The sequence below is a fragment of the Mchenga conophoros genome, linkage group LG9 (assembly GCF_057382185.1).
Source record: "Mchenga conophoros isolate Kocher_MC1m ecotype Shallow Benthic linkage group LG9, M_conophoros_male_GT1.1, whole genome shotgun sequence".
NCBI classification, from domain to species: Eukaryota; Metazoa; Chordata; class Actinopteri; order Cichliformes; family Cichlidae; genus Mchenga; species Mchenga conophoros.
The window spans coordinates 26,955,037-27,025,846 of record NC_140534.1 but is presented as its reverse complement, the minus strand read 5'-3'; the positions used below and the strand labels follow the sequence as shown (position 1 = coordinate 27,025,846).

Here is a 70,810-nt window from a genome sequence, read left to right as displayed (position 1 = left end):
GCCTCATCATGCTCAATCAGTGCATGTAGTGGTTTTGATTTTGATTCAAGAGGCGCTTTGACCTTTCAGACCTGAGCGAAAACGATGAAGAGCTTCTAAAATAATAATATTAAATGTTGTTTAATAAAGTTTTGAAGGTTTACCGTGGAGCCCTTATATGTTTTAGGCTATTGGCGTGTGTAATGTAAGGGCAGATTTAATACTGAGGTTTGCTGAGTTTTAAAATGCGTAAATAAAAAACGATTTTTCTGTTTCGCACAATTATGCACGTCCTCGATCCTGCCATTAGGAAACACTGCCTCCAATCAAACCTCAACGCCTTTTCTCTTCATTCGCACCCCCATGTTAAACAAACCACGGAGTCTTTAGAGCTCTTGACAGTTTGTGAGATGAATTAATAAAGGAACACATTCTTTTATCCAAGCACATCCCTGTAGATCTGTTTAATGACAGCTGTGGATATTTAACCGTCCTCCTCAAACAGAATTATTTCAGTTCTGCTTGAGCCCGCTCCCACAGTTCATTACTATTGCATGGCCCGTGGCCACTTTTACTCATCAAGACGGCATTACATTATTTACAAACTGGAAACAATTGAGGCGGCGATGTATTACGCGACTGGGAGTCACCCATTAAAAACCTAATCCTGAATTATGAATGAGTATTTCATTTACTATGTCACGTTTCATTAAGCACTTTTAAATGGCGGTGCTGACGGTGTACGTAAGGGACATTTGTTGGGATACTGTTTCTTTCAGGAAGACGACAAGAGGGCAAATTCAGGACAAGTTTATTTGACTTGTCCTGTTCAGGCAAAGACAGCTTACAAAATGTAATGGGATTGAAAGATTTCAAGCCGAGCCTACAATGCTGCAGGGATCTTAGGTGTAGAAAGGATGAGCAGACTGACAAAGAGAGACTCAAGACAACGTCAGTAAGATTAACTGATATAGCCACTGAGGAGGCTGTTAGCTGACTTTAATGGCCCATGTCATGATTAGGATTCCCTCTACTAACTCTTTAGGCTTGATATTGTAAAGTGAAACCACATGCTAGCTCATAAAACATTTTTTGTTCAATGTTCCTATTGGATTTTATTATTGGCCAAAAAGAAGATGTAAATAATAAGATTTTATCTTGGGAAATGCACTCGTTCTGCATTATATCTACAAGTGGTAGACACGAGCCTCTGTTCCCCACAATCCCTTCAGTTTAAATCTATTTTTAAAGGACTTCCCTCCAGGTCCACGTTCAAGCCAGCTATCCCTGTGCTGGTTCAGATTTATGTCAATGTTAGAGCTCGTTCCTCTGAGGTTCTCTATCAGGGGGCACGCTGTGTACACAGAGTATATAGACTATATTTTAAAGAATTGTCGTAACAAAATCGCTAAAAAAAGTCACATCATTATGTTGGCTTGATATATTTCATATATTTCAAGCATTTCTTGTTTCTAACACCATCCTGATACAATGTTGTATTGAATGTACAGCAATTACCTGAGGTAATTCTGAGTAATTACCTTCACCTGCAGTTGGGAAGTCTCTAAAGACTGAAAATTCTTTTTCAGGAGATCATAAATGTTCTACAAAATTTCACGGCAATTCTTTTCAAAAGCCAACTTACCAGCCTAGACGGCAAGGATTTCACACTCATCAGCCACTTTGTTAGGTACACCCTGCTGGTACCTGGTTAGGCTTTTACATTCAGAACTATCGTAATTCTTCATGGTGTAGATTCATCAAGGTACAGAAGAGGATTAGGATCACTGGAAAAAGAAAAAGAAGTGGGGACATTTTTTTTCTTCAAATCCTAGGGGGAAAAAGATGTCCACACTTTCTTTTTTTTTCAGTGGCCCTAATCTTCCATATCAAGGTGCTGGAAGCATTCCTCAGAGATTTTTGTCCGTCTTGACATGATGGCATCACACAGTTGTTGCAGATTTGTCAGCTGCACATCCATGATGTGAATCCCAAAGCTGCTCCTGGATTGAGATCTGGTGACTGTGGAGGCCATTTGAGTACAGCGAACTCATTGTCATGTTCAAGAAACCACTTTGGTTCATTTGAGCTTTGTGACATAGCACATTATCCTGCTGGAAGCAGCCATCAGAAGATGGGTACACTGTGGTCATAAAACAGATAGGAAAGCTGGTCAGCGACTATACACAGTTAGCCTGTGGCATATAAACAATTTCCAGTTTGGCACTAACGGGGCCAAAGTGTGTGAAGAAAACACAATATCCATTACAGCACAACAACAACCTTTCATGTTGTTAACAGCAAATCCTGACCCTAGCATCAGAATGTCACAGCAGAAATCAAAGCAACAACATTTTTCCAGCCCTCTATTGTCCAATTTTGGTGAACTCATGCAAATTGCATCCTCAGATTTCTGTTCTTAGCAAACAGGAGTGACACCCGGTATGGCCTGCTGCTGCTGTAGCCCATCTGCTTCAAGGTTCAGTGTATTGTGCACTGATAGATGCTCTGTATACCTTGTGTGTAGAAAGTGGCAACTGGAGTTAGTTGTATTCCTTTCAGCTCAATGCGGTCTGGCCATTCTCATCTGACCTCATCAGCGAGTCATTTTCTTTCCCTGTGAACTGTCAGTCACTGGATATTTTCTCTTTTTTGGACTGTTCTCTGTAAACCCTAGAGATGGCTGTGCAGGAAAACCCCAGAAGATCAGTAGTTTCAGAAATACTCAGACGAGTCCGTTTGACACCAGCAACCACAGCACATTCAAAGTCACTTAAATCACCTTTCTTCCCCATTCTGATTGAACTTCAGAGACTCATCTTGACCCTGTCTACATGGCTAAATTCATTGAGACACCTGAGTAGATATGTGTATTAACAAGCGATTGAATAGGTGTACCTAACAAAAGGGCAGACAAGTGCATGTAATATTAAATTTGTTGCATTAAAGGTGCTTGGATCCCTTTAAAACAACATGATACGTCACTTTAAACATCTAGATACACATCATACATTTTCCAAAACTGTTTACATATGTGAAGCATTAGGTTGGAAACCAGTTGTAGATATCCATCACACCTATAAGCTTTCAGAATCGTTTTATCTTTTATAAAGACCAATGCCAGTACACCAAGTCTGTCCTTTGGGACAAACTGCAAATCACCTGTGATGGTATCACAGGCATCCTGAGCAAAATATCTTTCTACTTCAATAGATTACAGAACTGAGGAGGGAGCCAAGGCTGCCATAACAAATCCGTCTCTCACCTAATTCATTTGTTTACTATTTCCAGAGATGTAGCTTTTAATGTAGTGCGTTGCAGATACGCATGGCTCCTGAGATAATGTAATCAAGCTTTAAGGATGCCAAGCTTGTTAAAATTTCAAACCTTTAGGGTTGGCAAAGACAGCACGATAGGAGTGCATCAAACCATAATGGATGAAAAAATAAAATCTAAACTTACTATATATACCCGAACACTTAAGAGAGCTCATAAACAGTTTTGGGAAGCATTCTGGGGATGCTCAATTTAATAAAGAGCTGAGAGAAAAGAGTTTTTGGAACAAATAAAAACACGCTGATGATTTCTCTCTTTGTTTCCTCCCCTCTCTCTATCTCTCTCGAAAGAATTTGTCACTTTTGATAGTTTGATGAATCTCAGCCAGTGATGTCAAACAGCACAATTAGCATACATTTCAGTGATTAGATCACATCAGCCTCCTTGGAGCTGTGACTGTGGAGATGAAATGTTTGAGCTGCGCAGTCACGTAGAGTAAAAATGATGGATGCCCATTTTACTTGAAAAAATATGATATGTAGGAAGAGAAATTACAACTCTGGCTAAATTGTCTGTTAAATGTTATTTTTTTTAAAAAGAGGAAGAACTGATAGCTGCGTATGCAAAAACAGTTGGGTTTCTTTTCTTACAGCTACAATGAGCTCAGGCTTTGTTTGACAGTTACAAAGCAGATGCTACACCAGAGGTGTGGCGAACTGAGAGAATGAGCTCATCAACACCAGAGGGTTCAGAAGCTTCCTGAGGTCCTGTAGCTGACACGTTAGAGTTGAGCTGGGGCTGGGATATTAGCGGGCTGGCTGCAGAGGAGGGCGGAGTCCCGCTGACTAATGCACACTCAGAGGTCGGGGAGCTGTTAATTGCCATGCAACATCTCAGTTGCGGGAGCATGAAGCACTTTAGGGACTGGGGCAGTTCAAATAGTTGGGAGTGCGACTGCAATTCAATCAAAGTAGAAAATGATGGCAGCCTGGCCCTTGACCAAAAACAGATTGGAGGCAGGTATGTCATTAATTACACATTGTTCATTTCGTTCTGGCGGTGGACTTTTTGTCTTTTGGTAAATTTGTAATTTGCAGCTGCCAAACTCACGTGAGTTTCATTTGTAAAGCTCTCCTGTTCTGGATACAGTCTGCGATCCGCTGGGACCTGCGAGCAGCAGGGTTCCTGCTGCGAAGGCGAAGTCCATAGCGCTCTATTGGCTGTGCTTTCACAGACCTACAGGGGAACTCCATTCCTCGTTAAGCAACAAACCACCACCTGTTCTCATTTCATCTCTCCCGTCCTTGCTGTGCCTCTTGGACCACTGGTGAAGGGCAGACACCCAGGTACTCCATGAGGAATGGAGGCAAGTTTCCCATTCAAAACATTCCCCATCCATTTCCTGATGGCTGCCACCTGTTCTCCCACCCTCAAGCCCCACACCCCTCCCAACACCACACCGCAGCCCCAGGCACACACACACACACACACACACACACACACACACACACACACACACACACACACACACACACACACACAGCTCCCAGCTGAAGGATGGGCAGATTGTAGGATGGAATGAGAGTGCATTGTCAGTGTCACGGGGGGCAAAGGAGAGAAAGAGGTGTGACTCTGTGCTGCTCGATGCCCCTCAACTTCCAGATGTCACTCTTTTTAATGACATAATTATGACCGTGTTATGACTCCCCTTGGCCTTCAGTCAGTTCTGGAAACCACGCATTAGATACTAGCACGAAATGCACATAAACACACAATTCCTGCATATTATTAATATTCTCACTAGTCAATGTCAGTGTGGCTATGCCACTGAAATTGTAACAATGTCTTTCTGAAAGATAGTTTATAGGATTCGCAGGTAGCTGATTTACATTTCCTCCTGCTGCCAGATAATATCTCACAGAACAGCATAATAGTGATAAGAAAATAACATTTTTTTATCACATAATATGTGATGCATGAAAGAGTCTAACAAAAGGGATTACTTTGTGAGTGTCAAATGGTGAAAGATTATCAATCAAATATCAAAGTGGCCAGCTTCTTCTTTGCTTACACCCTGGAGCTGGGGCCATCTGGAATAGCCATTTTCTGGTCATTAACCATGCTCGCTTCTCAAGAATTCAGAGTTCTTGCGCCTGTCTGTAACAGTGACTTGAGCTGGTGACTCCAATCTTCACCATTTGAACCACTTTGTTTGTTAAATTCAGCTTGGTTGGGAGACACACTGCTTTTAGAAATGGATGGTGATGAAAGGCAACCCAGAGGCATACAGTGTGAGACACCCAGAGTGGTAGTTTCCAGGCCAAATTCAGCAAACATACCCTCCACGAGTACATAGGAAACTGTGAAGAATGATCACAGTGAATAGCACGATGAGCTGTTGTTTCAGTGGAGACCTGCTAATGATGAAGGCAGTCCTGTCTCTAACAGGGCTAATTGGGGTTCAGAGGCGCCTAATGTATGATAGATGGGGAAGGAGAGGGTCTCAGTGGTGTATGGCACTGCTGGCATGAGATGACAAGCATTAATAGAGCTGAACCTTTCACTCTGAGCTGAAAGACATCTGTAGCCAGCAGGTAACCTCAGCTTTATCATTACAAGCTAGACCTACTGATGCTCTCCTGGCATGACAATTTAAAGCGATATATATGTTTGCTGGCTAATTCAAGCTGTCAACATCATCCCTGTTTGTAGGTGAAAAATGGGTGCACCACGCAGTGCACCAGATGGCAGGAGCGCATCATCAATCTGAGACAGCAGACACTTGATGGATGGAGTCTCCAGAGTAAACAGTTTCAAACTAAGAACCACACAGAAAAGAAGAAGGAAGAAAAAAAAGGCTCACAAATGAGCACTTTTGTGCCAAAAGACAAATGCAACAAACATATTTTAGTTTGGGGATTAAAAAATTTCACCCAAGAATCAAAAAAGTCAGTAAGGGATCCTGATATTAGACTCCAGCTGGTGCTAGAGGTTAGCATAGTCAAAGGCAAGTCAACAAATAACGATTTTCATGATATAAATAGTAATACCGATCTATTGAAAACAAAGGAGTTGCATGTGTTAGAGCATTATCACCCAACTCTTATTATTTCCATCCCTTTTTAAAATAGCAGAGTTTAGATACAAACTGCTGCTGAGTGGGCAGCGCCTCTAATGCACCAACCAAACGCCCCGTGCTCACCATTTCACACCTTTGCAAGGAAACATTGTAGCAAAAGTGTATAGCAGGTTTTTGGTAGCAACACGAAATCTCTAACATCAGAAATCTGTATATGAACATATATATGAACACAGCTTGCAGAGTGGCCTTTGGTTATCACTTGAAGGGGCCGGCAGCTAAATGTAAGCTGGGTGAGGCTTCCACTATTCATTAGTGCAGCAACAATATTTTCCTGAATCTACTTATTTAGTAAAATCCGTATGGAAGCCTGTTTCTGACACTAAAAAACAAAAGAAAAAAAAGGATGCATCAAATTTCGAGAAAATAACTCGAAATTTTGACTCATTAACTCGAAATTTTGAGAAAAGTAACTCAAAATTTCGAGTTAGCGCTGCCAATCAGTAATCTACGTGAATGACGTCATTTCCTTGTTACCCGGAAGCTGAAGCCCTCAGCTACAAATGCTACAGCTAAGCTACCAGTATTACAGCCAGTCATAAATGTACAAATTGCTGATTATTTTCAGCGTGGCTTCACAAATGATGAAATCCTTGTGTTACTAGCTGAATCACATGGCGTTACTATCACCAAACGTACTCTCGAAAGCGCCGATTTGTTGCGATCCAGTTTTTATCTATGTAGATTACTGATTGGCAGAGCTAACTCGAAATTTCGCGCAACTTTTCTCAAAATTTCGAGTTAATAAGTCGAAATTTTGAGAAAAATAACTCGAAATTTCAATTTATGGAAGCCCGTTTCTTTTTTTTAGTGGCAGAAACGGGCTTCCATAAATCAGAGATGCTGTTAGGCAGACTTGCTGTTAGAGATTGCCTGAGCTAGCCTTCATGCTAAGTAAGGTAAACTAAAAATGGCTAGTGGTAGTTTCCCACGCACCTTTTTAAATACTAATGATGTCAATTTACTCATACACAATGAAAAGAAAGCCAATAAACATATTTCCTAAAATACTTTTGAATGCAGTTTTTTCTGCGTAGCAGAGATATTCTTTTGTAGTCCACTTGCTTTGCATAGAAAATAGTTTGTTGGTGAAGAAAAGCATGTAGGCGGACTCTCTTTAATGCCGGAAATATGATCCCAAATATGAAAAAATGAGTAGTTTATCGTTTCAATTTTGGATTTGCTTGGTAATCAAATCAAGAAAACAATCAAGAAAATACACACCCTGTGAAATTAGTCAAAGCACCCTGGCCAAGTGCCCTTTCCCTCAATGTTTTGTGTATTTCTACATGAAGTGTGTATTTCTGCCAAGGATTCAATCGCACTGTACCCTTGGCAGAAATACACCACCAAAGCATAATGATTTCACCATGTTTGACAGTAGCGATGGTTTACTTTTCCCTCCAATCATGGCAAACAGACTGATACCAAACAGCTCAATTTAAGTCTCATCTAACAACATCACATTCTCCCAAATCTCATCAGATCTTCTGGGTGTTCACTGGTAACCTTAAGAGGGGCCTGAACAATGGCTTTCTTGAGCCTGGGTACTTTATAGGCACCGCAAGAATTTATACTATATTAGTTACCAACGGTTTTATTAAATCACACACTCAGTGTGATTTGAGATATTTAAGGAAATCCTGCTATGCAGTTCTGGGGTCATTCCAAACTGTTCAAACTGCCAAAAGTTGTAATTTTCTTACCAAACTACTTTCTGGTGTTTTTATAGTCCATTCGAGCCTTGTGGAAATAGGCAGTCTTGTTCCTCACATCCTTTAATAGATCTTTGGACTTTTTTTATGGAGGTCAAGTTAAAGATGTATACTAGGAGTGCTGGTATACTACTCAACAAAGTGGTGCAATTAACTGTGAATGCTGCCTTGATAATTGTTAATAATTAAGTTGAGACTCGTTAAAACTCATTTCCCTTATTCCTTTGTGATTTTGTTGATACATTATATTTAGCTATAAAATGAAACTGCTCATTTCTCTGTAAGGGGGTGTAATTATAAATTAATCACAGTGTCAAATGCTCATTTCCTCCCACTGACCACATTACACCAGACCAAACTGTGATTATTGACTTTCATGAACATAAACTGTAGATTGTGTATGTTGGACAGAATGCACTTAAATTTCCATTAATGTGATGTGTCAGGATTGCTTCTTCAGAGGAGTTAAATGCTGAAGCAGCATAAGCGACGACAAAAGTGACAGCATTTCTTCAAAACAGCCACACAAAAGTGATGTACACTAAAGTGAGGAAACGCAGGCAACTTCCTGGGTATGAGTTGGCAAGGTGAATGAGGCCAATGTGACGTCTGCAGACAAATACAAAACTGCTGAGATGCTGTGTCACAATATGACAGGCTGCACTCTGCCAGCAAAGTTAAACCTCCCCCGCTATATTCTGAATATAAACAGTTTGAAAAACTGCAAATTAAAAAAAAAAAGGTAACAGTGGAAGGCAGAGATGAGTCTTTTTATGATGGAGGCATCTCTATATGACATGCGACCACCAGTGTGCGCTATGAATAAATCATCCCGAACCGGGCGGCGAGAGTAAACAGTTGTGTATCTTCACCTCAAATGCCTAGAGAGGCCTGTCAGACACAGCAGTTAACAAAGCCTACCTCCTAATCATCATGCGAACCATGTTTCAGCAGATCCAAGTCCACAGCTGACACCATTACCCCACTCCCATCTTCTCCTCTCACTTTACAACACAAGAACTCACTCAGTATTTCTCCAGAGTCAACTTAAAGTGAAGTTAAAGCAAGATGGTAGCATTGCTGTTAATCTTTCCCCAGAGTCTCTGCTTCACTCAGTTGTATTCAAAGACCGCCTGCATTGTCATTGTAAATTAGGAAACCGGGGCTTTGGGATTAGCTGCCAATTTGCACCCACTGTGGAATGAATCTCCCCAAGACCTCCATGATTTACCCATTAACACGGCTGCACGCATGACCCGGCTCTTATCGAGTGCATCGCTGGAACAAAGTATGGTTTAAAACAAAATCAGCATGCTTCATCCTGCCATAAAAAAACTCTTTAAAAACCACTTTTTTTTCTAGAATATAGTTTTATTTATAATTTATAATTGGCAGATACAAAAAACTCTTCAACTGTATCCAAAATGTGCAATAAATCACTGTTGATTTTTTTTCCCAAAAGAAAAATACAAAAAGACCATCTATTTTGGAAAGTTGACAACCAATGTAAACTGGAGTGAACTGGTAATTCTACAGAGGGTTTACTAATCGCTACTAATTCTCCTTTGACTACAAATCTGCTTTGCTCTCCCAAGATGAAAACCAAAGTCACTGTGTGTACATACATCTACATTGGTGACATTCTATCCCCGCCCCGCCCACACTGTTAAATACAAGAAAGGCAATCATATCTATAAGCAGCACAAATGTGTATAACACATTAAAAGAAAAAAATAATAATAATAACAAAGAGTTTTCAAATTGTACCAAGATATTCACGTGAGAGAGGGTAAATAAAAGGGAGGGGCATGTCCAAACGTAATGTTGTAAACAATTACCTTCACTCACCGAGATGCACAAAACAAAACAAACAAAAACTCGAAGCTTGTTTAGTGCTTAACAGCTGTTCTCACTACAAAAAGCGTCAGCAGTCTGAACAAGCATCAACCTCTGGAATCAAACTTTGAAGGTAATAATGCTTAATAATAAACTAGTATTTCGAGAAATCACAGCAGCATACCGTATGAAACTGGCTCCTGCGTGTCAAAATTTGATAACAGATTAAACATTTTAATGGCAATACATTTAAAAGAACATAGTATTATGGAAAAAAAAAAAAAAGACTAACATTTTCTTTTTCACATTTCAACTGAAACACATACAAACACACTGAAAACATGATTAATATCAACATTCATGCTGTGATCCCATTCCTTGACAGCCAATGAGCATTTGCAGAGGCTTTGAAATGATGCTGGTGAACTACCCTTTTTATCCCACAGATATGACAACAAAAACTCTTTTTAATCTGACAGTTATATGAACACATTGGGACAAATGTGACTATTTAACCATTAAAATTAAAAGAAGAAAAAAAAAAACCAAACACACACACACACACACACGCGCACACACACCATCTGAAGGAAAACTGTAGGCAGGAGAGGATCCAAGTATAAAAAATGTTCAAGTGCAAATAATGTGTCAATGTAGTTTTTATGCTTCCCATGCTTTCTGAAAATGGTCTGCAGGCAGATAAAAATGGATACCTCAAACAAGCGCACATTCCCTCTATACAACCACATCCCCCAGATGGCAAATGTCACAAAACAAAATAACCACAAAAAAAAAGAAGAAAAATCAAGAATTCAAAAAGAAAGAAAAACACATTTCTTGTACAAAGAATATCCAGCCAATGCTTGTGACAGAAACATCTCTCGACACAGCCGAACGCACGACCCAAATCCTTCATTCCTATACAACTCAAAAGCTTTAAAAGGTTACGTTTTTAAACATGCAACACCATTCAAAGTTCCTATCTAATTTCTGCTGTGCTAGATTCATAGTAACTTCCGCAGACACCACCGTTTCCAGCTAACAATCTAGAACTATGCGCTAACGACCTACCAACGTTGTTCCAAATACTTTTAAGGACACTGATGTCAAAAAAATTATAATAATAATATAAAGAAATGCTCATTCATAATGTGAAAGCACAATTCCCTGTCAAGTATCCATATAAAGCACTTGCGTAGCATACTGTGTGCTCTTCCCTTTACTCTGGCAGAAACAGCCCAGTAGAGAGATAATCCGTGGGGTAGTGCAGTTCTGTGGAGACTGAGAACAATGTGACTGAGCAATGACAAAAACTGTACGCCTGTTTACATGTCCTGAAAACCCATGTAACACTAATGACAACATGCAGCTGTGACTGAACTTTTGTCATATGCTGAAACACTGGCATCATTCCGAGATGGCGAGGAGGACTCAACTCTGGCTTTCCCAAATCCGCTCACCTAAGCATCCTCAGTTTTAGGATTCTTTTGATCTGTGTCCAGCTCATTGCAGGCATTAAGAGACTAAGAAACAGCCATCCCTACATTCAGATTGTCAATTGACTAGAGACCTGTTTTTTTTTTGTTTGTTTGTTTATTTGCACCCCCCCAGTCATAAGTTAATTGAGGGCAATTTTGTCTATATATATAAACTGCCCAAGGTAAATGCAACTGCGCATTTAACAGCCTTTTACTCAGTGTCGCGCTTTAATAACAGCCAAAAATCCCCCCCCCCCCCCCCCCTTTTACTGTGACATCTTCTCTCAATTAGTGTAGTTCTACATTGCCTTTAATTGACAGTCTTAAAGCCTTTATAACATGCAGATAAAAGCATTACACATAGTGACAAACTTGTTAGGCCTGAGCTGCGGTGCAGTTTTTGTAACATTCCCAAAGCAGATTTTTTTTTTCCACTTTTAGCATATTTTAAAAAGGTTTATACATAAACTTTTATGCTGTTACCACAAACAGCACAACATTAAAATCCAGCATTATCAGTACCTTTAGGCTTGCACAATGTATAATGGCTGCATGCAGCCATATAATTTAAAGCTACGTCTCTCAATGATCTGTTTGAAGGCTCTGGCAGGCTGGCAGATTGTGGACATCTTTTGCTATACAGTTGTAAATCCTGGATACTAAAGGTAAACCTTTCATCAACAGATAATCATGTTTATTAAAGCCTATGTGTTTAACAGTACGGCTGAAAATAAGCCGTGTGACAAGCTCCAAAAGTAAAGTCGGTCCCATATTAAGACAGAAGCATTTAAGTATTGGTTGTATAACCGTTGCCACGTGCCAATAAAGGGTCACGGAGAAACTTAATCCTCTGAATGAGGAGTTAGGTTTATAATCTTTCTTTTTGCAAATTTACAATCAGAATAATAGGTCAGTCGTTGCAAATATGATGATGCCCTATCTTTCTATTTGACTAACAGCACAGTACAGATGCATAATGTTCTCATTTGCAGTCTGAGTGTTGTAAGTGAAGGAAAAAAAACAAAACAGCAAAAGATGAGCCAAATTGGTCAGTCTGCAGAGACCTAAAAAAAAAATACCGCTCCATGTTGGAATCATCCTTCATATCTACTACAGATTGAATTTAACAAGTGATAGAATTTTAAAGGAATATTCTTTTCCCTACTCTGCAGTCTCAACGCCGATATAATTTCTTTTAAAAAACTAACAAAAAACTGTTACACTTGCACAGCTGGATTATTGTTAATGTAACCAACATCAGCTTCTGCACTTGATGCATTCGGATAAGATTACTTGGCTGTATATCTCTGCTGTGTTTTTGCGATAGATTATGTGCTGGCCTACATTTCTGGAAGTAGAGCCTCCTGCAAAAAACCCCAGAATAGTGGAATGAAGGGCCGAACAGTGACAGGGTCACACGGACACAAATCAAGAGCCACCAGAACCAATCATCTCAAAACTGTAGTTGTCTGTAAACCCCTTTTGTAAATCTCTTAACTGAACACAAAAGTGCAAATTACCATCCGTATCCTCAGTAGTGCTTCTCCTGCAGATAATCTTTCATCTTGTTAGGTAAGGGCAGTTTTTGGATAAGGTCTATTCTTGTGTATTGCCTAATGACAAAGCGGCAAAGGTACTGCAGGGAGCGCACTTGCATAAACCGAGATACTGGGTTGGTTAGTCTGACGGGGTAGGTTGCAGATCCTGGTAAGCGAGATCTGGAATAACAAAAAGCCCCATTCTCTGAGTCTTTGATAGAGTGTTCGATTAAGTCAACAATTGATGTGTGTCCCTCCACGTCGGGCTGCTCGTAGAAGCTGAAGCGTCCGTTGGAGTGTTCGATGCGGGTGTGGAGGGTTTTGCTCTGCGATCTGAAACTCAAGCTGAGCAGGTATCTGTCATCAGAGCTGTCTCTGACCAGAAATGATCCATCGGCCAGGTTGACCAGCTTTTCCTCTGCCTCCCAGCGTGTGATGGGACCCCAGTACCAGCCCTGCCTAGCAAGCTTCTTCAGCTCCTCCGTCAGGCTGGTCACAACCATGGGCCCGCTGCTCTGGACTGAGTCGTATACCCGACTAACCCCAGGAGCCGAATTTGGGTCAAAGTTGAGGTGGTGTCTTACCCTCTCAGCTACCTGGCTGTCTGCAGAGCTAAAGCCCGAAAATGTCCTTGGAATATGTCCATTACTAGTCATGGGTGGCAGGAGTGGAGAAAGGGGAGGTGGCATCTCCACTCTTGAGTTTTGGAGCATCATGCCAGCAGAACCAATAAGAATACTATTGACTGAGGTCTCCATGAATATATCTGGAGGCATCCCATTCACCAGTTCATGCTCCTCCTGTCCCTGCTCTGTGTGGAGGGACCCATTGTCTGCCTCTGTCACCACCTCCATAGGAGAGGAACCTTCCAGGCAGAAAGAGTGAGACCCTTCGGGATACATTCCCTCATCTAAAGGCATTGTGTACTGGATGTAGTCCTGGGGCGTCAACCCCAGCACCACAGGCACATCATTTTCATCAATATTTAGATGCAGCTCACCATTTTGCGGTTGCTGGAGATTCTTTAAGGACTCTGCTTGGTCCTGAAGGAGCCCTTCCATCTGGAAATCATGAAATTCTTTCCGGACACCGTTTAAGTTGGGACTTGGGTTAGGAGAGTGAACCATGGCTTTAACTTTTACCTCCATTTTGATGCACGCATCATCAGAGTTGACAGACCGCAGAGGCCACGGAGAAGGGCTATAATGGTGACTCCGGAGGGATGCAGATCTAAGGGGTCTCTGAGCTTTTACCTCATTGAAGCTGATCGGGACAGAATTAGATGAGAAGGTGTCTTCATCATCCACTGAGCCTATGGTCGAGGCGCCGCCTTTCACTTTCGCCTTCTGTTTGGTAGACAGCCTTCTCTTTAGCGATCCCATCAGAGTCTCACTCTTTGAGCGGCCCTTGTTCTGTCCCCCTTTTTCATCTTCGCTAGCAATATCACAGGCAGAAAGCTCTTTGGTGTAGCAGCCCCCAAAAAGTGACTCATCCTTAGAAAACTCTGCAGTCACCGAGGGCTGCTGGAGCATGACAAAGTCACCCTCCTCTTTGCCCTTTATGCTGAGTGACTTGCGGATGGTCTTAAGGCTTATCTTCTTCATTCTGACAGGCCCTCCAAAATGAGGGCATGAGATGGCTCTCCTGGTATCCTGATGAAAGTACTATCCACCGTGTCCTCCCATCAGGCCACATGAAACAAGTCATGCACACAATGGAGCCATTAAACCCTGTAGTGAGAGAAAAAACATGCAAGATATTCTTTGTTTGACTTTTAAAGCACACTCTGAGATTGTTATTTATTATGTTCATAATATTGACTTAAACCCTTGAACCACATAAAGAAAAATAAAGCACTGAAGAAGGTTATTGTGGCCCTTAAACAGTCTCCCACTCTCTCTTTTAAGTTGTACATAACCAAAAAACAAAAACAAACAAACAAGCACACACACAAACAATATCATCAGTTTTAATATCTAATTCACTAAATATTTCAAATTTAAGATCCTCAAACACGAACAGATGTCTGATAACCAAAAACAGCAGCAACCTGATTACTCACCATGATGAGCAGGAAAATGGTGACTCAGTTGGCTGGGTCAAGTTCCACTTCCACCACCTTTCATTGGATGCTACCAAAAACAACACAAAGCCAGCTCATTTGAAATGTTCACGTCTGATTAACATGTAAATTTACCAGAGGAAAACGTGCATCGTCAATCACGCACATTAACATTTAAAGTGGTTTCTAATAACCAGACCAAGCTCAGCTACATTTGTCCTTACCTGAAAAGGCCTGCGGACACAAAAGCATGGATGTAGCTTAGCTCCGGTTGTTAGCCTTTCACTTTAACGCCAATATTGCAACACCGATGGTTACAATGATTACCATTGCAACTGAAATAGCAACAACAACAAACAAAGCCAACCGAGATCATATCCGATGCCAATGTGAGAGCTGCTGTGTTGCTCAGATGCTATAATAAAAATTTTGCTAACGACCAGTGTTAGCATGCTTACAATAAAAGTGCATTTGTAAATACCTGTAACCACTTATTGTAAACACGCACGATATAGCCTCTTACCTGATCACTTCTGCTTGTACTGATGGCCAAGACAGCACGAAGGTTTACGCATTCGCCTTGCACAACACCTTCATTTAAGCTTCGCTCCTTGACGATTGTTGGCTAATGTTAGCTTGACTTATACAGGCTTAGTACCTGAGCCAGCTAGCTTTGTTAGCGCTTTCTGTCGAAAACATTACCATCACCTTCCCTTCAGTCGGCTCCCACGCAAAACAGAAAGCGCAAAGCGATTATATGGCAGGACCCTGTGCTACTCTAAACATATAGCTTTAAATTGCCGAGCAGAATTAAACAATAAGTTGACATCTTCAAGCCTAGGTTGGCTAACACTTTCTAGCGTTCGGCCTCTTCCTTTCTTCCTTTGTTGCCTGTTGAATTGTGGGAGCAGAGTCAGAGGACTCAGATGCAGCGAATCAGACACACAGCAGCTCCAGCACAACCACACACAGCCCTGCTACTCCGACATCATGTGCACATCAAATCAAGGAGGAAAAAATTTATTAGCATGAAAATATATTTTTTTTCTGAGATTTATTTATTTATTTATTTATTTATACCCTTAAATGTGAATCTGGGAAAACATTTAATTCTAACTGCTTTAATGCAAGGAGTTGTTAATGCTTAATACTTTGGGGTTAGATGCAAAAATAGAAGATGTAAAGATGTCTGAAAGGGTACCTGTAGGCTAGAATTCAACACTTTCAATTTAGCTCAAGTAAACGTATTTAAGATGCATCCTCATTTCTGTGCTGCATCAGAAGTGGACGTGTTACACCACAGGAAAAACTGAAAAAAGGACTGCTGAAAAAGCTACTGGAAAAGAGAAAGTGCTTAAACTTGGGTGGCGGGGGAAGTTGTTGCTTGCAAAACTTGCCCATTCAGTTCAGTCATGATTGCAGACATGAGCCAGCTTTCTGGGCCGTGTGAAGTTATTAGCGATGCAGTCTCTGGGGTGATTTTGCATTTTAACAAATGACTAAAAGATTATTTTTCATAAGGTGCAACCACCCTCTCGCAGACAGTGGTTTTTAAAATGCATGATCCAAGCTGTTCGGACTTTTCATAATAGAACCGCAGCACGGGAAGATTTAGTGTGACAGAAGTTGCATCTATAATGAAGGGCTGAAGAGTTTTGGAAGTGGAGGGGTGGGGGTAACTGTCCTTAATCACTAATATGTAGTCCAGTCATTAACCCATAGTGTCATGTCCTGATTGTTTATTGTAGAGAAATGTAGAGAAATGTAAAACTTTAAGGCATTGTTCTCAGCTTTGTTTCTATTTGTTTTTTCTTCTCAAATTTCTGTAAACAGGAAACAGTGTGTGAATATGCATAGCTGCTAATTAATGTAAGTTGGCCACATTCCTGCTTATTCGCATGTGATTTACTTCATATGGCATGTAAAGTCCCCAGTTCAGCAATCAAGTATCAACTTCCCACTGCAGATATCACATAACAGCAGAGCTACAAACCTGTTTTTGTTCCCTAATGCTGGCTGTGCTTGGCCTCTTTGCAGAAAGGTCTTTCTAATTTGTATTCGCACGACATCAAGTTGGCTCTCAAAGTACTTCAAGTACTTGATACAGCAACTAAAACTTGAACTCTGAAATGATACATTGGTTGCCTAATTAGTGTCAGTATTGTTTTAAAGTAGATTGTGTTTACTACTGCCAGGCTAATTTGGTCCATATACTGAACATTACATTGTTTTTTTTCCACACTGTCAAGTGTATGGCAGTCCTTCCCCAACCTGCTTAGGGCAGCTGCGTGCAGACAGGCTCTATGCAAAGACTCTAATTATCGGGCCCTATTAGGGTTGATCAGGCTGCCTTCGCTTGATGTGTTGGCACGGGAGTGGAGGGCTGGTGGGGAGAGGCTAGAGAGGAGGGGTGGGAGCTCTTTAGATATAACACCAAGGACACTGGGAAGCAAGGATGCGATGTTTCTACAAGCTAAATTAGACCTGACAAACAAACTGTTGTGTGGTTGGTATTTGTTGGCAGGCTGTAAAAACAAGTAAATGCTTCACTGTGGGAATAAGTCTGTTTTGTCATGACAGCACAAACAGATCAAATAGTTGCTAATAGCAGGCTGTTTAGAATTTACAGAAAAGATATCTTGCTCTAATGGGAGCTGAGTATCAGCACTGTGTTATCAAGCGCCACACGGCACAACATATGACCGTCTCTCGCTCCCTCCCTCCCTCTCTCTGTCTCCTTCTCTTTTTCAGATCAATATTTCCCAAATAATTTGAATTTATGTATAAGCACGATTCAAAACACCGAATCGCAAGTCAGGATGGAAGACTGTACGCGTGGAGCAGGCTGCGCTGTTTTAATGAGACATCCCTACACGAGGGGAGGCTCCCCGCATTTCATCTTAATTTCTAATGAACACTGTATCAGCCATAAATTATTTGCAAAATGTGGCTACGCTTGCCTCAGTTTGACTGAGGCCTCCGACTTGACTTCATTGCCATCGGGGGATCGTAGGGGGGGGCTCCCCTCGGTGCCCACCTTCATATCCTCAACACTTGCAGCAGAGCGGAAGACGGGTACAGCAGGCATGTCAGATTGTGACAGGGCTTGTGGGACCACTTGGGTTTTGTTTCAGGAGTGACTATAGAATAAGACAGGAAGTGTTTACCTCGAGTAGGATCTGAATATTTTAGGTTAAGATGATGGCGTAGCGCTGTGATCTCATGGGTTTTCTTAATCACATTCATTTTACCTTTTTCCCTCCTCAGATTTTTAAGGAGGTCTTCTGAGATGTGCATTGATTGTTGTTACATGGACTGTGACTGCATACAAGGTAATGACTCAGTTATATAGCTGAGTCATAGAGCTCAATCACAACAGCAGCCTGGTTAAAACAATGAATAAATTGTCCATGCTTGCTCATCTTCTTCTTTGGGCCCGTTATGCCGTCACCCTTGATTTCACATGGGTAATTCTGCTAGTAGCTCATTTTATTTTGTTTCCATATGGGCTGCTGAATTTTGGACAATTACAATAATGGTTTGGTAATTAGCTGAGCTGACCTGGTTTTACGCATGAAAAGCTGTAACAGCAACACCTAGCAAGCTCTTGTGAAACATGTGGACATTTTTGTGGATTTTAATTCAACGTATTATTAGAGAGAGAGCAGAGGTTAGAGAAGATGATGTCTCCATTTTTTTTTACTATTTTTCAGCTTTTGAATATTTTTGCTAAAGTGATCTTTTTCTTTCTTTCTTTTTTTTTAACTTACAAAAAAAACTGTTGATTTGGGGGGGGGGGGGGGGGGGGGGTTGCATAGCATCCAGGGGCCATACAAATGAGGTGTAGAAAAGAGAGCAGGAAATTAACATGCAGTCATTGCAATCAAACTGGGGAGCTACCAAATGGCCAAATGTGCCAGTGTGCCTTTACCAGCTACTGAGTCACCTCTATGGACTGTTTGAGCCCTGGCCTAAATAGTTAGCTCCACAACCATGAAAAACACATTAAAGGTGGATCTAAATGGTGTTTGTGATAATTACCCCCCTTCCCTCCCATTTGGCATGATTGCAAAGAGTTAAAAAAAAAAAAAGGTTCTTGGTGTCATACCAGTATGTTATAATGGCATTTTATTTTATTATCTATTTCTTCTAAAACAGGAAGAAAAATTTTTAGTTTTTGATTGCAGCTTCCAGATATTCATAAACTGTTAATCTTGCTTCTGTTAACCACAGTGTAAAAAACAACTTCTCCTTTCTAATGATAAGAAGAAAAAGAAAGAAGAAGAAATGTATTTGTCTGCATTTCTCAAAACAACCCGAGGTCACCTTCAAACACTAAACTAGCAGCAAGCATAATGGAAAACACGACTAAATATTATAGTTGACATGCAATTTTGAACTGTGATTTAGCCTGTGTAATAGAGTGTAGCTGATGGAGGTGGTGTAGTAGTAGTTAGTGTAAAGTATGCAAATGGGTTTAAGGATGAAGGAGATCTGAGAGATAAAGGGGAGGGGTGGGGGCCCGTGAAAGTAAAGAGCAGATACTTGTGTTGTATGCAGTAAAACAAAAAACAGAGCAAATGAGGTGAAGCCGAATGAGGAGAGGTGTGATATGATCGATGGACCTGGCGCTGATAATGATCCTTGCTACTGAATTCTGTGCCATTTCAAGCTGATTAAAAAGTTTGTTGGGGAGGCCAGCACGAATGACAGTAATCCAAGCAAGTGGTGACCAGGGTGAGAGCAAGAACTTGCATGTTGCATTGAGGAAGAAAAGAATGTAGTGTTGAAATAGTACAGTAGAAGGCTGAACATGAGACATTATTGATATGAGTGGAAAACAAGAGAGTATTACCCAAAATCACAGTTTTTATGACTTTTTTCTCCCCCATGGAAAAAGCAAATGGGCATATTTCTGGAAGATGCGTTCTTTCTGCCAATGAGGATGATGTCACTTTTATTGGCATTTAATTTGACATCATTATTTATCATGCTGGTACTGATGGCCTGGAGGCAAGTGGAAGTAATAGTAGGAAGAGAGGTGCTAGATTTTGTAGGGATGTACAGTTGTGTGTCGGTCGGTTCCACCAAAATGAAGCCTTATTAGCGTTTACACCATTTTTTATTTATGATTTGCCCTTTTTCATACTTTAATGAGAAAGTTAGTTAAACCAAATCAGCACTGTAGTTTGAGTTTGGGAGAATGTTTGTTTTTTTCATTTAATAAATCAAAGGAAAGATCCAAGGAGAATATCTGTAATGTGGCAGATCTTGCTTTTATAGTAAGATTCAACCATGCTTATGCTATAAATCTCTATGGGACTTTTAGTCTCTGCAAGTTATCTTAAAAATGGAATAGACATCAACAGTTTAGTGCTCATTACTTTTATTTGTGCTGCCCAGTACAGACTGGCACAAGTAAATGACTCATGATTGGCTTTAGAATCCAAACGCTGAGATGTTTTGAGAGTAAATCTAGCTTCAAAGTATTTAAATTGGCATGCTTTCCACTCAGAGAACGGGCTTACATTCGTAAACTGCCCGAGGTGGTTACTGGCATATGAGTAATTTAGCCTGATGTGAAATAGCTGACAGATAACAAGTAGCTCTTTCTGATTTACAATGTTAAAAATCCTTAAATTGACCCTCACCCTGTCGAGTGGGGTCCATGCAGATGCATTTTTGTCGTATTTCACAGGTGGGTTTTTGTCTATCATTCTAATTTGTTTTCACTTTTTCAGCCAATTTATTCCTAGTGATGTTACATGATTGTTTTTCATTTCTGCTTTGATTAGTGCTTTTTAAAAACAGAAATATTTGGGGGTCCCAGGAGACCTTTCTTAGTTTTCATAAATGGAACTATTTATTTAGTTAATCTTTGCTATCTATCCTAAATTAAAGTATCTCAAAGTATCAAGGTCCTTCCCTTGATACTTTGAGATACTTTAATTTAGGATAGATAGCAAAGATTAACTAAATAAATAGTTCCATTTATGAAAACTAAGAAAGGTCTCCTGGGACCCCCAAATATTTCTGTGGGAGTACTTTGTCAGTCATTACAAACAAGAAAGATTCCTTTGCAGCTTTCATCATCTGGATAGGGAACTTCCCAGATTCAAAGTTATATGAACTTTGGAGACATCCCTGGATCTACCTGAGACAGCTGGAGTGTGCTGCTCTCCTTTTCATGCCACACATGAAAAGGAGAGCAGATACCGCTCCGTTACAAAATCAACACCTTCAAATTTGAGCATGACTGGAAGTTTTAGCTATCCATGTGGACGAGCCAAATGCCTTCCTGTGAAAGGTTTTATGGTCAAATGAGGCAAAGATTGATCTATTTGGCGTCAATGGCAAGCAACCTAAGAACCTAAGAACACTGTATGAACTGTCAAGGATGGTGGTAGTAGCGTCATGCTCTAAGGCTGTTTGCCACCATTGTTAAATTGTACAAAGTGGATGAAATAATGAAGGAGGGTATGTCACACAGTGGAAATTTGTGTTTTTATGTTTTATCAATCTGTGTATTGGTACATAGTGTTGATTTTATTTGCATGATTTTATAGTGATATTTATATTGCATGTTTGTTTATTGATATTTATACTGCATGGTTTTATCCTCATATTTATATTGGTGTTAATGTTGTACCATGTTCCTTTAACCCACTGTGGACTAAACAGACAATTGTAGGCACCTGTGAGGTGGGGGCGTTCCCCAAGGTGGCCTATCAGCCGCCAGGTTGACCTGTTAAAGGGGATGGTGAGCGCAGAGACAAAGGAGAGAGGAATGACGCACGAAGGGAGAGGAGGCGAAAAAGGAACGCGTGCAACCCCGCACGTGTGTGGAACGAACTGCTGCCTGACTGTGGGGCGCCGCGAGTTGTTCGGCGATCCAGTCCTAACGGCAGGAACGGCAACAGTGGGTGGCGATGGCTGCAATGCACGACAGGGCAGGGATGCCCCTCTGCTTGCATCTGACGGTGAGACGAGGGAGGCCGTGTTCAGGTGTGGAGTGGGGCGGGACTGTGCGGCGACGCGCTGTCAGGAGGAGACAGGTCTGCGATAGGAGCCCCCTCCCTGGTCTGTTGCTGACGAGTTTTACCATACTGGAAGAGAAGTTCCTCTCCTGTCTCTTTCATATAAGGACCATTCGCCCATGTGTGGCTGGACTGTGGGATTATGGGACTATGGGAGAGTAATTTTAGTATATGGAAAACATGTTTTAGCCTTGTTTTAATAGTGTATAGTTATTTCTGCCGGCAGGGTTTTTAGCGGGTTGCAACACTATTTTTATTGTATACGGGGATTTTAGCTTGTATTTGTGACTCTGGCTGTGTTTTTTTTTTATTATGGAAATAAATGGTGTTTGAAGCCAGCTTAGTTTCTGTGCCCTGAGCGCTGACCCACCCACTCCCCTTTTTCGCTTGTATGTATAAAGAGGTGGTGGTGAAGATTTAGGTCCACCAGTTTAGCGGCTACATAATTTTGGCGTTGTCGACAGGATACAAGTTTGGGGAGCAGGGTTCAGCAACCGGGGTACAGATATAGATGATAGAATGCAAAGCCAAGTGTTTAAATCAGTTACCCTCGCTGGGGGTTGTGAGCAAGGGGTGTACAGAAAAGACTTTTTATTGCCACGTGAGTATTCATGAGTAGTGTTTGTCCACAAGGGATATCAGAGGAGTTGAGCTTCAAGAGTTGCTGGCTGTGGGATCGTGGGTTGCTGCTATGCAGTAGTGCTTAGGAGAAGCACGAAGACCAGGTTATGCCTGGAAGGATCCCAGCAGTGCCCAGCTGAGAGGAGCCAATGGTCTGATAATCCCATACGCTAGCTATGCTATGTGGTCACGAAATCGAATAAAAGCAGGTTACCTGGTTGTGGCAATTGGACTGTATAACTCACCTATGCTCTAACTTTTCTAGGATGCATTCGAAAGAACTGACTGATTGGTAGCAGATTATTGCTGATGTGGTATGTGTACAGAAAGTAATAACAAACCGACAGTATCCAGCAGGTTCAAATGTTGGCCAGCCACCCTCCCGGACAGAACACCTGAATGCTGTGACAGGGACTGTCACAGTTAAAATATGGGGGGATGTCACACAGCGGAAATTTGTATTTATCTTGTATATTGTTTTTATTCTGATTTTTAGTGTTTATTTATGAGTGTTGTTTTGTTTGCATGGTTTTATTCTGTTTCTATTGCATGGTTTTTAGTGTTTTATGTGACATGGTTTTTATCCACTGTGGACTGGCTGCACATGGGACAAATTAGCTGATAGGGACCACCTGCTGAGGCAGGGGTGTGTCCAGAGGTGGCCTATCAGCTGTGTAAAGACCTTTTAAATACAGGCTAGCTGAGCACTGAAGGAGAGAGGCCCCAGACTGGAAGGTTAATGCGGCGACCAAGTCCTGACCTCATGGAGCGGCAACAGTAAGAGACAACGCGTGTGATTGGCAGCAGGGCAGAGGTTTACCTCTGCCTGCATTTGTGAGTAGGGTCTCTACTGTTGTTTACTGGGTGCAGTTGGATTGGGGGAGGGTCACCATGGCCATGAGCCAGGGCCTCTTCTGGGACCATTGTTCTGGCCCCTATTTGTTATGTTACAGGACACCAACGCAAGGGGAGCTGTGGCGGTGGTCGCATCATGGACTGGGTGCAGAATGCAAGCCGGGCTGGGAAGTGATGGGCCAGCGGAAGGACAAGAAGATGGGTGGCTCTTTCTTGTCTGCCGAAGACGGGGCTGGCGTGGACTCTGCTCTAAAGGAGGAATTCCTGGCCTGCGGATGGACCCATAATGAACATGTGGCCTAATTATAGCAGGGGGGGGTTTTAGTGAATGTAGAAAATGGTAGTTTTACGGGTTTTAGAATTGTTTTTAGTAGAGAGCAAACATTTTATTACGTACATTTTAAGGGTGTTTTATTTGTGCTCCCTGGCCTAGTAATAAACTGTTTCTGATCAGACCTGCTTCCTCTCTGTGCCCGTGGTATCTGACTCGCTTGCTCCCCCTTGTATTTTAAAGAATCTTTCTTTTTAGCGTGACATTCTGGCGCGACCGCTTTAGTGTTCGCCACGCGCTACAGGTACTTCCAAATTCTACAACTTCATCTCAAGTAAACAGCTAGACAGTTGAAACGTGGGCACAGTCGGGTGTTCCAATAGGACAGTGATCCCAAACAGACATTACAACTGGTTTTGAAATGGCTCATTACTCGAAACAGATGGGGTGTTCCCTGGTCATGCATACATGAAAAGGAGACTTGATACTGCTGCGTTGCAAGCCTTAATCCGAAACTACACCTGCTGACATGACTGTCTGGCAATATGGAAAATCTGCTTGAAAAAGGTATTACCTTTGGTCTCAAAACAAAGATAGGAAGGTAGAAAGGCAAGCCCTGAGCTTAGAATGAGACAGATTGTGTGCTATAACTGCCTGTAGTGTGTGTTTACAGCTTTAGTTGGTGCTAATTTTTTTCTGGTTGCTATACAAATGTAGTGAAATCTTGGTTTGCATTTCCAGGAAAGTTTCTGACTCATTCCTGGTGGGTACTGCTGTCTGATTGGGCTGCCCTCTGTCAAAGATTCTGCTCATGCCTTTTATGGACAGAAATTCTAGGAGGATGGATGGTGTTGGATTCTGGATCTCATCTCTGCTTTTTTTGAAGATGACTGTGATTCTCTTGGCTTTATCAGGGAGTGACTTCCATCTCACACTGGGGTGGCTTGCAGCTGAGTGAGAAGCATCTGGGATGAGAATTAGAACCATAGCTTCAGACTAATTCTGAAGCTGTGGTTCTCAGCTGGAAAATGGGGCCTTACCCACTCTGGGTCAGGGATGAGTTGCTGACCCAAGTAGAGAAGTTCAAGTATCTCAGGGTCTTGTTCACAAGTGATGGACAGACAGATTGGTTTTGTATCAGTAGTGATGCAGACACTATACTGGTATGTTGTGGTAAAAAGAGAGCTGAGTGAGAAAGTGAAGCTGTCGATTTACAAATCAGTCTACACTCTGGTCACGAGCTGTGGTAGTGATTGAAAGAATAAGAAGGTGGATACCAGCAACGGAAATGAGTTTCCTCCAAAGGGTGTCTGGGCTTACCTGTAGAGATATGGTGAGGAGCTTGGCCAATCAGGAGGGGCTCTGAGTAGAACTGCTACTCCTTCTCAAGGGTGAGGAAGAGCACCTGAGGTGGTACAAGCATCTGACCAGGGTGCTTCCTGGACACCTCCTACGTTAGGTATATTAGCCATAAACTACCAAGAGGAGGCCCCAGGCCAGACACAGACAGAGATGACATCACTGGGCTGCTTGTGTTTATTGTGTGCCCATTTCATTGATTTACAAGCCCAGTAGGTTTCATCATATAAATCCAGCACAAATAATGTTTACTTAAAATGACTGAAATTTCAGGGATACCAGAGCGAAAGGATGGTAAATAAACTTTTAAGTATTAATGTGGATTGTGCTCTGGATAAAAGCACCAATTTGCACTAAAGAAAAGTACAGATTTGCAACTGTGCAATAATACTAACAATAACCTGCCTTTTCTTCTTTAGATGACATTTATTACTTAACTAATAATGCTCTGAGAAGAAATTAATTTTCCTATAATTATTATTTTGCTATTATGATTATTTCTTATGGTTGAAATATCAGGAGGGTTAAATATGTCATCAGGATGAGTGTTAAATATAAATTAAAAGATGGGAGTACAAAACACCAAATAGGGAGATTTTGTGTAAATATCAGAGGGAAAAACAGAGTTCATGACAAACAAACGGGATAATGAATAACACCATGTTTTCACCTTACCCCATGTTTTCAATTATTCTGTTTTTCTGTTTTCTTTCCTGTCTGGAGCTGGTGTTAACAAGTGATCCAAGACACAGCGTGGTTGTCAAACAATGAAGTGATGTACTCTTTGGTGAATACTCAACAGCTACTGAAAACTCCTAGTCTGACCTAGGGCAATGTATTTTTCTTCCAGGTAAAAGAAGACCTCCTCAGCTGCTCGGATGTCAGAATTCTCACTTTGTATTCTCATTGTACATCTGTAGAATGTCAGAAACATTCATAAAAACTCTGTCCTGTGTACTATATCAGAGGCTGAGAGAACTGGAATAAATTTTTTAACCTCCACAGGTCAATGGACCCTCTGGCAAGCCCATCAATATGACTCATGTTGTGCAGACAAGCTCTGTTCCAACCCACAAAGCATTGTTTTCAATTCTGGTCAAGATGCAAAGGTTCTCAACAACAACAAATGCATTCAAAATTGAATAGATGTATAAAAGTAGGATTTTGCATTTAATAGTACAGCTATGAAACATCACCTTAGATTAGAATATCTGGCTTACCTTGTTGTATGTTTCATACGTGGCTCTCTGGAGCAATAAAGCTGTATTTGATGTTGGCAAAGACTGTGATGGAATAAAATGTTGTATATACATTTGAAGCAAGCTGAGAAGAATCTATATGTGATGAAATTTTTAAAAAGAGTCTTGGATTAGACTTTATATCCATTTTAATTCTTAATGCATTAATATGATAGTAAAACATGCCCTATAGTATCTGGCTAAATTAATTATGGGTTTAAATCCTCCTGGAATTTGCAAAAGCTGTGAGATTATATTATTAGGATATCAAATTATCATTTGCGAAGTCTGTTAATTATCACCCTGTCTGCGGATCACATCCACGTCCCATCTCGAGTGTGAGAGCTTCTACAGCTGGAATATGAAAATAATTTACACCTGTAGTCGTGTTAAGAGGTGAATCACATCAACTTTGAGTTTTGAGAGCATCTGTGTTTAATGACAGGATAACATAGATGCTGTTAAGATTTAATTTATTCAGTATGTCAGCAATGCAACAGCCTTTCAGAGTTTTTGAGAGATGCCTTGAAACACTGCAGATGCTAGAAAGAGAAATTGCTTCAGGGTGTTTGTGGAAACTTTCAAAACATCAAATGAGAGTGGTCTGTAACCAAACTGCACATCACATGGGTCATGACAAACAAGATGCCGACAAGAGACAGACATTTGTTGATCGCCTGTGATTTACAGTGCATGCATCTCCTAAGCAGGTCTCAGGTCCCTCTACTAAAATGGTTTCAGGACTTTTGTTATCAGTGTTGGTAAGATTAGAGGGGAGGGCAAAATACAGTTGTGGTTAGAAATGTATCTCAACTCACCATAGGCTTGAATTTCATGGCAGGTTTCAGCTTTTAGTTTGAATTTATTTATGATTTTCTCTAATCCACACTGATCAAAATATACATACAGGCTCAAATATATACATACATCCCATCTGATATTTTGCTAAATGTCCCTTAACAAGTTGCACCTCGACCAGATGCTTTTGATAGCTTTTAACCAACTTCTGGTCTAATTCTGGTTTTATATTCGACTGCTCTTGTTAGTAGAATTGGTAAAGTTCATTTATATTAGTTGATTTCCTGGTACCCTTTTAAGCATATTCCACAAATTTTCAATAGGAGGTTGAGATTGGGGTTTTGGAAAGTCCACTCCAAAAGCTTAATTTTAGCCGGCTTTATCCATTCCAAAACCAGTTCTGAAGTGTGTTTGGGATCATTGTCCTGTTGGAACACCCAACAATATCCAGGTTTCAACCATCTAGCTGCTGAACTGATGTGAAGTTGAAGAATTTAGAGACAGTGCCCGTCCTTCATTATTTTATTCATTTTGTGCAATGTACCAGAGCCGAGAGCATGATGCTAACACCACCGAGTTTGACATTTGGTACAGTGCTTGTAAGTTTGAAAGCCTCTTGCTACTGTGGCTCAATCTTTGTCTCATCTAAGCATAAAACACTTCTCTAGAAGACATTTGTCCTGTCTGTGTATGCAACTGCAAATTTCAGTCATGCTTGATCACTAATGAGAAGTTAGCACAACTTATTACAACTTATTAAAAGGTTTAAGTGAATGTATTTATTGTGTATATATTTGAGCCTGTATGTCTACTACTGACCCAGTTTGAATGAGAAAAAATTCAAAATAAATTCAAACTTGTCCACTCAATTCTTGTTGTTTAAAGCTATCAAATATGTATGCTGTGGAATAATTTCACCCTGGAAAAAGAACAGTTCACAGAAATCATTAAAAGACCAACATTATTTTGACATTCATGGCCATGATGAATGTATGTAAAATTCTGACTATAACTATAACACCGCAAGTTTCACTACTATAAAGAAAAATAGATGGATCCCTGCCACGTATGACCACTGGGGCTTGTTAGAAACATGATGCCACTATCTTCAAAGGCCAGGGAATATCAACTTTCAACAAACCCTTGCTTCAATACATTAATCTTACCCTTTTCATTATAAATAAACTTTAACTTTTTTGTCACTGTCTGAATGTAAGTCTACTTTCTATACAGTTAAAAGACACACTGTTTGTCTCAGGTCGATTTATTCTTATTACTTTTTAAGGTGTTTATTTATTTTTTTGCAGCTGCTGATAATTTATGGTCCCTCGGGATTCTTTTGACCCTTTAGTGGCGTATTTATTTTAAATGAATGAAAATGTTATTATGTTATATTATGATTATGTGATATACGAATATTTTACTTTAAGTTAGTTGAAATATTTCCTCCAAGGTAACTTGTGTTAATGTAAAATAAAATAGAGCTTTAATTCTGCAGTGTATCAGTTTTCCTACACCGTTGCTTCAAGTAAACGCACCCGGTCCTGACCTGCACAGGAAGTGGAGTGACGCTGGCGCGGTAGTTGAAAACAGACGTTGTTGACATGACGCTGGCGAACAACAGCTCAGCAGATGTACAAACCTCGGTCGAAGCTTTTACTTAACTTTAACACAGGAGAACTTATCATAACTTGACACCGAGCATGGATTTATCTTCCATTATAAGGAAAATGGGTGCGTTGAACTGTTAGCTAGGAAAATACCGCGCAAGAAGCTGACTATAGCTTACTTTAACTAATGATGACAAAACCCGTTAGCCGCTAACAATAGCAGCTCCCTCTCAACTTTTATATGTGGCTGTCATTGTTTGGAATAACAGCACTTAAATTATCATGAAACTGTTTAACTTTGTAAAGGAACCCCGAGTCAGGGAACCTTAGCTGCCTTTGCTAACTCTGCTCCAATTTTTCCCCTGTTTAATATTTTTGATTTCTCATAACTTTCAGGTCACTCTCTGGTGGAGATAAGAGCGCGAGCATTGAAGAGCATCTTATGCAAGCTGGATCTTTCCCTGATTTCCGTCCATGATATTGTCCAGGAGAAGATGCTGTTTGTGTATCTTCTGGAGTGGTTCAATTTCCCCGAGGTGCCAATGAAGGAAGAGGCCCTTGAATTGCTTTTAACCTTATCAAAGGTAGATAAGAAGTATACTGATAATAGATGCAACGCAAGGTGAATAAATCAAGAATTGTAGGTAGAGAAGAGCAGTCTGCCAGATGGCAAATTACACTCGTGAACTTTAAATGTAATTTTGGCCTTAGCTTCAGTATTTTTTTCTTTTTCCAAAAGCTAACCAGGCTTAAAATGCATAATTAATGAAGGATTTACTTTTGTTCTGATTTTCACCGCATGATTCCAAAACCTTATGTCACCTGTATAAAATTTACACAATATCAAACCAAGACATATAATTTCCAGTTTTCTGATTATGCACTATTGTGTCTTGGAGCATCCAAGTGCAGCCCAGATGCTGCGAGACGTTGGGGCGGTGGACTTTCTCACCCAACTGTCTCCTAACGTGGAGCCCAGCCTGCGAGCTGTCATTGATGGAACCCTGGACCAGCTGTTCCACCTACCAGAACTCCTCCCCAGTCGCGTAGTTGTCTATTCACATGGACCACGTAGTACATCTTCAAAAGGTGTTCAATGTTAGGCCAATTATTTGTTTAACTTTAGCATCTGTCATTCATAAAATACTAAATTTTCACAATATGATATTAGAGGCAGTTTGGTTGAAATGGTCTATATTACCAAACTGCTTTAAACTTTCTTGTACGGAGATATTATCCCAGCTACAAGTCTCGTGTCTCTGTTGTTTCAGCTCAAGAGGATTTGCCTAAAATGGGTTATTTCCACAAGAGCATGCCAAATAATATGGATATACCGCCTCACAAGATAGCAGGTACCTTTTGCTTGAAAAAAATCTTTCTCTAATGTTTTATGCATGATATTTTTGTTTCCTTAAAGGACTCATGCTTTATCCCTCTGTGTTATATAGAGCACGAATCTGTGAGATGTCTGAAGTTTTCTGTGTTTCCATGGCTGACTTTGACAAACACAGACAGGCACATACTTTCTTCCAATGAGAAGTAAGAGACAAATGCATGTCTTTAAGTAGTAGCATATTACACTTTTCACCCAGTTTAATTGTATTATAATTAGCTTTGTTTTTCAACCATTTCTGAATTCAAACCTGTTTTTATTTGATGCCAGTTCTATACATTGCATAGTATTTGTGTTGTTCTTTACTGCTGAAATTCTTTGTATTAATCAACTCCACAAGCGTGTGAGACTAAAAATAACTCTGTTGTGGTTCTTTTGAAACAGTTCCTTGGGGAGCAGCAATCCCAACCTAGTGCGAACGACTTGTGAACTTCTGTGTGATGTCATTATGCAAGACTTTCCTGCTGAGATCTTTCTGCAAAGGCCGGGCATTGTAAAGGTATTGAATCTGGGTGTTTTTTCACTGTTATTGTGTACACATGTCTATTGTCTCTACATTTATGCTGGGGGGTTTGTAGTTTTTTTGTTTGTTTGTTTTGTTTTTTATTTTTTTTTAACAAAGAGAATGTTCACACTCGACCAGAAAGAGACAATGCTGTAGTGATTGCAATTTCCATTATTTAATTATCAGGGCATTAGAAGAGCTCTCACTGTTTTTATTTTATAGACTCTATGATTTTTAGCAACCATCATGTGTAGTGCTTATGTTCAGAAACGATCTCTGTACTGAATACAAACGCTGCTCTCGCTTGGTTTGAAAATGCTTTATTCACTGTCGGTTTCCTAAGAAATGAAGTTGAAGATGCCAATCAAAAAATCAGAGTCTGGTTTTATTTTCTAGCCAAATGGTATTCACATCGATTAGATGCAGTGCGCTGTTTTGAGTGGCTAGCGTGACCAGCTCATAGCGGATTTATAGGATGGTCACTCCAACCACTGTCAAAATAATAACCTGTCAAATGGTGTCCTTGAACAAAGCATCCATTTATAATTCTGCGTCCCTGATCTTGTAGGAGGCTGTGAGGCTCCCGAAGGCTTACTTTGGTTGAGCAGGTACTAGATTGCTGCTAGGATGTAGTTTTGTCATGATGTACCTCTTGCAAGGTGTGAAAGTCCTTGGTAGAACATTTTGCTTCTTCCCTCAAAGGCCTCCTTGAGCAGCAGAGTTTCTGTATAACAGGACGCTGTCAGGCACAGCCTTTGAACAGTTGTCGCCCTCGATGGCCCTTGCTGGCTTCTGCTGGCAGCTGATCCATGGGGTCGTAATACTCAAGTCTGCAATGAGTTTCCACTTTGTACAGCTATACATACTCCGTCTCCATTTCTTTTAAAGCGAGCAACACCGTGTGATGTATCTCCCCACTGTCATCTTGGTAACAAAGCACATCAGTTCTGTGAGCTCTTTTGTTTCACTGGCATAAAAAGAGTTTTGGGGGAGACATCATTTTGCCCTGATGAGCCACAGTGAACATTACTATTTTGCTAATAAAGTGGTGCATTAAATTACATCGGTCTCACGGTAGCATTAACATACTGTCACCCAGCAGTGTCATCACCAAAAAAGAAACGATTACAGAAAAGTACTTCTTGTGGCTTTACTTGGTCCTCTTTCGAGCTACTGCAGCCATTAAGCAAAATTAAAAGGCTTGAATTTAGATACATGACATCATTAGCTTCAGAGGGCAGGGAATCTGAACTCTGAACAAATTGCTGCTTCAATAATTCAATTCCATTTGCCCTTTTTATCCAGTGAACTTTATTACGGCTTTTCTGTCAGTCTTGACTTTAAGTCTGGTATACAGTGTGTTTGTCTCGGCGTAGCTTTGTAAATTGACTAATATGCAGTTTTTACACATTTGCAATAAACCTTTATTGGATATTACAAGGTGTTCAGTGGATGAACACCTTAGCAGTAATGTAATCTGTTATGCCGTTAATGTCCCGTTCCATTTGCAGAGCCTTCTGTCCCTATTGAGGCTGGGTCCAGGTAAAGAGGAGTCAGGCTACATCTACTTGTCGGCTCTTTCCTGTCTCCGGCAGCTTTGTGTGGGATTAAGAAGGCGGCTGCGCTTTCATCAAGACCCAAGCTTCTACTCTGCGAAACAAGGTAGCGTGCCCTTTTTACTTGTTTTTAAATAATGATATCAGTATCTTCCACTGTCATCTATGTGGTGATTTTTCAGCTATTTTTGCATGCTTATATAAGTAAATCACTACCTGGTATCTATCACCTCTGTTAATCAGCTGTATTTTTCTTGTAACTCAAGTCTAAAACTGATCTAGAACATATTGCTTCCACAACGTGAATTCCTAATTTTTATATTCACAAATCAATGTCTAACAAATATCAAAGCATTTAATTTATTTGTTTTATTTATTTGTGGGTGCGTAGATCCAGTTTCTCAGAACTCGTCCTTCTCCTACACCCAGGAGGTTCTGGGGACCCAGCGTTCGGGGGCCTCCTCTCCTGGGTCCGAGTGCTCTCCCCGGCCTTCTTTAGTGGGACGCACAAGCCAGAGAGCCAGAGGAGATGGTCAAGATGGAGACGCAGCTTCTAATAGGTACGCGTATGAAATCGACATGACTGTATGTTTGAAATATATACTTAAAAAAAAAACAATAAAAATGTGTCTCTTTTTGTGTATCTTTTCTTGTTTAAGGTATTGTTTGCATAGATGTTAGTAATCATATTGGCTCCTAGAGTAGAGACTCCCTTTAGCTTTTTGTCACACTTCTGAGGCGTGCGTGGTATTACGTTAGTCATTCTACTTTGCTTGTAGAAATGATATTCTTGACGTCATTCAACATTTTCGATTCTTTTCATTAGGCTTAAGAAGTGAGTCTTACATTTCTTTGAGAATTTGTGCACAGTAGGGTTTTCTGCGGCTTTGATAATGACAAAATCACTAGTGACGCCAGCAGCCCACACAAGACGATAAAGCAGTGTGAAAGAAAAGAAAGACTGTGAAGGATGTTCTTCTAAATATGAAAACACTAGGAGCCCTCTAGCGGCCGGTCTGTAGTGTTTAAAAATCAGGTTTGATTCATGTGATGGCATATTCATTTTTATGTTCCATCCCTATACAGCGGATACGTCACTCCTTGCATTTGAATGGTCCAAGAACAGATCACAAATTTACAGTTGTCTTTTCGTCTGTGTGCAATTCATCCAGTGGCAGCTCACACAGAAGTGGAGGAGCAGTCCAGGCCCCCAGACAGATGGCCCATTCACCTGCAGATGTGGCCCATGTGGAGCTTCCTGATCTGGGTGTAGAAGATGTGTTGGAGTTGCAGTTACGGCAGCTCACTTTGGCTCAGTTTACTGTTGCCTCTATGGAGTGTGCCATACCACTGCTTAAGACAGGTAAGTGTCAGTATGCTTGTCTTTTTCAAATGATCTTATTTGGTCAAATATGAGTGGTAAAACTATTTTTTAAGCCATTAATCAATAATCTCAGTCTCAATTGTTTGTTTGTTTTAATTTTTTGAACTTAAGATTCCCTCACCTGTTTCTCTACATTGACTGGATTCTCTCCATTGTTATTTGATCACGTCAAAACATTTCTTCCGCTCTTGCTTTGTTTTCTCTCTCACTCTGCTGTTTCTCAGAAGGTTTGCATGCTTTCCATCGCGTTCTGGAGCTGCTGTGTGACGCTGTCCTCCTGCTTGGGGACAGCGTTTGTGAGCTGGTCTGGGACGATCGCAGCCTGGCGGGGATGGAGCTGGCAAGTCAACACAACTCATGACAGCCTCTTATGTAGATGAATAGACACTTCAGTGAAAAGGGGAACTGACTTGGCCACCAGACAATTTGCCACAGACACACAGGCATACGGTACTCGACTGTCAAGGAGAACTGCGGGCACGTGATTGAGCGTTATGTGTTATATAAAGGTTACAGAGGCTTTCTGCTGGTTATAAAGAACTTCTTGCATACATGCAAACTTCCCATCTGTACCCTTGGGTTTATCCCAGCACAGAATTGCAGGGCTAGTAAATGTCTTCATTTATTACATGCATAAAGTCCGCACAATAGATTGTGTTAAACAGGTGTATTTTTTTTTACCATGCAGAATCATTTGTTATCTTGCATGGCTGTTTTAAAGGGTATGTTCCTCTGCAGGGGGATTTACACACTTGTCAAGTCCAGGCCCCTGTGGCCCTCTGCTGTTTAATACATGCCCAGAGCCTTGCAGCCTGAGAACTATTTTGTCATCTTTATGTGGAGAGCAGCTTTTGTGTGCCAAACCTCTAGGTTTTTCCTGTGGGAATGGACCAAACTGTTCATGCCCGCCTCAGCAATGCAGAGGGCATGTACTGCCCCCTGCTGGTGTTCATCTTCCATTGAACAATTTTTACACCCAGAACAAAGTGGCTGAGAATAGATTGTTCCAATTTATTCATACAGAGATAGGGTGGATCTGTATCTCGTCCCAAAATAACCCTGAAATCTGATTACATTCAATTCCTAACCCCTGGAACGAACAATTTTTCTCTTGGCTCGCAGCCAGAAGCTGTGTCTTGAGTGTGTGTGAACATTCACACAGTGCGAGTACATGTGCACGTATTGGTGCGTTTGTGTGGCAGTGTGTGTGTTTGTCTACATTTTTGCTTGTGTTTATTTTAGAAAGAGAAGCTGCAAACCTGCATGGAGCTACTGGGGGATATACTGAGCTATCACCACAGCTGTTCAGTGGATATTCCCAACAATTCTCAGGTTCACCATAGAATAGCCTACATAGGCGCTGCCATATTTACCATTAAACTCCTACAGACCATCCTCCCACCCGAGAAGGTGTGTGTGCTTGTGTGACAGAATCACTTTGATTCAGTTACTGTTTTCCATTTGAAAGTTAATCATTCTATGAACATCACACAGGCTAGTGACAATCTCCCAGAAAACACTGCAACAGCTCTTTTCCACTTATGCTTGGACACATCATTGGGAAGTTTGTTACCCAGCATGCAAGAGACAGCAGTGGCCTACTTGGAGCAGGTGAACTCGGACAGCCATGAAATCTACAGGAGGGTGACCCGAGCTGCCCTCTGGATGGAATCCACTTGCATCTTTCTCAGGGAAGCACAAGCGGAGGTATAATCACCACATCAAATACAAATACTAGGCATCCTTTATACGTATATATATATGGATACACTACACACTGATCAGGCATAACAATATGACAACTGACAGGTGACGTGAGTAAACGTGATTATCTCAAAGGTGATGTATTAGAAGCAGGAAAAATGGGCAAGCGTAGGGATTTGAGTGTAAGGATCAAATTGTGATGGCTAGGCAACACGTCAGAGCATCTCCAAAACTGTAGCTATATATGTCTGTCTGCAGTGGTCAGTGTCTATCAAAAGTCGTCCAACGAAGAATAGTGCTGAACCAGGGACAAGGTCATGGGTGGCCACGGCTCATTGATGCACGTGGGGAGCAAAGGCTGGAGCAATTCAAGAAGATTGGCTGGTTTGATGAATCACATTTTCTTTCCCGTCACATGGCTGGCCGGGTGCATCTTAGGATGTGCCTGGGGAACACCTGGCACCAGAATACACTATGAGAAGAAGGCAAGCCGATGGAGGCAGTGTCATGGTTTGGGCAGTATACTGCTACGAAAACCTCGTGTCCTGGCAACCATGTGGAAGTTACTTCTAAATGCACCACCTACCTCAGGTCCAGACAACGTATAGCCTTTCGTGAAAATGGTGTTACCCCATATTCCCATAGGCCTCTTTCTGCAGGATGGTGCGCCCTGTTACAAAACAAAAACGGTTCGGGAATAGTTTTAGAAACACAACAACACATTCGAGGTGTTGACTTGACCTAAAAATTGTGCAGATGCCAATCAAACCTCTGTGGGATGTGCTAGACAAAGACATCTGATCCATGGAAGTGGATCAGACCTGGTGCCAGATTCCACAACACACCTTCAGAGGTCTAGCGGAGTCCATGCCTCAATGGGTCAGAGCCGTTTTAGCAGCAAAATGGGGACCAATACAGTGTTAGGCAGGTGGTCATAATGTTATCCCTGAACAAAGTATATGATTATATATGACTATAGTGAAGTCTTTTCAGACTGTATCTCATCACTACTTGACTGTTAATTAAACATTGTATTTTTTTTTCTCAAGGGGGAGAAGAATTGGCTGGAGTTAGTGGAGCTGGCAGACCAAGCCATAGATGGCCTTCCATTTCACCAGCACTTGCCTATCATCAAAGAATGTGTTCACATTTGCTCTTATCTGTAAGACATCAGATCTGAAGTCAGTCATAGTAATGACTTTTTTTTTTTGCTAACGAAGTTAGTTAAAATCCATTTGATTATGTTCTTATAGGTGGAAGTTTGAACAGCCCAGTCCCCTCCTCCAAACGGAGAGCCAGAAACTCCTCCTCAAGCTGCTGGCCCATCCTTTACTGCCCGTCAAGACAGAAACATATGAATGCACTTTAAACCTGGTCAAGGTTAGAGCAAGCCATCTTATATAGACAGTCATTGTTTGGATGAGTGCGGAGGGTCATGGTTAAAATATATGAGTGTGATATAGCCTTAATGTGAGCCTGTTTAGTGGGGCACCCATATGTAAATAAGTGGGATGAAGATGGATGAGTCACAGCTCTTTGACAGGCCACTATAAAAAACCCACTTGACATTTGAAATCAGTCTTTCTTTTCATTTTGCCAATAACTGACTAGAGTGAGTTTCTACATTTAAAGTGAATTGAAACTCTTATATGCGAGCACAAGTGAGAATAGTGAGAATTTATGATGTGCTCTGGTGTGATTACATATACCCCTAGGACTGCCTTGGCATCCAGAATGCGACACGTCAGGAACCAGGGGCATGTGCTGGAGTTAGCTTCCTTCTCCACCACAGGGTGCTCTATGAAATAAGCACCTTTGGACTCCAAGATTCGGCACAAAAGGTAAATGTACTACTTATACCTTTCAAGTTTTAGACCTTTGAGAGAGCTCATTCTGATAATGGAGTACAGTCACTCACAGGTAATCATGAGATTAAAAGCAGAGGGGTTTGTGGAGGGGGTTTGGACATTACATGCTAAACCTGTGTAATTATTCAGACATTTCAAAGTTGTCACATGGAGTACTTGTTAGTAGATGTTTTATCAGCAATGCCTTTGTGAACTCAGCACTTTACCTGTGATCTATAGGTGAATGCTCTTGCCAAGGATATCCTGCTATTCCTGCTCAAGGGACGATTGATGATGACAGCATCAGCCTGGGACAGATTCAATGAGGCACTTTACCCGGTCATGCCCATATTACAGGTGTTGTAATCTCTTCAGAGGCTCAGTAGTATTTGCACTGCAGAGCTCATAAAGCGCACATCTCATTGGAGCTTATTAAACAATATTTATGGAAGGGAAGAATGGGTGTATGTTGCCTACAATGAGAACAGCTATGATCAAAAGTGCAATATTAGCACTCTTGGACCACAAAGACTGTGCATTGAGCTGCCAGTGAGAAAAATTTGGTTATTTTCTCATTTACATATTCTGTTATATTGTTTCCTTTTTGAGTGGAGGGGGAAGAGAAACAAAAACTTTTTATTAATTGTTCAGTTCCAGGGAACAGAAAGCCAGGAAATTCTTCATGAATAAACATGAGGCTTTGACTAGGCTGTCAAGTGTGATTTAATTCAAGAAGGCCATTCAGAGATGGGCCCACCATGTCAACAAGAGACAAAACGAAACCACCCGTAATCAAAGTGATGCATATTTTATTTACTTTTGCACCGCTTTGCTGGAATTCCCCATTGTTTGCTTTATTGTCTGCCAAGGCAGTCTTGAGAATTGTGTGTGTTTGTGTGTCTGTGTGCGGCAGGGTTACGCCAGCACCGAGGAGTCACTGGGAAACTGCGTCCTGCTGATAAGTGACATGTCGGACATGGCAAGAGACAGTGTGTTCCCAAGTACAGCCAAACTAAAGGCGGCACTGCGACTCCTTTTCACTAAGCAGCCCGCGTGAGTCTCTTCTCTGGGTCTTTCCTTTGTTGCTCTTTCTTGTTGTTTCTCTCTGTGCTCGTTTGAGCATTTTGTGCCTGCCCGGAATTGTGTGCATATCAGAAATGTGTGTGTTTGTGCCTGTGATGAGTATACTTGGATGTCTGGCATGTTTCTTTTCTTTTTTCCGTTTTCCTTTCGTGGAGTTGTTTGATGATTTTGACGTCGGTTCTCGGGATTATTTGTTAGCCAGACAAACACTCAAGAGCCTGAAAATGTACTCTCCAACTTGTGGTGGGTATATTAGGCCTCTGTGTTGCTGTCAGGTGCTTGTCATGTCAACCAAATGCTCTTCGAGGCTTGTGTAAAACACTTTCTCATCCGGTCCCAATCTATGAATATTGATAGAAATGGAAATCAACACCAGAGAAGCCCTGGTAAATTCTGGCAGCAAGTAATAGAGCTGCCGCCTTCACTGCCAGCTATTTCTTGAGTTGTTGTTTGAAAAATCAAACTGTAAATGTTTTTTTGTTTTGTTTTTTTTGCTTCGCCGCATGAATTAGGTTGTTTTGCAGCAATTATAAGTCCTTAACCACACCTGCTTATATTCTTTCATTATTCATTATTAACAGTGTGAGAATAGCAGCAGTGCAGCAATTCCTGCCCCACCTCACTGGAAGCGACGATTCAAATACAGCCCGGCCAAAACTGGATCAACAAATGATTGCCTCGCTCCCCAACCTCTTCTGCCTTAAAAACCCTTTAGACATCACACTTGATACCAGCAAGAAGTCTGTTTTAAAGGTATAATCCTGCATACATAGCACAAAACTGATGTGTGCACTAATAAAAGTAAGTGCTTACCTATGTGTTTATTTTATGTCTTAGGTGGAATCTGTTGAGAAGCTGTTTAGTATCCTCTACTCAGACATGGTTGATATCACCTTGAAAAGGTCAGCTGCAGAACAGCTTTCTGTGGTGCTACAAGGTGAGATATCTGTAAAAGCTATATTTATAGTAGTATTATAAACTCATCTTTTGTCTGATTTTAATATTTTTCCAAGTTAAATATTTGTTCTGGCAGGTTAAAGCTTGTAAAAGCAACTTATCAGCCTTCCTTTGCAAGTTGCTTAATATTAGATTAGACTACATATGTAAAAGTATATTTTAAGATCCTTCTGTCATTGTCTTTTTCCTCAAAATTACATATTTAGAAGCTTCTTTTTTTTCAATTATAGTAATCCCTTCATGTCTTAAGTAGCTTAAGATTTGTGCTCTTGCATTGAATCTGCATCATGGGTATGTCTTAATCGCAGACCTTTTTAAAACTCAACGCCATAACTTAAACTATGATCTAACGTGCACTACTATAGGAATGTGAGTTGTGTCAACATGTAGTTACGATGACTTTGATTGGCCCGTTCATTACTGCCATTTAATCCTAAGTTACTACTCAAGCTACTTCTTATGCCATCTTTTTTTAATCATCTGGAGGAAAACTCCACTGCTGACTTGTGTTTTGGCAGCTAAATTGCAGAGCAACAGAAGAACGCCAAGTGACATCAATCACTCGTGTAGGCTATGCTCCACCCTCTACATATACTTTGCACATATGTATAACTCACACATTTAATGCACCGATTTGTCTTATTTGACATGTGAATTGTGCTAATATTGCTGCTTCACCATTTGGATGCCTGCTCCAATCTACATCTGTGAGCCCCAACAACAAGTTTTCTGGCTATACAGTTCAATGCAAAATTTAATTTTTTATTTATGTAGCTCTGAATCACAACGGTCACCTCATGGTGCATTATATTATAAGGTGAAGAGAATTCAATGATATCGAGAAAACCCAAACAATTAGATGACCCAAGAGCAAGCACTTGGTGACAGTGGGAAGGAAAAACTCCCTTTTAAGAGTAAGAAACCTCAGTTAGAACCAGACTCAGGGAGGATCGGCCATCTGCGACCGGATGAGGGTGAGGGAAGAGACACACTGTGGAAGAGAGCCAAAGATTAATAACTAATAGATTGTTATTCGTTTCCTTCTGTATATTATTATACAGAAGGAAATGTACTGTCTACATTCAGCTCTTTCAAGCGAGAGAGGGGGAAAAAGCATGGGCTATATTCAGCAATCCACATTATCTCAAAAAACTGTCATCGTCAGCTGACCATTTGCACAGAATAAAATGTTATTCTTTGCAAGTTTTACTTACAGTAACTTGGTAAATTGTCATCAGCTCCTCTGCTCCGTGTGTGTCTGTTACACAAACACATGTATTGGAGTTTGGAAGACACATGCATGGTGCCACTGAGAGCAGATGAGAGCAGCGAAACAGCATCAGAAACTGTCACACTGAGCTGGAATGAAACGAATGCTCATAGAAAAGATGAATCCTCAGCTTATCAAACAGCAAATAATGTTTTGCAAAAGTTAGACAGATTTAGTTCCTTATTGTCAGCTCTCAAAAGTTGGAACTTCCCTGCAAAATGACAGAACTTGTTCCTTAGGTTTGTAATGAATAAAACCCTGGTGGTTTTCAGATACACTGCTATTCCACTGTGAGAATGCTTCGCTTCAGAAAAAAATGCTTTTTATTTTTATTGAAATGATTTTTTTATTGGGAAACACTGACTTTGGTGGCACATCCAGGCCAGTTTTAGAATGTGATAATACAAGGATTTAGAGATGTTAATTTACATCTGGATAATTGATGATTTGAATGTCTTATTACTCCCAGAAAAAGCTTTGCAAAAACTGCATTCACTAAAATATAAATCAATTATAAAAGTCTGTGATACGCAAAACGCTGTGTTAAAACTACAATTTGTAGTAAGGGCACCAGTGTTTGTTGTTTCCCAATACTTTACTGTGTGTGTGTGTTTTGACATATATTGAACGGTTTTCTTTCTTTCCCTTTAGACACAGCAATGCACCCAGTACTAAAGAACCTTGGAATAACAGATAAAGTCCTTTCTGTAATTATGGAGTGTGTAAATGGCAACAAGGTAAATAGAAGAAACAGACTGTAGATGCTTACTGAAACAGTTACTATTGAAACTCAATAACCCAAATATATAAAGTCACATGTTGTCTCGTTTATGTATATGTCCATGTTTATGTGTTCACGTGAGTTCATGTGTGGATGCAGGAAAACCACTGAGCCGTGAATGATAGAAGGATGAAATGGCGTGTATAAATATTGTCAGACAGGCCCTGGTCAGCAGTGATTTCTGGCCTGTAGTTGATGCAGTCTGCTGACCATTCCCAGGCTTTTAATCAGAAACTGCCGAGGGTAATCGTCCAACATGTCTCGCTACATGGATGTGGAGTAACAGGGCTACAGAGAATGACTTGTATTTGTTCCCAACCTCCCTTGCCTGCAACCTTCACAGTCACAGAATTTAGGTATAGCTTATGCGAGCTGACACTAAAGAAATCCTGTGCATTTGTGAGAGGCAGAACAAGGCGAGGCCGACTGGCAGCGTGTGGCTTTGTTTGTGTTTTCCTTGCAATTAAACACCGAGTGAGTATGTTGCTGTTTTCCCCAGAGGTTTGATTGTCTACTGGAGCCTTGTGTATGTATCCTGAGAAAGCTGGTGTACGCTGATCCATCTCTGAGGCACAGCCTGGCACAGCGGCAGCTCCTGCTCCTCACACTGCTCAGGGGTACATTCACAAGACAACTCGTTAAATAACAGCTACACACATTGTGTCGAGTAGCTCGGGGCCATATTCTCAAGTCATCCACTGATGCATAGCTTTTAACCATGCTGTCACACTGTAGTAAGTAGCATATTAGTATGATGCAACTTGTTGCCACAGAGCTCGGCTCGGCAGCAGTGCACTTTTAACAGCTTAGTCTTAATAGTAGTTGGTAATATATACAGCAGCTCTAATATTTGTTGCATAAATTTGAGCTAAAATGTAACTTGGTTTATAAATTAAAAGACATTTAATTCAAGTGATTTTATGTATATTTGCGTAATGGTTTTAGTCAGGTCTAGACAGAAAATAGAGCTTTATTGAAATTTATTCATGCAAAAGATATGCAGTGTTTTAAACATAACCACATTTTAAATTCAGTGGAGTCTTACATTTAATAAGAAAAGTGTTTGCAAGTTTATTTTTGCAAATAAATTCTTGCAATATAAACTACTACTTCACTATTACTTCTGTAATCTTCTTATGGACTCAAGTGATAAAGTTCTGGATGTCATTGTTATGTAAATTGCCTATTTTGGTCTTCATTATAGCATCGTTCATATTGAAGGAGAACAAAAGCGATGGAAGTGAGATTGCTGTTCTGATGAGTTTACTGCTATTTGATGAGATCGCCAGCACTGACTTATGGTGAGCATAATTTTCCTCTCTTTAAATTTCCATTTGTGCATGCGTTAATGTTCATCCTTTTAATACTGCAGTGCTCTTTTTCTGTCATCAGGTCTGACACGTCCACCACAGAAGTGAGCGTCACACCATTCTCCCTGCCATTGGCAGTAACACGCAGGTAAGACCTTCATAAACTTCTGGAGGTCAGCAGCAGTGTTAAATATTGCCTTGTGCTTCGTTGCCACTTTTTTTACTTCCCTGTCATTAAAACACTTGACAGACAATATTCACAGTTTTGTTTTTAATCTTTCTTCAAGGTACAACGTTCCATTTCAGGCAGCAACTCATCATGCTGTTAGTCCGTACCGCTGCGTACTGGTGCCTTCGTCTGACCTCCAAACTCTTAACCCTGCCCGCCAAGCCCTACAGGTGGCCTGGAACACTGCGTGGCATTCTGGGATAGATAACCTCCTTCAGGAGCTTTGTGGCATTGCTAGAGATGTCAGCGAGTAAGCTCCTTCATATTTCCAACTGTATATGTGCAAATGTTAGGTGTGGCCATTGTACTAATGCGTTTCATGTGTGTTCTTTTTTTGTGTTTAAAAATTAGGATTAAATTAGAGATTGGACACCATGGTAGATGAATGTTTCTGTGTCAAGCAAAGTAGTCTAGTAGACTGCCAAAGAAACTTACCTGAGCAATAATTCTGTGACAGGATTTTTTTTTTCTTTTTTGAGAAAAGGCTTTGAGTTATAGATATCACTCTTTTAAAACATTCCCTGTTGTAGAGCATTGCGGTGAAGTTTTAGATTCAGCCTTGCCATCTTGTGTTTCATCTGTCTTCATTTACTTCTAATGTGACCTAATTCAAACAAATGAGAGTGTCTCTCCCAAATTCAGCCAGCTTGATTACAGCACAGATGTTTGAAGCACACCATGGATGGATTAGTCCATCTTAAACTGAATTTCACACAATGCTGTGACTGGGGAAAACAGCACTTGTTTAAGATTGATTAGTCAATAAAATAGACGGGTGTCTTCTTTGTACTTAGTGTTTATGTGAAGTATAGCTATGTATCAAAGCGATCAGCTTCAGATATTGTTGTTTTTTTGTTACCACACTCGAAAAAAACATGGCTACCTCTGCTTTAATCAGTTGTAAGAAATTCTCAAAACTTCTGATGAATCATAAATGTCTCATCCCACTAGACTGGTGATCAAATATGACTGTTAATGCAGTCATTAGTGATTCTGAGGCTGCTGCTTAAGCAATAAACTTGCCAGCTCATCAGTAGTCATGCGCTTTAATTTGGAATATATACATTTTTAAACCATTAACATTGTATTCCCCTTAGATTCCATCCCGACTTAAAGCTGTCAGAAACACAAGTTTTGTGGCTGAAGGCAGTGCACCTTCCCACTGCGCTGCAGGATTGTATCCAGGCCATCGTCACCGCATCAGGGCACAGTTCTGTGGCCTCTGCTCTCTCCAGGCTCAGCATCTACCTGTTGATTGACAGGCTGGCATTCCCACACATTCCCACCTACAGATGCAGGGAGACCCTTCACTCCCTCAGCTGGCAGGCTGCAGTGACCAGGTACACTAGATAATTATAATCAAGGATTTATGAACTTTTCTCACACTGTTACCAAAACCAGTAAATGTAATCCTGTGTGTAAAATGTAAATAAAGATAGAATTCAAGGATTAAAATTCGGTATAGGCAATATGTCAAATATGGAAAATGAGATGTGAAATGTTTATACTTTTAAAAATGCACTTTATGTTGTAGCACAGGCAAAAACTGAGCACAGACCTGAACAATATATTCAGGTCTGCGAGCAGCGTACGCTTCCATTCAGACAATGTCTTTTTCAACTTGCTTATTTCAGCAAAACAATGCCAAGTGACATTTGTGAATGCATTATAACAGCATGACTCTGTAGTAAGAGTGCTAATTTGACTTGCCTGCAGCTCAGACTTGTCATCCATTCAACACATTTGGCACATTATGAAACCGAAAATATGACAAAGAAAGCCCTGAAATGTTGGTCTGCTCAAATCCTAAGAATGCAAAAATGGAAAAACATTGTGCTCTCAGAACTACAGCAACTGGTGTCCTCAATTCCTAAACACCTACAGAGTGTTGTTGAAAGAAATGGTGATGCAACACAGATATAAGCTTAGCCGAATGAGTGGGTGACATCCAATTCAAAATAAACATGTATTTTTTCAACATTGTATAAATGTTTTTTGAACTATTCTCCCTTAATTTAGGATCTGAATAAGCTGGAAGCATTGTGTTTATTTATATTTACACAGGTTCTCAGTTTTTTTGGAAATGGGTATTTAGCAAAACTGAGTGAGACATAGACACTCATCTGCCACTTTATTAGGTACACGTGTTCATCTGCTTATGAACGCAAATATCTAATCAGCCAATCACATGATGGTAATCCAGTGCATTTAGTCACAGAGATATGGCTGAAGTGTTCAGGTTGCTGGTGGTGTAATAGTGTAAAGCATATCTTTTTTTCTTGGCACACTATGGATCACTTAGTACCAGCTGAGCATAATTTAAACACCACAGCCTACCTGAGGGTCATTGCTGGTGAGGCCAACAAATCTGCAGTAGCTGTGTAATGGTAGCATGTCAGTATGGACCGAAATCTCTGAGGAATGGTTCCAGCACCTTGATAAATTTGTGCCACGAAGAAGGAGAATTAAAGTAGGTCTGAAGACAAAAGGAGGACGCAACAAGGTACTAAAAAGTGATGAATGAAATGTAATACTTCAGTAACAATGAAGACATTTTGGAATAAGTCTCCATAAACACAAACTCACATATGTCAGTTATTTCTCTGATCTGATCAGTGTTATTCAATCAATGTTATTATCCTTCTCAACCATGGTTTTTCTTCTAATGTTGTCTCTTTCTCCTCCTCTTCCTCCCTGCAGGTTTCTCCAGGTGCGCCCAGCCTGTGTTGAGGATGAAAGGTTGCTGGTGGGCATCATTGCATTTTTGAATGCCTACTTCACGCAGATTCACACTGAATTTGCGGCCGACTCAGAGGACGAGGACCTGCGCTGGATACTGGAGCTACTTCTCAACCAGGTACACATCATGACATGTGTGAAAGAAAAACCTCACTTTAAAAAAAAAATCATTATAGTTTCATTTCATTTAACAGGAGCTATGCTGTTTAGCATGGTTCAAACACAGACAGCTACAGAGTTTGTAGTGATTACTGTTTACTTAGCCTGGCAGGGCGAAGGACACTGTCTCAGCTGAACTCTGGACACGCACACACGTACACATACAGACATATATGCACATGCTGATGTACACTCCCCCCCCCCCCCCCCCCCCCCCTCCTCCTCCAAACGCCTTCGACACTTATTCCCTTCCGATGCTGACGGTGGATCAAGGAGACCAGCGCATAGGCTGCAGGCCCGGATGTACTGTCTACATTGGCTGTCTCTCATCCTTTACCCATCCCTGAGCTTGTTGTGTGTTTCTCTGGTGTATTAAGAGTGGAGCTCAGTCTGGGGGGAGTTTTTTTTTTCTCCTTATCTTTCCTCATGTGGTGCATTTGCCATTGTTATACCTCTCTGACCTGTCTTCCCCATGTGATGTTTTTGTGTAATGTATGTATGGTCGGAGGGTAAGATGGCACCGCCATTGCGTGCAGTATGTCGGCAGCCTTAACATGAAATTTCCCCTTGTGGGACTAATAAAGGTATCTTATCTTATCTTACTAATGTCCAGCCATTTTACTTTAGTTAGTTCCTAGTTTTTTGGCACAGCGTGTACACATTATTTTAGTTATGGATTCATTGAGCACTCTAGTTTCCCATTAAACTAGTGGCCATCTTATCCATACATACCTTACTCATCTTATTTATGTGTCACACCATAGCTCACCTTGTTAGTACCATTAAAATATGTGTGTATGTGTTTCCATTAGCTGGTAATCTGGTTAGAAGCAGAAAGCTATAAATAGGCAATCAAAGCATGGATAAATCACTCACACACAAACACACACACCGTCGCACAACCATATTACTTTTTCATAACTAAAAATGGTTTCGTAGCTTTCTACCTCAGGCCTGTGGCAGAGATTATTTCCTTATTTCCTTAAAACAAAGTCACATTCATAGTTTTTTTTTTTTTTTTTTTTTATACCTTAACAGAAAAATCATCTCACTTTTTCAGTGCTGCTTTTAGGATTTAATCAGTTTCACCTTGGCTTTCTCATTAATGTGTGTGTAAACAATAATTCCTCCCCTGGCAGCTAACGAAGACTCACACTGAATGCCTGGCAGGGGTGAGCAGTGCTGCTCTGACTTTTTCTGTAATTACTGAGCTGTTTCAGGAACATCTGTCACTTCATAGACTTGGATTAACTACCCACTCTGTGTGCACTGCTCAGTATGAAATTCTGCTGTTTGGCATTGCAGAGGCAGGTTTTTTAGGGAGAGAAGGAGGTGGTTGCTTGCATACACTTCTCGCCCTTCTCTCCATAATACTCCATAAGTCAGTTTTTCTTTTCTCCCTTCAGTTTAAAACCTCTATAACTAAAGTAAATACACTCAACACTACTAGCTAGGAATGCACAAATTATGGGGGTGAATTTAAAATAATTACGTACAATTCAACAGTATCCGTATCTTCCAGGATGCTGTGTCTCTGCTGAATTTGCTGCTTGGTGTGGAGAACCAGACCTCAACTCAGAGCACAGGGGAGCATCAAGAAGTGAAGAACCATGTGAGCCAAAGACTGCAGAGAGAGCTCACCCACTTCTTTAAAACCTTACTCCGCTGCCTATCACACACCACTGACAGGTAGGTTTTCACAGACACACTTGTGGCTTCCTTTGGTGAAGTCACATATGACAGCCAGTGGTTCTTTTTTTTTTTTTTAGATTAAATAATTTGAACTTTTAAGTAAAACACAACTTTGTAATTACATTGGACAGGTTAGATGTTTTTTTTCCTTTTTACATTATAACGTGATGCGTATCATTGAGATTTATCTGCTTCTAACATATCAAATACTTTTTCTCCACTACAGCTGAGGCATTTTTTGCCTTACCAAAACATTCAGCCATATTTTACACAAAATACCTTTTTGTAGTGCTAGGTATAAATAATTCAGTCTTTATCGCTCTTTTTCTGCCTTTTTTGCCTTTTTCTGTCTGATTTGCTCGCTTCTGTCTTTCTCGTTCTCTCCTTTCCTGTCTGTCCAGGCTATGTTTGGCATTAGCCGGCCCCTTCAAGAGCCAGCTGGCCGTCCGTTTGCTTCAGAGCCTGCGGGTGTCTGATGCACCGCGTTTTTATGGCCTTCCCAGCCTGGAGAGGACACTGCAGGGCATGATCAGCGTGACTGCCCAGCCTGGCTGGAGCTCCCACTGCCCTGACCTGGAGCCCAGCTCCCTTTGCTCCAAGTATCTCAGTGGGTTATTAGAGGTATGTGTTTGTCCATCAGTTTGTATTTGCATGTGGCATGAGTGTCAAGTTCTTTGTCTGCACAGTGTGTGCGCATATGCTCGTGCGCTGCATTGGCAAGTGCCGAAGCTTTCCCCCTCTCATCAGATACGAGAATGCCTACAGAAATGAAGAAAAAGGCAAACAGAGTACTTTCTGTGGAATTAATTAAAATTAAGCAAAAATGTGGTTACGGGACATGAATAACAAAAGGTAAAAAACATTCATTGATTAGACACGCCACACTGTGAAGATGCTGATGAGATTAATCAACCTTGCCTATTCCATCTGTTCAGCTGTTTTACGGTCCATAAAACAATAGCGTAACTCAGTGTAGACCAGCTTGCACAGCAGTCCAGAGCACAGAGGTGTCCACATTTAGTTTTGCTTTGAAATGAAGACCCCCAAGGAACAGACAGCTCTGTTTACACGGGAACAGCCTTTTGTTTGTTATTTGGGGGGCAGCTTTTATTGACATAAATTAACATTTAATGGAGACTGAAGGTTAATTTGCTTTTGCAGTTAGGATTTGTAATGGCAGCTTCGGTCTCTCAGATTCCGATATCGTCCTCTTTCATCGTCGGCTTTTTAACCTTTTCGCCCGCCTCTCACCTGCTATAGATCACCTCGTTGACTCCTCCCCCACCTCCTCCTGGCAAAGTAGAGGCCCAAATCTCAGCAAGCCTTGGGCTCCTCTCTCTCTTCATCTGCTCATATGTGCAACCACGCATCCTGATGGCACACCAAAGCAAAAATAATTAGTCTCAGCTGTATTTAATTTTCATTTGGATGCATTGGGCTGCATGACAAGCATACAGTTTGCATTAACACAGAAGCAACTACTCTGTTTGCTCAACTGACTGTGCCTTTGGTGTTCACACTGAAAGTAGGTGTAGCATTGGATAACAACTACATACCAAATATGAACGACCTCTACACTGTATCTATGTCTTTTTAGATAGATAGATAGTGTCATAATCTTAATTGGCACATAAGGATATAATATTTCCAATATATTCTGTTATCTACCCAGGTGATATCCTCATTTTACGTTGAGTGGGGTGGCAACTCCTTGTCGTTCATGGGGAAAGGTGTTACCAAGAATGCAGTCATCTGCTTGCTTCACTTGTCTCATGAGATGATGTCTGAAAACAAGGACAAGGCAAGTGTCAACATACTGCAGTATACAGCAGAAAACATGCTCTAGAATTGAGATCCTACTGTGTTTATAGTTAGTGAACACTTTTCTGCAAATTATTAAAAGACGTTGGAGTAAAACCGAAGTGTTTTTTTTTTCCTGCACTAGGACATGATTCCACAGTGGTCTTTGGGGAATGAAGCAGCTGCCGAGGAAGCCAGTTCCTCTCAGCTGGGTTTAGCATGGTTGATCCCGTTATGGGTGGACCGAGATCAAGAGGTAATGAGCGCCACTTTTATATGCAAACATAACACGAAAACTATGTTTACTGTGTTCGGTTGATTATTTGTTTGTTGGAAATAAATCCTAATATTGTTGGAAGGCGTGTTTATGTCGCTTTAAATGGTACGGAAAATGCATTTGTGGTTTGAGCAGCAGCGTTATGCCCAATAAAAACTTTCCAAACAGCTTATTCTGTTACTGACTCTTAATTGGTGTTGTTTATTGGACAACTATGTAATTTATTGCCAAGTAGCACTGTTACAACAACGAAATAATCAACCAAACACAAATGTCCTTACTTTTTGGGCTATGTTTATTTAGTGTTTATACTTCAATATATGAATTTGCTGTAAGAGAGTAAAGGAGTTGAGTTTACATTTGATTTTTCACCTTCATTTTTTGTAAACCCTGTCTGTTTTTAAAATAAAGCTTTAGATGTTTGGCTTCTGGGGCGGGGGAAGAACCCTGTAACAGTTGCACAAGAGCTCACAGGCATAAAGGAAGTACATGACAGCTAGTCGTACCAAATGCACTGCTCAAAAATGACTTCCCACACAAGTCAGTCTAAGAGGCTCCCTTGACAAAGAAGACTATGTTTTCAGTTTAAATGTCAGTATGATATTATAGTAAAAATAAAAACCACCATGACCAAATTCACATTTATTGCATTAGATGTGTACCATAACATTAACATGTCATGTTTTTGTTTTGTTTTTTCTTTAACAAAGCTTCATCTCAGTGTTCTCTCTTCCTCGTTTCAAACGTGGGTTTATTCTTTCATGTCAGGTGAGATTTGCCAGTTTGAGTTTGGGTGCAGCTCTATCCTCGATGCCCAGCGGGTGCCAGGCTCTGTGTGCCAGCTGTCAGAACATAAGTGGAGGCCTGTGGGGCACATTGCTCAACATCCTCTTGGATCAACAGGAGAGCAGCATGGTCCGCAGAGAGGTACAGTGTTTGAACTGCAACTGTGTTGACTGTTAAAGCCAGAAATATTCTGGGTTATTGATTATTATCACTAATGGTTTAACCTGAGGACTCTTGGGTGAATATATAGAACATGCAGAGATGATTAGTGATAGGTAAACTATGAGTTGCAGAGTATATATGTCTCAGTGGAAGGAAAGCAAATTTCATTTTCACCTAATGAGTGGTCAGAAAATGAGTCTGGACTTGAATGTATTACCAGCCAAATAAAGGCAGATGGCACTGTTGCTGATTTAGTTTAAGTTGACTCAGTGTGTGTGTGTGTGTGTGTGTGTGTGTGTGTGTGTGTGTGTGTGTGTGTGTCCTTTTTTTTTTTTTTTTTTTTTTTAATTGTTTGTGTGTCTAGGCTGCATTTATCCTGCAGAACTTGCTGGTGATGCCTATGCCTGCCAACGCAGAGGAGGCCAAGGACTCCCACTGGCAGGTCGGCAGATCTGCCAGCCAGTTAAAATGCTTTTATAGACCATGAACTGTTTTCACTTTCTCTCTCATTTGGTTTTTCTCTCTTTATATCCCCTCTCTGTCCCTCCTTTCCATTCCAAACCATCCTCTCCTCTCTAGTTAAGCCCTGCAGGGTTCAGGGGTGTTGCTAGAACTGAAGCTGTACTGAGGGTGCAGGCTTCCAGCACTAAACCCCCCCAAAAATCACATTTAAATCTGTCAAAACATCAAACTAATTCAGCATGCCATTACTCATCAAGGGAGCTGTAAGTCAGAAATTGAAAAAAAAAAAAAAAGAAGAAGGTATCGTGTGTTCTTATCTTATAAAAGCAAAGCTTGTTGTTTACTAAATCTGATGCACACAACATTGCAAAGTACAAAGCAGGCCAAGTGCAAAGAAAAGAAAGCAGAAACGGTTACACTTGCTGCCTAGCTGTGCAGGGGCTATATGAAAAGAAAAGAAAGATCCAAAAACAAAATAAAACTAGGACACAAAATGTCATCCTGTAGCTATGAAGTGACATTTGTAAAATGAATGAAATGTCTTACATCAGTGGCGCAACTTAACGAATGCCCTCAGCCTCTACACTTTGTCCTTTTCTTCAACTCTCTTTGATTTCTTTGTTTTTAATTTGTAAATTTCAATGGGAATCATAATTGCATCATAAAAATATAATGTTTGCATTAAATACTGAAACATCTATTCTCCTGTCGCCCTCTCATCGTCCAGCACCCGTGTGTTCGCGATGAAGTGTCTGGGGTGTCTTTGGTGGGTCTTCCAGCACTGCAGGCTCTGCTCTATCACTGTCAGTATTTCCAGCATGTGGGTCTCTCTGCCTCCAGTTGTTACTGTGGCAGGTACACTTTCTACATCCAGCCTCGTGTTGGCTCGCACTGTGGCCCAAGACTTCAGGAGAGCGCCTCATCGGGTAAGCTAATTCTTTTGATTTTCCTTAATTACTCTCTTCAAGCCTGATAATGTGGATTTGTTCCAGCAGTACACATCCACACTGACTTTCATTATTGATTTTCTTCCCTTTTTCCCCCTACATTTTCTTATAACACTGCTGTAATCTGTATCTGTTGTTTTGTTTATATGCTTGTGTAGATTCTGAGAATTCTCTGTGGCTTTCGGGACGCAACCCACCAGCACCCACAGTCAACTCCAGCAGACCCTCCAGCTCTCTCTCCACCTCTAGCACTGTGGTCAGCGCAGCAATATGCATACCAATAAATGAACCGCTGCATTAAAGTTAAATGGATCCTCACATCTTAATGTTGTCCATTATAGATAAGAGATTCAAGGCCACACTCCCCAAAGGCTCCCTCCCCACTGAGTATGACACAAGATACCCCTGTCAGCAGACTGATGGCTCAAGGTACTGAAATGAGAAATGTCTGTGGATAACAGCCTCAGTAAAACTGTGTGTTTACTTCTTAGTACTGCATAAACCTTTTATTTTTTCCCTTCTGAAACAGCGGCTCTCAATATGGCTACTGATTGTCTTAAACTAAACCAAGTTTTGTGTTTATGTGAGCATCCTAAATACACAGCTGAGAAAGTAGTGCAGCTTTTCTTTGGTTTACTGCTTTTAATTATGTGGTCAGTGGTTGGTAGCCAGAGACGTGATTTACAATATGTGAACCCTTTTTCAGGAAGTGTGTCTGTTAGCCCTCTATTGATGTGTCTCGCAGGCCAGAGCGACACAGACACCAGCAACTCTATTACCTCGCAGGACTCCCGACAGGGCGAGCCCTTGGCCGTGGAACCCGTTGTCAAGGTAACGCCTGACCTCCTGACGGCCCACTGCGGCCTGCTGACCAACCTGCTGGCCATCCTGCCAGACTTCACCCTCACTGCCATCCGACATAACCAGCTCCTTCAAGCTCTGGCCAGGTAAGAGGTCACATGCTGAGTCCACATGAACACCAGCTCAACCACCCTTGATGTATTATCATCTTAAGCAAGCATTGATTTAAGTGTTTGCGCTTTTAAGCAAATAATCATTTAAGGGAAAGACTTGTAAAAAAAAACAAAAGCAGAAAGTTTTTGTCCTTGTAAACACAAAAACCATAAAATACAGATACAAAAACTACACCTTGCATTCCTGCACCGTTTTTTTTCACCATTTAAATAAAAGTGTGCATATTTGACTACAGAATTTGCGTTAATTGTAGCCTTAATCCCCCTCTAGCTGGTTCCTTGCAAGCACACACTTTCTCCATCATGTTTATTTTCTTCTTCAGTCTGGTGGCTCTTGGCTCCGTTGAAAAGTGTCTGACTGAGCTGAAGACGCCAAACATCCTTCCAGGAGAGAGAGAGGACATCAAACGCCAGGTGAGGATTACTGCGTTAGATGCATCTAAAGAAATTTTTCCAACGTTTTTAACATTTCTATTATTATTATATCTTACCACAAAAAACTGTGGGCTGGTTTGAAAAAACAAAGCAAAACAGTGCATTTGAGTGCAGCACGAGGTTATCTAAGAGCATCTCCAGATTTCAGTGTGGGTGGAATACTAAACAAGCTCATATTCAAAACATACCATTGTTTTGGACATGTTTTTAATCATATGATTTTTTTTTTTTTAATTTTAACTGTTCAATAAATATCTGCATTATTTTTCCTTTCTAGTTTGTCACCATACTTCAGTTCCTGTCCAGCTTTTCAAAACTCCTGCAGTCATATGTCACAGTGAGCGAGGAGCCGATTGGACAGATGGACTTCCTGAAGAAGCTGTTGTCTTCTCTGGTGGCTGTGCTCATGCTGGATACTAATGGTTTAGGTTAGAAAATCATATTATATTTAAAGGAAACAATGATTTAGACTGTTTTCCAAAATTTGTATGTATGCCATCATTGGTGACTCCCCCCTCCCCCCCAAAAAACCTAAACAGTTCTTCAAAATCAAGTCCTTTTTGGACATTGGTCCCACTCTTCTTGCAGCATGCCCTTTAGTGCACTCTGTGTGTCTCTTTGTGGCTGTCTTGTGTCAGAAAATTTGTGACTCACCCTTTCCCTCCTCAGACGCAGGTACCCGGGACGTGGTTTGTATGTGCTGGGTAGACGTGTTTATGCTCCTGGCTACTCTGGTGAAGAGGGACGGCTCAGCAGCGCACCCATCTGTCTGTGCTGCGCTGGGGAGACACTGGCGAGCGTTTGCAGGTACGCAGGTTGCTTGGCTCAGTATGCGAGCAAAACTAGGGGGGTAGAGTAATGTAATAACTGCAATTTGGACTACAGAATTTTATATTGTAATATTGATCACTTCTCATATTGCACAATTATATACTATTGTGAAATTATGTATTCCATTTGATTTAAACAGCCCACTGAGGTTTAAGACACAAGCTCTTGCTTGATGAAATGCGGTCTTACATCATAAAAGACTGATAATCGTGATTAGGTGTAATTATGTTGATTGCAGTAACTGACTAAATAATCAGGATTAGCATTTTAGGTGTAATTGTGCAGCCTTAAATCTGATGCAGAAAAAAATCAATTCTGTCTTTTTAACATGCTTTTTGCATCATTACTATTTGTATTAACTTTCCTGAACAGATGCTACGATACGATAATTGCATCCTGTCCTCATACTACCCCTACTTGTCTTCTTGTGTGATTAATGGCGCAGCAGGGAAGTCTGATGAGTCCAGTGAAATAATGCTGAGCCTTTGTGCGTGTAGTTTTGAGTTTACATGTTCACGATATCTTGGTGCCATTCAGATAATTAGTGTGCTTACTTCTCGCACCTACTACCTCATTCATGAACAAATATTTAGCTATCACAGGGTTGCAGTTTTTTACTCTCATTTTCCCCGTGTGTCTACAGGAACGTTATCGGTGTGCGTAAATGAGAGGTTTGCGCAGCCTCTCCTTCACACGGTGGCTCTGCAGTTTCTCTGTACAGTTTTCACAGAGGAAACAAAGAGCCGCAGTCAAGAGGTCACAACCTCTAACTCAAAGTATGTCAGATCTCTCTCAGATGTCCTGAATAGTCCCTCAGCCAGCGAGCTGTGTGAGCTCTTATTACAGGTATGATGGGTTGATGGTCTCTAAAGTAATCAGCTGTGTTGTTAGCTAGCTTTGTGTTCACTAGGAATTATTTTGGAACAAAAAATCGAGTTACATGCTTTTGGTCAATGTTATGTAAAAAAGTTTGAATTTGAAAGTGTGTTACTGTGCGGCGCAATCACTGTCCTGCTTCAACTTCTGCTGCCAGAGCTTTGAGAAGAGGACCACTCAGGACCCTTTAAAGAAGCTTACAGCTAGAGCTCTGATGACACTGCTAGCCTGCAGCCCCACAGCTCAAAACTATGCAGTTAAAGGTAATCCCCCAAACGTCAGGCTGGAGTTAGATTATCACCTGTCATTTACTCTGGTTTCTTTATGTTCATCTATCTTTTTAAACCGTGTCCCTAAAAGTTCATCTTTGAAGCAAACCTGTTTTTGAGCGATTTTTGTGATTGTGTTAAAAAGTGCTTGAATAACAGTAGAAACGTGGTATCTTGGTGATAGTTTAACCGAGTGTGAACCTCGGATTGTCTTGTGTTCTAGCTGGTTTAATTGACACCTGTGTGGAGCAGCTGAAGCAAACTCATACCCAGCTCCACTTGGAGTCAGTCCGGCCCAGCAAGGCTTCCCACCGCAAAAAGGTGAGCACAGACTGGCTGGAAATTTCCAATCTCAGCATTTCTTTTCCCTTTGGATAGAATAACAAACTGAATTGAACACGAATGAGTTTTTGGGTAAATGTTATGAATATGGGTTGTACTTGTCAGCAGAAAGTCTGCTTACTGTTCTTATAAGCTTTTAATGACTGCGGTAAAGAGTGTTTTTAAATTTGGAAAATGAAGCCTATTGGACTTTATTATTTTTGTTTTCCCATATTATCAGGAAGAGGGCTATTTGAAGGAAGTCAAGCTGACTGTGGAGATCCTGCGGAGTGCTCTTTATTGCAATGATGAATGCAAAGTAAGCCTCTGTGCCTACCTTTTAATTCCCCACTGCTAATTGGTTTTTAATGCAACCCCAGAGTACCGGCGCTGTTCTGTGAATGAAATTTGCCTAAATGCACACGGCTCAAATCAAATCAAATCACTTTTTATTGTCACATCACATGTGCAGGCACACTGGCACAGCACATGGGAGTGAAATTCTTGTGTGCGAGCCCCACAAGCAACAGAGATGTGCAAACACAACAACACAAACGAGCAAAATACAAGAATGGCCAACCTGAAACTAATAAATATATGTACAATATATAATAGTGTATGCATTTCTGGATGTGTATACTAAATATTTTCCTACGTGTGTGTGTGTGTGTGTGTGTGTGTGTGTGTGTGTGTGTGTGTGTGTGTGTGTGTGTGTGTGTGTGTGTATGTATATACACATTTTTACAAATTAAATAGTAATAAAATAAAATAATAATAATAATAATAATAAAATATATAAAATATACAGAGTTGAATATGTGCAAAACAAGTGGCATTTATATACAGTGTGGAGTGCTAACATCTCAGCAAGTTTAGCTTCTCGCACCCTATAATGTCATTACTTATGAGGCTTTTTAGCTGGTTTTCATTTTCTAAGTGGCCTTTCAGTCACTGTCGGTTAGCTCAGACTAAAAAGCCATGAAGGCTCCACTGCAGTGTTTACCCTGCCATCAGTCTCCGCCTTGTGTGCGTTTCCTGCACGCTTAGGAAAATATTGAGGCATTTTAAGTTGATTACTGTCATCTTTGTTGGAGCTGTTGTATAAATCATGCGCGTGTCTGTAAAATCTGTTTGCGTTTGTAGGTGGTTGCCACAGATGCTCACCTAACACAGGCGCTCAATGCCCTTTGGCCTTGGCTCCTATTGGACGACGCAACTATGGAGGCGGTTCTGGAGCTTCTGTGCGTTTACACGGCCAACTGCACAACAGGTCTGCATGTTTGTGTATTTATGTTTGCCTCTGTGTGTGTGTGTGTATGCTTGTGTGTTTGTGTAGGCATTGTGCCTGGCCCGTGCCTGCCCATCGCCTCTGTCTGTAGTTGGCAATCTGACTGAGTCATACACACTTTGCACTGAGAGTCCCATTGTTCTCTCTAATAACCACAGAGCTGCATTGCATCTCAACTGTATAAGACCCAGTGCCTTCTTGCTTGCCACTCACAATAGGCACAGTGTGGCATCCAGAGTTCAGGCTGCACAGCTGTCTCGCTGTATGCAGAGCAGCCAGTTTTAGAGCATGATGTGGGGAGGAACAGAGCATCTCTGTGCTGCTCGAGGTACCAGTATTCCATCATGCAAATGTAAGAACCATGTATGTGGAAACCAAAAAGACGTGCAAGAAAAAGAGAAAAAAAAAACTTTTTGAGTGGAAAAATTGAAAGATTTATAGGAAGGAAACGGTTGGGAAAATGTACTTTGATAAACAGCCTGTGGTACCTTTGATGTGTTTGTGTGCATGCATGCGTGTGCGACTGGCTTAGAAATCAGTTTCATCATTGGTGGTGTGTGTGTGTGGAGGGGGGGGGGCGTTATGTGCAACACTTATGAAGGTTTCTAAAATTGTGTGCATCTGTGCGTGCGTGCGTATGCATATCTCTATTTGATTGGCATCAGTTCCTCAGTGGGTGCGTGTGCACGCTCTGATCTAAACTCCCTCGCTTTAGACCCCCCATAAGCTCAAGCTGTGAAGCACCAGAAAGCAGTGAAGTCGGGCACAGTACTTCCCTAAAGGTTAACTGAACAGCAGGTTGTGTTCAGCCTGCATGCAGCCAGGCTCAGTATTACACCATACACCCTCAGGCTACCACTCGGTCTCCCGAGACCGCTACATTTCTGCTGAACCTTTCATCTCCAGTCTACCTCCTTCATCCAAAGCTTTGTTAACGCTGCTAGTTCGAGTCAGATTGTTGTTTTCATCTGTGCCACACATATTTTCCACAGATATTTTTGGAGCAGCCCAAAACTTGCTCCCTCAGACACACAGAAAGTAAAACAAATGAAAATCTTTTTTTTTTCTCCACTTACATGTAGGGATCTCTCCTTTTGAAGTATATGTTGCATGGCTGCAAAATAATTAATCGGCAGCTGACTCGTATCAGAGAAACAGTTACTTATTAAAGCAGATCCCCCTTGTCAGTTTTATGACACACCAGGTTTCTTGACAGGTATTGAGATAACCGCAGGCTAAGATCAGCATATGCCTGTTTCCAATCCAGGATTAGCAAAACCATCAAGCTGTCATTTTCTCCAACAAGAAATGTCAGTCAGTTTCAGGCTGCCTCGTGAATTCTCTTCAACTTAAGCTTGTTAATTTCTGTATTTTGTGTGTAATGTACATCCATGCCAATTAGTCATGTCAGTTATGCTGATGTGAATGTGCCTTCTTAGTAGAATTGTAGCTACATGATTTACTTTCCTCCCAGAGTCAAACGAGCCTAATTGTCATCACTCGAGTATTTCCGTGGTGACTGAATATTAAATAAATGAAGTGCTTTTCAAAAGTGTTTCTGAAACTCTCAGATTTCACCTGTGAAAGGCTTAAAGTTACTTTAGGACTCTTTTTTTTTCATCATATTTTGTTTTTCCTGGCTCTTAACTTGTGCCTGTCAGCACTTCTTCCTTCACATATATGTTATGTTCTGTATTGGTGCACAAGTTCCACTTGTCTCCATCATTTTGGTCATTTAGCTAGACTGTCTTTACACCAAAGTAAGCTCTCCATGCAGCCGCGTGGAGATGTTTAGGTGTGGTGGGCAGACAGCCGTGCAAGACAAGGCCTGTTTATCCAGCTACTAGTGCTGCTGTCTGGCGAGCTAGCCAGCATTAAGGTAAACAAAAAAAAAACCAGAGAGTACTTCCAACAACAAGAAAAAATTGGTTTCACTGTATGTGTGTTTGACTTTTTTTAATGCTGAAATTGGCGAGAGAAGTTGTGATTCCAGTCCAGACACAAGCTTTCAGTGTAGTACAGGCATGTGATTTTATGTGTATTTGATTTTGTGCGTGTGTGATGTAGATCCAGACATCCACAAAGGGCAAAATAATGTTTTATTTTAATGTTCTTATAAATATAAATGAATATAAGCCATTTTCCTTTTTCTGTTCCCAGCATGCAGTTCTCTTTGTGGCAGTGGCCCTGGCCTTGTACCAGGATCTAAAAGCTCCTCCACTAGCTCACTGATGCACTCTGTCATGAAGCTGGCTTCAGCGCTTGCCCCAGATAACAGCATCATCCAGAATCTGGCTTTCTCCCTCTTGGCTAACCTAGTCATGTCCCGTGACTGCAGATGTCTCCTGCAGAAGGTAAGAGACATTATGTACATAGAATTAGTGGGCAAGACAAGTAGCAGATTAAAATGAAAAAGGTTAAAAAATGATGTTAGGAAATCTCGCTCTTGCCCTCTCTAAAACTCTTTCACTGTTGTCATGACTGAAACTTTAATCTCTGTTCACTCTTGTTTCATTTCTGTGATTCTCAGAATAACTTCCTTCAAGCCTTCTTGTCAGTACCGGTGCCCAAGGCTGCTGGTGTTAAAGCCACGTCTGTAAGTAGTGGTTGGAGCCTTCTGGGCCTATGGCTGAGACTGCTGGCCAGTCTCTCATTCACAGAGGACGGCCAGCAGAGTATCCTCAGGCTGACCGGAGCGCTGGAACTGCTGGCAGACTTGGCACCACATCGACGGCACGCGCTGCTCACCCTTCAGAACCTCTGCTTCTGCCCTGCCAACAAGTCACACATCATTGCCAATGGTATGGAAGTTAAGCAAGGATTACATTTAGGAATCGCACTCAGGGATATGAAAAAAAGAAATAAAAGATCAAAAGGGGAAGTTCAGTAAGCAGATTTGTCAGCATTGTGTGTCCACAATGCAAGTCAGTGATTAGGAAAAAATTCAGTGCAGCTAAATGTTCCCTGCTGAGTCACTTTGTTCACTCTTCGTAAAAGTCATCAACCACAGAGGGACTTGTGGTGCACCTAAGGTATGTGCTTTCTGGTGGTAGCCCATTTGCATCAGTAAGCCATCTTAGATCAGTTTCTCTTACTTCTGTGCTATAAAGTTCTTTAACTGCAACTATAAAATGCAAAACAAAACATACCCGATTTTCAGTTTACCCAGAGTTACCCTTTCCAGGTCATCTTCTTATGAACTTGTGGATCTCTTTTAGTGGTCTAATGTTTTTAAGTTGCTCTGTCCAGGTCTCATTATTTGCACTTCTGTGCATGAACCTCAAACTTGTAAAAGAGTGATCATTAAATTTAAATCAGATTTTCCTTTTTAAACAAACCTATCTGTAGAGTTGCAAAAGCTTAATGGGCCCACACGTTACAGTGGGGCAAAAAAGTATTTAGTCAGCCACCGATTGTGCAAGTTCCCCCACTTAAAATGATGACAGAGGTCAGTAATTTGCACCAGAGGTACACTTCAACTGTGAGAGACAGAATGTGAAAAAAAAAATCCATGAATTCACATGGTAGGATTTGTAAAGAATTTATTCGTAAATCAGGGTGGAAAATAAGTATTTGGTCACCTCAAACAAGGAAAATCTCTGGCTCTCACAGACCTGTAACGTCTTCTGTAAGAAGCTTTTCTGTCCCCCACTCGTTACCTGTATGAATGGCACCTGTTTGAACTCATCATCTGTATAAAAGACACCTGTCCACAGCCTCAAACAGTCAGACTCCAAACTCCGCCATGGCCAAGACCAAACAGCTTTCGAAGGACACCAGGAAAAGTATTGTAGACCTGCACCAGACTGGGAAGAGTGAATCTACAATAGGCAAGCAGCTTGGTGTGAAAAAATCAACTGTGGGAGCAATCATCAGAAAATGGAAGACATACAAGACCACTGATAATCTCCCTCGATCTGGGGCTCCACGCAAGATCTCATCCCGTGGGGTCAAAATGATCATGAGAACGGTGAGCAAAGATCCCAGAACCACACGGGGGGACCTGGTGAATGACCTGCAGAGAGCTGGGACCAAAGTAACAAAGGTCACCATCAGTAACACACTACAACGGCAGGGAATCAAATCCCGCAGTGCCAGACGTGTTCCGCTGCTGAAGCCAGTGCATGTCCAGGCCCGTCTGAAGTTTGCCAGAGAGCACATGGATGATACAGCAGAGGATTGGGAGAATGTCATGTGGTCAGATGAAACCAAAGTAGAACTTTTTGGTATAAACTCAACTCGTCGTGTTTGGAGGAAGAAGAATACTGAGTTGCATCCCAAGAACACCATACCTACTGTGAAGCATGGGGGTGGAAACATCATGCTATGGGGCTGTTTTTCTGCCAAGGGGACAGGACGACTGATCCGTGTTAAGGACAGAATGAATGGGGCCATGTATCGTGAGATTTTGAGCCAAAACCTCCTTCCATCAGTGAGAACTTTGAAGATGAAACGAGGCTGGGTCTTCCAACATGACAATGATCCAAAACACACCGCCCGGGCAACAAAGGAGTGGCTCCGTAAGAAGCATTTGAAAGTCCTGGAGTGGCCTAGCCAGTCTCCAGACCTCAACTCCATAGAAAATCTGTGGCGGGAGTTGAAAGTCCGTGTTGCTCGGCGACAGCCCCAAAACATCACTGCTCTCGAGAAGATCTGCATGGAGGAATGGGCCAAAATACCAGCTACTGTGTGTGCAAACCTGGTAAAGACCTATAGTAAACGTTTGACCTCTGTTATTGCCAACAAAGGTTATGTTACAAAGTATTGAGTTGTATTTTTGTTATTGACCAAATACTTATTTTCCACCCTGATTTACGAATAAATTCTTTACAAATCCTACCATGTGGATTCATGGATTTTTTTTTCACATTCTGTCTCTCACAGTTGAAGTGTACCTCTGGTGCAAATTACTGACCTCTGTCATCATTTTAGGTGGGGGAACTTGCACAATCGGTGGCTGACTAAATACTTTTTTGCCCCACTGTAGTTGCTTAGGCTTCACTGACTCAGATTGTAAGAAGGGAAAATAAAACATACCACTTACCATTGCTTTGTTTTAAAAGTTTGCAACATATCAAATGTACTGAAAATGAACAGTCTGGTCTTTATTTAATACTCTCACGGTGTTTATTTGCTTAGTTTTACATCATGTGCAAAAAAATAATCAAAACAAAACAGACTCGTGCGTGCCAAACTTTGGCACGCTTGGACTGGGATATATTGTCAGGACTGCTAAACTGAAACCAAACAGAAAGTGACATTTGAAAGTACACACAGTATGAATAGTATCGTATATACTAGGTGTAGTGCACATATTATATTACTGTGATGCAGAGCTTCTGAATTGAGAATGGAGACTTGAGTGGTATCAGTAACAGCTTTGAGAATTTAAGCTACCAAAAATATATTAAGCCCTTTTAAGTTTATGTTTGCAAATGTGGGCTGAATACAACAGAGATCTGACTATCAGTGATTCTACAACACAGAGATGAAAGCGAAGGAAGTCTGTGAGAATGAAAGACCGATCGTGTCCCCCATGCAGTGCACGCTGCAGGTGGGAGTTGTGGGACCAGGTGCAAAAACTATGTGACCGTATATCTGGTTTCCTGTGGAAAGATCATGTTTCCTGTGTTTTGCATACAGCAAGATTTCCATCAATCACAATAGAGAAAATGAGCAAAAAAAAAAATCTCATTGCTTGATCGAAAATCAGCAAGATTAAATAAGTTACGGACTTATGACTAATGTTGCTGCGAGATATGCCACTCAGATAATAGCAGAGGAGGAAAAAAACGTTTCTCCTTTGTTCACTTCACTGCACATGAAATAAACTCTTTTCCTGTTAAGTTAAAGTTAATTTCAGGGTCTAGACTAGCTTACAACAGCCTTCGTTTAATAGAAAATATGTGCTATTAAAATTACTGAGCAGAGGCTACTGAGACTTTCAAGGAAACTTTGATTGCAATAATGCTGTGGGACCTGTACTGTAAAAGCAGATGATGCACAGCCAGTAATCCGGTGATTAATATGTTCTCGCTATGTTACTCTCCTCTAAGTTTCAGTGAGTTGTGGTTGAAGTGGGAAAAAAAAAGTCTGTCAGGTTTTCCAGATGTGTTTTGAATACAACAAGGCTGAATTCAATGACCGAACCAGGCGCCTGCTCTCTGCATGCTCCAGGTTTGGGTCCAGAACTTGTTGCCTTTATGTCTTCTTCATCTTTGTTTGAGCACGTTGTCTTTTTGGAATCTTGATTCAAAGTCAGTTGGAAAATAAGCAGACCAACCTTACAAAGCTTAGAGTACCATTTCCACAGCTCTGTTCAGAGTTCCCACATTAGATCAGTCCAGATGTGCCGGGTGGAAAAATCAGATGGCACGATTGCGCTCATTGTAAACACTTGATCAGCTTCATGTTGTTTACCCTGTAAAACTTTAGAAAACAATTATCCTGAACTTTTCTTGACTTCGTGATTAATCTGTTTACATTAAGAAAACAGCAAGTTTTTCCCCAGGTATCTGAAACCTCTGTCGGTTTGGGACTTTCCACAGCGTTGGTAGTTGAATCGGGTAAAAATCATGAGCACTTTATTAAACATAGTAATTGTTTATGTATGTCATAACTATTTGTATTATTATTTATTTCTTTTCAACCCCCTACAGTGACTTCATTAGAGTCCTATACAGTGAATCAAAGTCTTTATGTTTATATACTGATTCAAACGTCCACCACCTCTTATCTTTTGGTGGATCTCCTTTGCTGGTACGGATGTCATATAGAATAAGTTCCAGCTGTTGCACGCCTGGAGACGAGTGTGAGTGGAGCGAATTTTCCATTGTAGAACAAGGTTGTTGTTTTTTTTCTCCATTTTATAGCGTGTTGCTTACAGCTGTGTTTTTCTGGGCTCTCTTTTAGCTGGAGCTCGTTGAGGTCTTTTCTTCATTTTTATGGCACTGAAGAGACTTCCTGCATCTAGCATGTGTCCAAAAAAAGTCATTTTCAAGTCTTATTGAGTTGCGAGTCCCCCATAACGATCTGCGCGTCTTTATTTCTTTCAGACAAAGCCATGAAGGTGCTGCTATCCTGCCTCGAAAGTAAAGTGATGGAGACCCGCTGTATGGGAGCTTCTGCAATTTGGGCATTGCTCCATAACAATCAGAGGGTACAAACACACACACATCCTAGTACTAAAACTTTTATTTTAGTGCTTTTATGGCTGGTATTTGAGTTTATGGCTGATCCGTGGCAAATGAAATCCTCTGCCTGCTTGATTGTCTGCCTGTAAGAGAGATTTGCCTCACTGTTCTCTCACTTTCATCCAAGATGATCAATGTTTTTTAATCTCCTGATTATGAAAAAAACAAACTACTATCCTCTTTATAATCTGTTCCTCATTTTCTCTCAAAGGCCAAGACTGCTTTGAAGTGTCCTTCTGTTAGATTGAGAATTGAGAAGGCTCATACCATCGCAAAGAAGGGTAGGCATGAATTTTGTTTCGTATCAGGGTCTGTCTCTGTACCAAATTTGTACATTTGAAGGTTTTCCACATTCCACTGTTTGTGCTTACTTCTTATTTATTTATTTGTAAAATGCAGATGCAGACAGCAACCAGGAACACATGAACACCTACCTACTGGAGTGCCTTGAAAACATTTCTCAGCTGCTAAATACTTGAACGGTGTTTGTTTTTTATGGATTTTTGTACCACGTTTCCATCTGTAAAATGTGAATTATATTAAAAAAATCTTAGCTTGTCGTGTTTGGTCTGATTCCAGTTGATACATTTTCATTTTGAGACCACTGGTGTTTTCAGTTCACCGTTTGTGGTGGTGGCAGTGGTGGTAAGGTGCTTTTCCACACTGTGCCACGTTTGGCTTACTGGTGAAAATCGTCACAAAGTATTCCAGAAACACAGGGAAGAAATCTTTGGTGTTCACAGGAAACTGAGTCAGGGCATGTGTTCCTCTTTCAGTTTCAAGTTTGTAATATGTTATGGATTTTGATTTTTAAATTATACTTAGATATTGCTCTAGAAAAACTTCATCATGAAAGCCACCAAGCAGTATTATGTCACAAGTTTGCCATCCAATCCCAGTCCTGGTGATAAAGTGCTCCTCTGTGTGGAAGGAGTAAACAGTGGGCTATCATGAAGTGCGCCCCAGTAGCTCAAGTGCTTCAAATGCTAGCAGGAAGTGTAGCCTGGGTGCCTCCACTCGTCTCATCAATGCAGCTTTCATTCTCCCTCTGTGGGGCAAGATGGAAGCTGTACAAAAGGACTGCTGGTACTTCGTGGTACTTATCTTTCTCCCTTTTCTTAAAGGTATGGGTTTTATTTTTTAATTCAAATATATTTCTTTGAATTTGCAGTGTTTGTTTTTTAATTGGAAAAAGTGCTGTAACAAATACTTTTACTAACAATTTTAAAACTGATGGCTTTAAGGCTGTTTTAAAGTAATCTAACAAAATCATTTTCTGATATCTAAATCATTAAAAAACAAACAAAATGTAACTTTTCATTCTTATTTAAAGTCGATAAGCCTGTAATCATAAGTCTTTCTAGACATTATTATTCCAGACTTGGCTCTCCCAAGGGCTTCACTGGATTTGAGACAAATTGTCATTCAGCTCAGATAAAAGGCTTTGAAAAACTTGGAGGCTTGATCACCAGCAATTGTCAGCTGTTTTTATGTGTTCTGGCTTAAATTAGCCTAATTACCATAGGCCGAGGGATGATCTCAGAGTTTTGAATTGCTCTTCAAGTAGAGGGCTCTCATTGTGTATGTGTAAACCCGATAGAGGTTCTCTGCCAGTAAAGGAAAACTATTATAGAATAAACTGTATGAACGTTAGATTTATTCCTTCCTTCTTAAAAATGTGTAATTTTGTAGCTTCATGGCTATTTTGTTATCTGTGTTGTGTCATGACTCATATGTTAACAACAGAAAAAACAATGCCTTTGTCCAGTTGCTGTCCAGCAGAGAGTGCCTGCTACAGTTAGGCTGGAGGAGGGGATGGTTCTGCATTGCTTGTGCCCCTGGGATGGCAACCTCAGCATGGTGTCTTGGACAAAAAGGTCAGAAAAAAATCCAGTGGCTGTTTTCCACCCTGATTTTGGAGTGGTTTTATCACATCGTTTCGATGGGAGAGTGGAGTTCCTGAAGAACGGTCCCATGGATGGCAGTATTTCCATAAAGAACGTTACCCATCAGGATATCGGGCTTTACGAGTGCTCTGTTCAGACCTTCCCTCGGGGACCCTGGACCCGGCACATTCAGGTGGAGGATTTAGGTAAATATGGCAGAAAGCGTCAGAGCGCATGTTCTGAGCTGTCTAGTATCATTCCCACCTCCCCCGCTTAGTGATTAAAAATGGTGAAATATGAAACCTAGAAAGGTGCCATACTGTAGTTTCCATCACATATTATTAGATTTCTTTCTTTCGCTTACAGATGAGCCACCAGAGGAAGACCCCACAGAGCCCACTCCCACACAGGAGGCCGTTTCAAACGAAAAGCTGCTAGTAGAGCAGAACAGCAACCTGACCATCAGATGTAACTATCAGCATAATGGCACCGTTAACCAGGTCATATTGGAGAGGATGCTGCACGGCCAGTCGTGGACCATTGTTGGAGTGTGCAAGAAGGTGGAGGAAGGCCTGGTGGCGGAGGACTACAGCGACAGGGGCCGGGTCAGCTGTGAGGACAGCCTAGATATGAGTCTGCACTTGACTGACGTGACACAGGAAGACAACGGTTTCTACCGCTGTACTTTTAACACCGATGCAGGACAGCAAACTACCACCGTGCAGCTCACCACTGTGGCTTCAGGTACGAAGCAGGCACCATGAAGTTGAAGACATGCATACATTCAGCTGTGTGTGTGTCTGTGATTGTTTAAATTAGTTGTGAATTGACATTAAGAAGTGGATGGAAGTAAATAAGGCCAGCGATGATAATGAAATTAAAGAAAACAAAGCATGTGATGTCACTCGCACATTCACAGCTGCTCAGTGCGCTGAAGCCACAGAGGTTTGTGGCTAAAAGTCCGAGCTTTGTCACTGCGTATCTGAAAAAGCACTGGTTGCACCATATGTGTGTCATGGAACCAATTGAAAACACTAATCAGACACTGCTGTATAACATAGAATTATTCAGAAAACAAATTTTCACACTGTTTTGTTCCCTGTTTGATTTTTGTTTCTTCTGTTTTTCTCGCTCCTACACATAACCAGGTTGGTTCAGCCTGTCGTTATACATGATGTACATTTACATCGGGGTTGGAGCTGCTGGACTCTGTCTACTTATTGCCATCATCATAGCAGTAATGAGGCACAGGTAAGATATCAGCAAACTAAAGTAAGGGGTGCTCTGTCAATAAACACAGATAAGTACGGAGGGAACACCGATGGTTCAGCTCATAGTGTGATAACGCTGACACACTGATGTTTAGCAGGGAGCATGCTTCCATCTCAAGCTCCATACATGCCTATCAAATGTCACTCTTTAAGTGTTTAAACCTGTGCTCCTTGGACAAATGTGTTCATAAGAAAATATCATTACTATCTTGGAAATCTTCTGATGCAGCGCAGTTAAGTTTGTTTTTTTTGAACAGTAATGAAAATCCTTTTTGTCTGAAAACCCTGCAGAAAGAGGAACAAGAGAAAGGAGTACAGAGTGAAACTGCATCCATCCCAGAGACAGGTAGGCATCGCCACGTTCATTTTATCTACTCTCCTCTTTACTCTCGACACCTTTAAGGCACTCCCGTACCTTCTCATCAGACTTGCACTTAATTACAAAACCATCACCCTTTACAGCTAATCTCAGCTAATGGCACCGCCCACTCATTTAACTAATGCTAATTAACTTCAATGTTAACTGAAAGTGTCTTTGAAGACAAGCAGCTTGTTAAAATGTTATTACAGTATTGATGTGCTGAGTTTGATTATTTGATGTAAATAAATACACAAGCTCTTTAATAATTAGCTGATCTTTTTACACATTTTTGATATAATATGAATGTGTTATTTATTAGCGTGAGCCCATATTGGTGGAAAAAGTAACTACATTTTGCCAAGCTGCTTCACCTCTACTGCCTGTTTTGGTGTAATGGCTTAAAAAGCATTAACATTCACTTCCTCACATCCTCACAGCCAAACTTCTATGAGAACATCCCCATGTGTCCCAGGATAAAGAAGTCCAGACAGATCAGAAACTGTCCCGTTTATGCCAACGTACAGACCGTCCGATCCATGAAAACCACATCGCACCAACGACAGTGTAATAAATAAACACACCCACGAATGCGAGGTACTGGATGATGTCGATCTGTCACAGCTTTGTGTGCGTGTGCCTTCCAGCCTTTCACAAACAAAGCGCATCAAAGTTTATCTGAGAAAAAAAGAAGAAATCCACCTGTGTTGACATGAACAAATAATTTATTTGATATCTTGTAATTATATGTGTGGATCACGCTGACACTGATTAGCATTCACGCCGTGGTTTCAAATGAGCTAACAAGTTGGTGCTTATCTGCGAGTCAGAACGCTGACAGGGGCTGTTTGGGTCCAGCCTTGCTCGCTCTAATTAAATGTAGTATGTACTGCATAATTACTGTTGAGGAAATATTTGTTTTGGCCATAACAGTATTTGACAGTAACAATCACGCAGAAGACAAGACAAAGGGCCGTGTAATCGTTCTTTTTACTTCTCTAACCCCTGAGTAAAACGACTGACAAAAGCCTTTGTAATTGCCCTCCTTTTTACTTTCATCCCTCCTGGTTTCCATTCAGGGATTGACAATGGTGTCTAATCATCTAACGGAAGAGAAAAGCAGTCACTCAGCACTGTACCATCACTTGAGACCGTTACTTACCCCAACGGGCTCTGTGTCTGGGATGGCTGCATTCTAGTTACATCACACTCTGCGCGCAGGAGCTAAGCTCTAATTAGCTAATCCTGTGCTTACTTTGTAGCTGCTCAGACTTTGTGTGCCTGCTGTTTATTGATGAGTGTTTGTTCCTGTCGTTGTTCTCCTGTTGTAAAAATGATTTTATGATAAGCTGTCAAAAGTTTTCCAAGCTGTATTTATTGTTTTGTTTCCAGAGTTTTTCCGAGCTTGCTTTCGTAAATCAATATTTAGGGTTTATGATGCTGTAGTACTGTTAAGCCGTGTGCTGTTTGTGTAATCTAATTCATTTATCTCCATAGAAGTGGAGGCAGTGGCAGAGGCAGTAATGGATATGCGGGCTATTCCGCTAAGAACAAGACAAATGTGGAGCATAAAGGGACAATATAATCAGTTTGTTTTTTGCTTTCAATTCGCTTCCAATTCAAGAATCTGCAGCTGTACTTTCTGGGATGGCACTAAAGATGACGCGAGCGTGACCAACCATACTGAAACTGTTGTGTGTGACTGTAAACGATTTCATGTGGTACGAATAAAACTGTGTCACTGCCTCTGCTTCCTTTTGTTTTCCTGTGTTAGGTGTAGTTGAGTTTGTAGACTAATTGGACAGAATCATCGATGACTGTAGTCGTTTCTAAGAAAGCAAATCATTTCCTGTAACCCACAAAGAGGTACCAGGTGACACGTGGGCAAAAGATGAGCCGTGATGATCTAAAAAGGAAAGCAGCCCGCATAAAAATCCAGCATTTTGCAAAGCGGCGAGTGACTGCAGAGTCTGTTCGATTTCATCAGACAATTTGCGAGATGTCTGCAAATTTGAACGCCTGTATATAATTTACTGCAGGTGGATTTTTCTTTCCCGTTGGTGACATTTTCATTGTAATCTGTCAAATTTAGGTTGCGTTCTAAATAAAATTTGTAACTTCAGTGTCTAACCCTTTGCTTACTTTTTAGTGTTGGCTCTCTGAAAAAGAAACACAAAACGATCTGTCAAACCACCATATGAAACAGCCAAGATAAGAAATGTGCCGTACATCTGTTTGTGAACCAAAATGACAGATGCAAAGAATGAGGTGTTTGCTTCTATCTGAAACCTCAGCTTGAAAGCGTAAGTCAAAGAAGAGTGTGTTAACCACCACCCGCAAAGCCACTAATGATCTGAAGAGGCGCTTTCTGGCTTTTAGCACGGCATGCACAGAAACAATGTTAAAAAGTAGAGTAAGGGGCTCGTGTTTTTCATCTGAACGAAACTGCAGAAAGTGTGAAAACACTGTTTTTGTTCATCTCTCACTGTGGGGTAATTTTCGCTCTTCATTATAAAGAAGGCATTTGTTTATGGACGGCTAGTTTAAGGTCCCAACACAGCATTTCAACCAGGTTGAGGACTTTGACTCGGCCTTTGCAACATGTTGATTTGTTACTTTTTCCACCATTGTGTTGTAGATTTGCTGCTGTAGTTGGGATCATTGTCCTGTTGCATGACCTAGTTTGTCCAACTGTCAGACAGATGGCCTCACATTTGACTCTACACTCTTTGGTATACAGAAGAGTTCATAGTTGACTCAAAACGAGCCTAAATCATTAGCCCTCCACTGCGTCTGACAGTTGGTATGAGGTGTGCTGATATGCTGGTCTCATCTGTCCACAGTCCTTCGGCTTGTTTAGATCCAAGCTTGCAGTGCTGCCATGCTCCTTTTAAACAGGAGAGGCTTTCTTCTGGCATCCCTTCTACAGGGAGTGCAGAATTATTAGGCAAGTTGTATTTTTGAGGAATAATTTTATTATTGAACAACAACCATGTTCTCAATGAACCCAAAAAACTCATTAATATCAAAGCTGAATGTTTGTGGAAGTAGTTTTTAGTTTGTTTATAGTTTTAGCTATTTTAGGGGGATATCTGTGTGTGCAGGTGACTATTACTGTGCATAATTATTAGGCAACTTAACAAAAAACAAATATATACCCATTTCAATTCTTTATTTTTACCAGTGAAACCAATATAACATCTCCACATTCACAAATATACATTTCTGACATTCAAAAACAAAACAAAACCAA

General features: G+C 41.0%; 3 protein-coding genes across 8 annotated transcripts; 2 read left to right on the top strand and 1 right to left on the bottom strand.

The window, feature by feature from the left end:
- Nucleotides 1–11,685: 11,685 nt before the first annotated feature.
- socs6a (suppressor of cytokine signaling 6a) lies at nucleotides 11,686–15,930 on the bottom strand. Of its 3 annotated transcripts, XM_085287306.1 has the most exons (4): nucleotides 15,547–15,930; nucleotides 15,248–15,358; nucleotides 15,024–15,093; nucleotides 11,686–14,691 (listed from the first exon to the last, which is right to left on the bottom strand). In XM_085287306.1, exon 4 carries the CDS (start codon nucleotides 14,563–14,565, stop codon nucleotides 12,955–12,957), a length of 1,611 nt encoding a protein of 536 aa, XP_085143432.1. In that variant the 5' UTR covers nucleotides 14,566–14,691; nucleotides 15,024–15,093; nucleotides 15,248–15,358; nucleotides 15,547–15,930; the 3' UTR covers nucleotides 11,686–12,954. The 3 variants fall into 3 exon arrangements, with proteins under 3 accessions (XP_085143432.1, XP_085143430.1, XP_085143431.1); XM_085287304.1 differs by lacking the exon at nucleotides 15,248–15,358; XM_085287305.1 differs by lacking the exon at nucleotides 15,547–15,930 and having other exon boundaries at nucleotides 15,248–15,534.
- Nucleotides 15,931–28,508: 12,578 nt separating this feature from the next.
- rttn (rotatin) lies at nucleotides 28,509–64,601 on the top strand. 3 transcript variants are annotated; one of them, XM_085287299.1, is made up of 49 exons: nucleotides 28,511–28,936; nucleotides 29,209–29,396; nucleotides 29,712–29,901; nucleotides 30,084–30,164; nucleotides 30,261–30,351; nucleotides 30,590–30,704; nucleotides 32,222–32,372; nucleotides 32,658–32,826; nucleotides 33,439–33,629; nucleotides 33,878–33,990; nucleotides 34,893–35,060; nucleotides 35,145–35,357; nucleotides 36,404–36,516; nucleotides 36,608–36,734; nucleotides 37,070–37,195; nucleotides 37,442–37,558; nucleotides 38,115–38,254; nucleotides 38,866–39,037; nucleotides 39,122–39,221; nucleotides 41,163–41,248; nucleotides 41,792–41,909; nucleotides 42,497–42,593; nucleotides 42,685–42,750; nucleotides 42,890–43,081; nucleotides 43,929–44,171; nucleotides 45,532–45,688; nucleotides 47,252–47,418; nucleotides 47,823–48,042; nucleotides 49,094–49,222; nucleotides 49,367–49,477; nucleotides 50,267–50,425; nucleotides 50,811–50,888; nucleotides 51,636–51,834; nucleotides 52,014–52,111; nucleotides 52,197–52,284; nucleotides 52,601–52,802; nucleotides 53,153–53,243; nucleotides 53,542–53,692; nucleotides 53,934–54,071; nucleotides 54,739–54,941; nucleotides 55,129–55,234; nucleotides 55,464–55,561; nucleotides 55,803–55,880; nucleotides 56,705–56,831; nucleotides 59,010–59,203; nucleotides 59,380–59,650; nucleotides 63,905–64,008; nucleotides 64,254–64,323; nucleotides 64,442–64,601. In XM_085287299.1, the coding sequence occupies exons 1-49, from the start codon at nucleotides 28,906–28,908 to the stop codon at nucleotides 64,519–64,521; spliced, it is 6,717 nt and encodes a 2,238-aa protein (XP_085143425.1). In that variant the 5' UTR covers nucleotides 28,511–28,905; the 3' UTR covers nucleotides 64,522–64,601. The 3 variants fall into 3 exon arrangements, with proteins under 3 accessions (XP_085143427.1, XP_085143425.1, XP_085143424.1); XM_085287298.1 differs by having other exon boundaries at nucleotides 33,875–33,990; XM_085287301.1 differs by lacking the exons at nucleotides 54,739–54,941; nucleotides 55,129–55,234; nucleotides 55,464–55,561; ... (5 more) ...; nucleotides 64,254–64,323; nucleotides 64,442–64,601 and adding an exon at nucleotides 54,468–54,722 and having other exon boundaries at nucleotides 28,509–28,936; nucleotides 33,875–33,990.
- Nucleotides 64,602–64,734: 133 nt separating this feature from the next.
- Nucleotides 64,735–69,302, top strand: cd226 (CD226 molecule). 2 transcript variants are annotated; one of them, XM_085287303.1, is made up of 6 exons: nucleotides 64,735–65,166; nucleotides 65,811–66,134; nucleotides 66,295–66,672; nucleotides 67,077–67,179; nucleotides 67,491–67,545; nucleotides 69,055–69,302. In XM_085287303.1, exons 1-6 carry the CDS (start codon nucleotides 65,103–65,105, stop codon nucleotides 69,079–69,081), a joined length of 951 nt encoding a protein of 316 aa, XP_085143429.1. In that variant the 5' UTR covers nucleotides 64,735–65,102; the 3' UTR covers nucleotides 69,082–69,302. The 2 variants fall into 2 exon arrangements, with proteins under 2 accessions (XP_085143429.1, XP_085143428.1); XM_085287302.1 differs by having other exon boundaries at nucleotides 67,998–69,302.
- The last annotated feature ends 1,508 nt before the right edge of the window (nucleotides 69,303–70,810 follow it).

Coding starts and splice junctions, on each gene's coding strand:
- cd226 (XM_085287302.1), top strand. CDS start 65,103: ATGGAAGCTGTACAAAAGGACTGCTGGTACTTCGTGGTACTTATCTTT. Junction 65,167..65,810: donor CTTTCTCCCTTTTCTTAAAG/GTATGGGTTTTA, acceptor GCCTTTGTCCAG/TTGCTGTCCAGCAGAGAGTG. Junction 67,546..67,997: donor TGCATCCATCCCAGAGACAG/GTAGGCATCGCC, acceptor ACATCCTCACAG/CCAAACTTCTATGAGAACAT.
- rttn (XM_085287298.1), top strand. CDS start 28,906: ATGGATTTATCTTCCATTATAAGGAAAATGG. Junction 29,397..29,711: donor TGCTTTTAACCTTATCAAAG/GTAGATAAGAAG, acceptor TGTGTCTTGGAG/CATCCAAGTGCAGCCCAGAT. Junction 50,426..50,810: donor GCAGCATGGTCCGCAGAGAG/GTACAGTGTTTG, acceptor TTGTGTGTCTAG/GCTGCATTTATCCTGCAGAA.
- socs6a (XM_085287306.1), bottom strand. CDS start 14,565: ATGAAGAAGATAAGCCTTAAGACCATCCGCAAGTCACTCAGCATAAAG.